This window comes from Malus sylvestris, chromosome 7 (genome assembly GCF_916048215.2).
Source record: "Malus sylvestris chromosome 7, drMalSylv7.2, whole genome shotgun sequence".
In the NCBI taxonomy this organism is placed as follows: domain Eukaryota; kingdom Viridiplantae; phylum Streptophyta; class Magnoliopsida; order Rosales; family Rosaceae; genus Malus; species Malus sylvestris.
The window spans coordinates 20,430,569-20,501,785 of record NC_062266.1 but is presented as its reverse complement, the minus strand read 5'-3'; the positions used below and the strand labels follow the sequence as shown (position 1 = coordinate 20,501,785).

Here is a 71,217-nt window from a genome sequence, read left to right as displayed (position 1 = left end):
AGAAATCTTATATTCGATTCACGCTAAAAGTAAATTTGAACTGTATTATTAATAGGTTATTGTGAAGCTAAGCTTACTACTAAAAAATGCGAATAAAACTTTTCCTTGTATCTTTAATAGTAATTATCTTATGCAAATACGGTTGAAGGATGAATGGGTCATGAGTGGTGATAATAATATATTTGGATTTTAGCCACTTCTTATGCGTCACGACTTACAAGTTTGCAAACTCAGCAAAATCTGCAGGCCTTCAGCGACGGAGGATACAGATTTGAGCTTATTAGGTGGGCCCGTGTAACAAATCAATCTGGCGCATGTCATTTGCTATTTCCGTGGCGCGTGTACATGATTGAATACGAGGAATGGAAATTGCACTCCTATTCAAGTGTATGTTAATATTTTTGAAATGAAAATATACGTCAAACTCCCTACACTCTGCAAAATTGAATCCTTAAAATAAAGAATTCGGCTCCTAAGACCTACTCCAATATTTGGAGTAAAACTTAAATTTTAGATTTTAAACTTACTCTAACTTGCTCCAACCCTTGGACCAAGTATGAGTTTTAATCCAAAACTCATTTTTAGGGCAAATTTAGGCAAAATTTCTCCTTCTAGATAGTGGGCTAGCCACCATATATGTGTTTTTATTTATTTATTTATTTATAAATTCATTGAATTTAGCGGCTAAAATATAATATGATCAAATTCAATGATAATAGCTATATATATCTAAAGGTCCAAATTTAAATCCTACAACTAAAATAATTAAGAAAAAAATTTCTTTCACATGTTTCATATTCTTTTATAGTGTCATATAAGTTTCATGGTGCCGGTTTATTGGCTTTTCAATATTTATCCGAATCCAAATATTTTCAAGTTAAAATGTTCATAAAATTAAATTATGGTAATCTACATAATTTTTTTTTAAAGTTACTTTAAGAAAAAAAATTATCCTAAATTAATTCTTTAGAAATCTTGGGCTAAAAATTTAATTAAAAAAGTTGGAGCAAAAAAACTGTTTTGGATTTGTTTATACCATATTTAGGGTCTCGTATTTAGATCTCGTACAAATACTCGGAGGACTTAAATGTAATTATGTGATAAAGGAAGGGGCAAATATGTAATAAGTGAGGAGTCCTTATTCTATAAAAGGACCCCTCACCCTCACAATTAGGGGAGGCCATTTCTGGAGCCTTCTCACCCCTCTCACATCTCCTCTCATTACAGAGGTTCTCTACCTCACCTCTCAGATAAATACAATACAATCAGTGTGGACGTAGCCCAAACATTGGGGTGAACCACGATACATCTTGTGTTATTTACATTTCATGCAGATTCACGGTCGGATTTATGTTGTTCCAAGACCTCCGGTTTTGTGCATTAACATTTGGCACCGTCTGTGGGAATCGATACGAAAAGCTACATCGGTTCTCTCTCAATTTTTCATCTCACCACCGTGAAACCTTCACAACCTCATCACTGTCCACCGTGTATCTGCAAAACCCAAGAGACGCTCAACTCTCTCTCTTTCTCTCTCTCTCTCTCTCTCTCTCTCTCTCTCTCTCTCTCTATCTCTCTCAAGTTTGATTTCTCAGAACAACAAACTTGTTCGCTGGGTGTAGATGATCGAGGCCAAGAACAAGGCCTTATTCGCTGGGCACCTTGTTGAGCCCGAGCTCGCCGACGGTTACTTTGAATGGGCTGGTCTCTTTGGTGCATGCAGCTTAGGCGGACCGTTAAAAGGCCCGGACTAATAATTGTAATAAACTCTTTGTAACTTGTTTCCAGGTACCTGCATGATGTTTGCTTTCCATCCACAGTTCACAAGAACATCAAATTATCCAATATTTTTCTTGACATCGATCTCAATCCTTTCTTTACCCCAAAACCTCTGGATGGGATGCAATACTCCAGAATGCACAAGGCCATCAACGTTTACAGGAAAGAGTGATGTTTACAGTTTTGGAGTAGTCATGTTGGAACTATTGACAGGTAGAACGCCTATTGAAAGGCAATCCTTCAGGAAAGCAACTCCCCACTTTTTCAAGGAAGCTTTTATGAAGTTGATGGTCCACAAATCAAAAGAGAACGAATGGGCTTTCGCGACATCGGAGAGAGTGGCGGAGATGAGCAGAGCAAGCACGAGACCCGGCGAAGATGGAAGCTTGTTCAGAGGTCGTCGTCTGCAGTTTCGTTGAAAACTTCAAAGCCGCAAGCTCCCAAAGAGTTCGTCTGTCCAATCTCCGATTTTCTAATGGTAGACCCCGTCATTGTTTCATCCGTCCACACCTTCGAACGCGCCTGCGTCCAAGTTGCAAGTCCCTCAGCTTCACGCCTGCTTTCCCAGACCCTCCATCGCCAGATCTCTCATTCGTAATCTTCAACCTCGCCCTCTGGTCCGCCATTCTCAGCTGGTGCCACAAATCCTCCGTCAATCCTCCCAAGCCCCTCGATTTCGTCGCCGCCGAGAAGATCTTTCGCGCATCCATTGGTTCCCGGAACGAAACTAAAGTCCCAGAAACGCCGCGACTGAAACTAAGTCACTCTTTCATTGCAGCTGACTCAGGTTGAACAAACCCGACGACTGACGCGGACCGTGGTTCGATTAACCGGGAGGCCGCTGGAGTCATCATTCTCCTCCACCTGGATCTGCAGTGGTCATCTTCCCAACCTGATTGGTTTGCAACGAATGAGATAAGTTTTTTATGATTAATCATATTATTGTTGTCTGCCATATGCTAAAAGAAGAAGATAAGTTTTTTATGATTAATCATATTATTATTGTCTGCCATATGCTAAAAGAAAGAAGAGGATACTGAAGCATGGGGTGTGGAACCATATGACTTGGAAAATGTTGACGCAAGTTGCAAGAGTCTTGTTCACAAAGGCAATGTGCGGGCAGCTGACATAAAGTTGCCACTGCCATAACGGGCAAAACCATTTTCTCTCGTGATAACATCAGTAAAGCTACGGGAAAAGAAACAAAAGCAGAAAAGAGGAAAGCAAAAGGGAGGCATATGGGGACACTGCAAAAGCAAGGAATAAACACCTCACCAAAATGATGTAATTTATTTTCCTTATCTTTCGGAAATATCTGTATAAACCCCATCAAAGGGTAAAATAAAAAATTTTAAAAAAAATTAAAAGAAAAGGGCAAAGCCCAAAATAAATGGGCTGGAATGTTGTGTAGAGGGCGAAGGCCCATAAGCCCAAAATACCACTAACCAGGTGATCAAAAGTACGCCCAGTACTCCACAATTATTTGGCAACCTGCCGCTATTACCACCAACCAGGTGATCAAAAGTACGCCAAGTACTCCACAATTATTCGGCAACCTGTCGCTATTACCACCAACCAGGTGATGAAATGTACAACCCGTACTCTAATATCATTTGGCAACTAGCCATTCATGCCACTAACTAGGTGATGAAATGTACAAGCCGTACTCCCTTTCATGCCACCAACCAGGTGATCAAAAGTACGCCCAGTACTCCAAATTATACATGAGCAGTACTCATGTCATTCATACATAAACATTCATGAGCATCACTTATGACAATCATACATAAACATTCATGACCATCATTCATGTCAACATTCATGAGCATCACTCATGTTAACATTCATGAGCATCACTCATGACAACATCCATGAGCATCACTCATGTCAATCAACATAAACATTCATGAGCATCACTCATGTCAATCAGCTTCAAAAGCTTCATTTACAGAGCTCTAGCTTCAAAAGCTTCATTTACATCCAGCTTCGAAAGCTTCATTTACAGAGCTCTAGCTTCAAAGCTTCACTTGCAAATCTTCACCTACAAAGCTTCAATGCAAGGTATACAAATACCGTATCCGAACAACCGCCACTTCGGCCCATACATGGATTCAATTTGAAGTCTCCAGCCAACAGACTCTATTGACCGAAGACTTGGGAGACTACATTATGTACCATATATTGGGCTTCAACTAGGCCTCATGAAAAATACTTGAGGGACTTAGCCCATTATTTATGTATTAAGGAGCGAGCCCTTATTCTATAAAAGAGACTCCCTCACTTTCATTAGAAAGCACCCATTATTCATGTATTGAGGAGCGAGCCCTTATTTTATAAAAGGGACTCCCTCACCTTCATTAGAGAGCAACGCCGCCATCTGAGCAACCGCCTCACCGCGAGCATCACTTCTAGCCCATCATTTATGTAGTGAGGAGCGAACCCTTCTTCTATAAAAATGACTCATTCACCTTCATTAGAGAGCAACGCCGCCATCTGAGCAACCGCCTCGCCGCGAACATCACTCATAACCCATAACTTATGTATTGAGGAGCGAGCCCTTATTCTATAAAATGGACTCCCTCACCACCATTAGAGAGCATCGCCGCCTACTAAGCAACCACCTCGCCGTGAGCATCAACTCTATCCCATCATTTATGTATTAAGGAGCGAACCCTTATTCTATAAAAAGGACTTCTTCACCTTCAAACGCCACAAGCCGAGCCAACCAAGGCAACATAAGCCATGAGCCGAGCAACCTCGCAGCATGTGCTACTTCTAGTTGAGCATCATTTCAGATTGAGCACCGCCTCATATCGAACATCAGTTCAAGACAACATCTAGTTACTTTGACCCACACATGGATTGAATTTCAAGTCTCCAGCCAAAAGATTCTCTTGACTGAAGACTTGGGGGGCTACTGTTTATACCATATTTAAGGCCTCATATTTAAATCTCGTACAAATACTCGGGGGACTTAAATGTAATTATGTGATAAAGGAAATGGCAAATATGTAATAAGTGAGGAGTCCTTATTCTATAAAAGGACCCCTCACCCTCACAATTAGAGGAGGCCATTTCTGGAGCCTTCTCACCCCTCTCACATCTCCTATCATTACAGAGGTTCTCTCCCTCACCTCTCAGATAAATACAATACAATCAGTGTGGACGTAACCCAAACCTTGGGGTGAACCACGATACATCTTGTGTTATTTACATTTCATGCAGATTCACGGTCGGATTTACGTTGTTCCAAGACCTCCGGTTTTGTGCATCAACAGGATTAAAACCTAAATTTTTTGGGTTAAAAATTTTAGATTTTAACCCAACGGTTGAAGATGGTCTAAACTCCCACATCAAATATAATCATATTAGGCTTTTTTTTCTTTTTTCTTTTTTTTTTTAAATTCTGATTCAGGTATATTAGTAATCAACTTACATGAAAACATTATCATTCGTTCTCCAATTTCCAGAATACTTTAGTAAACTACTTCTATAGGAATCCAATTATAACTTCTCATCATTCCAACTCCTCAATTCAATTCTTCTTCAATTCAATTTCTTTCATTATGATTACAAATTAATAAATGATCCAATAGGAGTGGCCATCAGTGAATTGGTTGGATAGTACTTTAATCTGTTGGCCAATCCAATAAGTTCGGTCAGAGTTTTCCAAATCCGTTGCTATACAAGAAAATGGACAAACCAAACCACCCAAAACCTTTTTAGGTGAGTTGAGTTGGGCGGTTTTCATGAGTAGAGGTTATTTTCACAACATTTTTAGCTCTTTACATACTACTTTTTATTTCTATAAATCAATTAGAGACAAATGACATAATTAAACAGGGATGTGTGTTTCTCATTTCCTTTGTTATAAGTTCAGTTTTTTTGTGCATTTTTGCTTACCACCCTCAAGTGGTGGTAATGCTTACCACCAGTAATGGATTCAGAATTCTAACATCGGGTGATTTTAATCAAAGTACACTAAGAGCTAGTCTAGTGGCGGGCTCTATGCGCCTAGGTGGACTAGGCAGATTTAGGTAAATTTATTATATATCATATAAATAAGTGCATATTTATACTTAAAAAACTACACTTGTAGTGAGAACGAATGATAATGTTTGCTTTAGTATTTTAGCGAATTTGATGGTTTGAGATGAAAGTTCAAGTTATAGTACTTTAGTAGTATTTTTTAATGAAATATTTTCAAAAGTATGAATACATAGTGAATTTTAAAAGAAATAATGGTGTCAAACATGGTATAAAAAGTATTGGTTGAGTAATATATTATCCCTTTATTAATTAAAATGCTAGTGTCACAACCTGATTGGACAACAATTAAAAAAAAAGAAAAAGAAAAATGGAGAGTTGGTCATGTGGGAAATGGAGAGAGTCATTTTCTCTTTCTTCATCGTTGGAATCAAGGTCCAAAAATAGCAGAACCATGGTGGTTGTCTATGTATTCTTTTTCGTCTGAAATTAGATATTTCTTATTGGTTCAAAGTTTCGCATCGGCTAATCTAATTTAATGTTTTATTCTTTTTTTTATTTTTACAAAGATGAAATTTATTACCAATAACAAGAACATTCAAGACAAAGGCTCAAACAAGCAAAATTTGGCCAACCAAACAAACCAAAAGAAGTCCAACCAAAAGTTGAGGCCTAAAACAAAAAGAAATCTAAAACCAACTAAGACCACCACTGCAACCACCGCCACAACATTGTTTGTCGATCCTCACAAATCCTCACCCCCAATCAAGCATCACCTCATCAAATCTCATCATCCAACCCCAATCATCGCAGCAACCAAGTGAAAGAAGCATGTGTGATTCTACGAGCAATATTACCAACAAAGAAAGACAACAAAGAAACGATGGTGGTGTTAAGAACATCCGAGCTGGTGGAAGCACTGGATCTTTATTCACCAACTCGATGAACCACAACAAATCGTGGTGAAACTTGACTGAAGATTGGATCTTAGATGAATAAAAATGAGAGACACCTATAGGGTGAGAAAATGGCCAATCTAACTGAAGAGCAATGGGAAAAAATGAATGGAAGGGAGGAAAATAGGAGACAAAGAAAGAAAGGAAAGAACCTCCACGGGCCCCAACCGCAGATAGGATCAGCGGCACAAGAATTGAATGCAATTTGAAACCACTCACATGAACGATGAGAATCGTCCTTAAATAGAGGGAAGGTCTCTTTAATGTGTTATTCTTAATTTGCAATTGCTGTGTTTTATGCTTTCATTGTGCTTTGATCTTTTTCCAAATTACTTTTCGTTAACAAAGGATAAACAATTTTTCTTCTTAGTTGTTATTAAGATGGAAGGTGACAAAATCAGGTGCTTAAATCTCTTTCATTCTTTAATTGCACTGCTTTTTTTGGTAGAATATTTTAATTTTTCAAGTGGGGCCATGAATTACCAGGGTCGGAGTAAATGGATGTGAATACAGTTACCTCAGAAGTCAGATAATGGACTTAACGGCTCTAAGCAAAGCTGGATTAACGGACCAACGGTGCCATCATCATCCTGTTCTGGAGCAGTGGGTGAAGTCTAAGGGACTTCGTTGAGAAAGACCATGTTTGTTCGGTAAGATACGATGATCTGATTCAATGCGGAATCAGCCAGATCCTCTATATGTCTTGGAGTTCCAACAATCTCAAAATTAGCATGCGCTGTAAGTAATCATACTCCTAAATATGATGCAATATCTACTTCTAAATATCCTCTAGGGTTCTCCCGGCTTAGAACAAGAATTTTATCCCAAAAAGGCATCACCCCCGACATGTATAAATACACCATTTTAGAGCCCGCGTCTGGTAACACAATCATTGCACTCTAATTCTCTTGCCCATTTCTTGAGTCTTATACTTGCTTACTAACTTGACCATCAGAGAACCTTTGGCCATCACACACCCACAATCTCCTCAAACGGTCTTAGGCTTGCTCATGGTTGTTTCATGTTTTATTGGGTATTTGGATTTGTGCCTCCACCATCCACAACGGTGCTTGAAATTGGTTCCAACAATTGATGCTCTTGTTGAGAGTGAACTCATATTCCTCTCAACTAGATCACTTTACCTCAATAGAAGCTCATCCCAAACGATCACACTATGATTCTGTCATCACCCTGTTCGACGAGAATTCTTTCTTCATGGACCAAGTGTGGGAAAGCATGTTAAAGATACATGCGTCTTTAAAAGATCTTCGAAGAAGTTCACAAGGCAAAAAATAGGTGAGACTCACTAATCTTAAGACTCGAGTGAAAAACATCAAAGACACCGTCTCCCATTTTAAGGCCTATGGTCCAAGCAGTGCCCACTCAAACTCAAACAAGAATTGTTGGTCTAAGCTCAAATGCGTGGCTCCAACTACCTACTCCCAAAATGCGACGCAAGAAGCCTTAAAAAGCTTAGAACCTTCTCCCAATTCGATAATCAGGAAATGACCATTCTTTAGAATCAATCGCATAAACGGAAAGTAGGAACACTTAAGAATGACTCGAAAGGAGAAAGAGGCAGCATGTAGAAAACCTTGAACGGTGGCTCCAATCAAAGAGCCACCACCTATCAGCCCTAATACCTTGAGGTTTTCCAACGGGGGTTTGGAAGTTGTTAACCCCTCCCTCGTGAAGGTGTTCTTGTTGTCAAACTGCAGATCTTAAAATCTATGGTTAGTCGAGTTTTCATAAATAATATATCAGAAGTAAGTATCCTCTTTAAGGGTGCAGCTGAAGAAATGGGCATTCTCGATGACGCCAATAAGAAAAAGGCTACCTCCAAACCCTTAATGGGCTTTCAATACAGACCTTGGGAACGATAAAACTTACAGTTAAAGCAAAACTATACAACTGTCTGGTGGCCTTCCATGTCATGGACTGCCTAACTCCTTATGTAACATCCCACATCGACCAACGGAAAGGAGGTGATGTGCCTTATATGTATATGCTCACCTCCATATAGCACGAGGCCTTTTAGGAACTCATTAGCTTCGGGTTCCATCGGAACTTTGAAGTTAAACGAGTTTGCGCGAGTGCATTCCTAAGATGGGTGACCCACTAGGAAGTTCTCGTGTGAGTTCCTAGAAACAAAACCGTGAGGGCGTGGTCGGGGCCCAAAGCGAACAATATCGTGCTATGGCGGAGCCGGTCTGGGATGTGACACCTTACAATGCCATTTCGGCTGGAACTGATTGCACAATATGAGAATCGTCCCCTCAACCAACTAACAACTTATTTGCTATCCAGCCCTAACCAAAATTTACAAAAGGCGGAATGTCAAAGAAGGCATGGAAGCTGGAGGATCGACGTCAGGAAAGGGAGCCCCTACCAGTGAGAGGGAGACTCTATACAGACGCCTCCAAATCACTTAGGCAAGCACCATCCGAACTACACATGGTGTGATTCCCATCCCCGAGATATATAGGTTGTTACAACCCGTCCATAATTTTATTTTATTTAATGTGAAACAATCAAAATGTCTTTAGAGGGTATGTGTTGACATTCATTGATTTACTGGTCAGGACACGTGTGACATATTAATTTCTATGTTTTGACAACACTCATTATTATGAACAACTGATCATTAAAAAAATTAGAACTAGAAGAAAGATTTTACGAAACACGTATAAATCATTATATGTAAAGTAGTCGAAAAGATAATAGCACTAGATATAAAGTATTAATGATAGAATAAAATAATAAAGAAAGAAGAAAAATGAGAGGTCGAGAAGGATCGAGAAAAAGGAAAGAAAGAAAGAAAAAGGAAAAATTAGTATCCGGTCCTTAGTTTTTATTGTTCATTGACTAAGACCTTATTAGTTCTCAAATTTTGATTCAAGTCCCTAGCATTAATGTGATAATGAATTTACTTGTTTATTATATAATTTTTTAATATAAAAATTAGTAATTAATTTAGGGTTTAATACTCACACCTCTATTAAACTTCTAATTAATTTTCAATTCAAACATTTCAAAAATAATAAAAAATTAAATAAAATTAAGTTTGTACCTATTAGTTTTTTTTTTATATATAAAAAGATTCTCAATTTTTTAATCTTAAATGTACCAATTCATATAAGTTTTCAATTTTTTTAATCTTAAATGTACCCATTCTCAAATATATCAATTTGTTATATGTAAAATGTACCCTTTTTTTAATATAAAATCCATTCAAATTTTTTAATCCATGTTTAAACTTATATGGGTACATTCTTTTTCGTTGATTTGAAATTGTATCCATGTTTTGGTACAATAACTTTTTTTGTTAATTTTGGTTAATGTACCCATACATATATGTATATATATATAAACACACACAATATAATAGAGAGTATAATTTATCTTTTATTATTTTTAATCCCATAAATTATGGGTTTTATTTAAAATCTCATTAATATAAACAATTACAAATTTCAATTTTTAATTTTTAATTAAAAAAATATAGTAACTTACATTATTACATTAATGTCAGGGACCTCAATAAAAAACTAAAAACTAACAAGATTTCAATCAAAGAATATTGATAATTAGGGACCGCATACAAAGTGTCCCAAAGAAAAAAAAAGAGGAGGGCGGAGGGGGACTCGCTTCCCTTCCGGGGGAGGACTCCCTATTCTCTTGATTTTTTTGGGGCGTTTGAGAGGACACCCATGGGGAACGAGTCCTGCGAGTCTGATCACCAAAACACTATCAGGGAAGAGAGAAAGAACTGGGAGAGGATGTGCAGATAATCCTGACGAGCAACCTTACGAGTTTATTGGTTTCTCCCAGTTAGTCGACCCAAAAATAAAGAGAAGAAAAGACAAATGGAAGGAAGGGAATATAAATTAATTAGGAGCAGAGAGAAGGGAGTTGAAGATATTCATATCCTTCTCACTTGGGATGTCAACCTGCAGTATGGGTTCATATTCTCAACTCTCTTTATCCTTTCCGTTTTGCTAATTCTTATTAATATTTCTTTCGGTTAATCTGTCGTGGATTAGCTATTGTTTGCAAAACTAGTATTATATATATATATGCAAATGCCTAAACCCTAGAATGGTATAAAAGCCGAAAGGGATGTTTTGTTTAATTGTCATGTTTCTGAAGATTTGTATTACACAGAAAGCTATATTGTCGTATTACTGCCCTTGGCAAAGTATTTCGACTAGTCCACTTTGGGAAGCTGGTTGTTTTCCAAACGATTGTATACTAAATATGTAATTACTTATGAAGAGAATATATGCAGGTGGTTTTATCTACATGTGTATCAAAGTACATGCATATCTTCCTTACTCAATCTTTACAATCCAATCGGATTGGTTTTGAAGAAAACAAGCTATTTTATTTGCTACAATTAGTCCAGCTAATTATTATCAAACCATAGTTAGATTATTGCTTTTATACGTACTATTGGCTCTATGTTTTGATATAGAATTTGAAAGTGGTATGTATATGGTAATTGCTTATGATTGTATTTAAATTATATTGATTGGTAAGGTTAGGGCTGGTATAGATATCAATAGTTTGACAAATCTAATTCGGTGTGATTACTATTTTGATTAAGTACTTCATGTTTATACATCACTTTCTTTGTTTGAATGTTTCCAAAAAAAATGGGTGTCTTAATAAGTATACATATCTATATGCATTACTACATTGAAACCAAATCCAATTTGACAATTCACGTTCAGAAGCTATGTGCTTTACGTCTCATAAGGGTTACTGTGTTTACATGTATGTAGTAATGACTTGCAGTGGTGATAAGAGTTTATTGTTGGTGAACTACGAATGATTTGATCCCTATTGATGGTACGTAGGTAGTCTAACGAAGAGGTTAGATGTAGCCATAAAATGTACGAAAAATTACTATGCGATTCAATTCTCGAGTTGTGCTTTGCCATATCCCGGAGGCGGGGTAAGTTAGAGATACGGGTATTTGGTGACATCGCGTGTCGATCCTAGACGTATGTCGGGATCGGGGGGTGACATAGGCCGTCCATTCTAGACTCAATCCCACGTCGATGTCTACGAGAAGCAAGTCCAGGGAGAACTCATCTACTTAACGCCCTGCGCCATAGGCTATTCCTCAAAAGTAATCCCTGATGTAATACATGAAAGGTGAGGCCTCCTCTGGCTTGCCCTCAGCTTTCCTGATTGCGATCATTTTTCACCGAAAGCTGAGGGCAAGCTAGAGGAGGCCTACGGTGCAGTATAAGTCCTCCCTGATAAGAGGTCACAATCGAAGGGCTGCGAGGAGGCTTGGGATTTGCAACGTTGGGAAGGGAAATGTGGCCCCTACCAGAGTGATGTCGTCATTCGAGATGAACATGTCGCCGTTGAAGCTGCCTATCATGATGAAGGTTGCCACGGCCTTCCTCAGAAGAACAGCACCTGCTTCTAAGCTGAATCCAAACATGGTGATTGCTTGGTGAAGAGAGAGAGAGAGAGGGAGAGGGAGGGAGAGAGGGAGGGAGAGGGAGGGAGGGGGGGGCGTTTCTTGGAGGGAAAGTAACAGAGCTTTGGACGGTTGAGTGATTTGAAAGCCGGCAGATTTCCGTTTTCTGTTTTTGTTTGGGCGCCAATTTCCACTTTTCTGTTATGGTTTTGGGTTTTATTTACGTTTTCTACCCTGTAGTTTCAAGAACTTCTTATGTTTCCATTAATGTTATTCTAATTGCAACAATACCCTCCTTGTTGAGTACAATATATCTATAAAGGGACAATACTTGCATTTCCTCTGGAGGAATGAGCTCATTCTCTTCTTGCGAATAACCTACACCATTGATTTATTCTATGCATACTCTGACTAAAATAATATTTTGTAAAAGTGATCTTCAAATGAAGATTAATAAATTAAACAGCTCCCATCATTGATTTTATTCAATCAAGATGCTTATTCATACAATCGTAGGGACGAATCCGCAAGGGGTCAAACTGGGTCAGTTGACCCGTGGACACTAGAAAGATTGCTGGAGAGAGGTGAAGGTGTTCATCTGAGTTGCTGGCAGTTTGGGCACACCTTGTGTTCAACGAAATGCTTCAAACAAACTCGTTAGCTGCACAGTGCCGAGTACACCTTGTGTCCAAAACAATGGAGATCTTCAGATGTGACGATTTGCAGATGCTTCCTAGCGAGGAAGATGAAGATGTTACCAGTTTTTTTCTCTTAGTTTTTAGCAATGTTTTAAAAAACTACTCTCGGGGCACGCCTATGACGCCTTTGAGGCTGGGTGCGAAGGCTAACATCTCTGTTTTGCTGGAGTGGGCGGAAGGTGTCGCCGGAGCTGCCTAGGCGCACCTCAAGAGAATTTTTTTTTTTTTTTTACTCCCAAACCCAAATTTTGGGTAGGGTTTTAACTGCCTCATACCTCTTCCTTGTACTATTGTCTCTCTGCCTTTTTTCTGATTTTTATTTTTTTATATAATGGATATGTGTGTTGTCTGCGTGCATTGTTATATGTGTGCTCATTGTGTTTTCATCCTCTATTATATATATATATATAATATGTATATATATATATGTGTGTGTGTGTGTGTGTACACTTATAATATATGTGTTTGCTCAGTGTATATATTAAAAAATTTAGGTCCCGTGAGGTTTCGCCTCACGCCTCACTCTTTTAATACGTTGGTTTTTAGAGATATAATTAAGCTAAATATATAATGGGATATATGCATCCCCACATGAGGGGGATGCAATTATCCTTGGCAAAGACTCATCTAGCTACGCCTTTTGATGCTTTCAAAATACTTTTCTTATGCTGGTGATTAGAGTTTCACGCTGGGCAAATCCTTTATGGCATGTTTAGTTCTCAGAATTGGTTATGCAAAACATGACATGGGTTATCATTCCATTCCTAATTTGTCATGAATTTATTTACCCCCAAAGTACGAAAAAGTATGTGAATCTCACGTTTTGCTATGTCATACCCGATTTGAACGAGGTATCTCTGTCAAGGAGGCAGTTGTTTATCTCTTACATGAACAACTAGGTATCATTCTCATGCCTGAAAAGGTAAGTAAACACAAGATACTTCGAATGAGATTGCAGCTTCCGGAGCCTTTTTACAGGGAGGTGGTTTTAACACCCTTTTTGGCTTCTCAAACACTATGGCCGTTTGATTGAATAAATCAGGCAAAGACAACAGACATAATTAAACAGGAGTATGTGTTTATCATTCCTTGTTATAACCTTAGTTATTTCGAAGTTGGGAATTTCAAGCTTAATCCTTAACTTAGATGCTCTTTAGCATCAATGGTGTGTAGTAATTACCTGGCCACTTGTGTTGTGTGAAGTCAAGTCACAAACATTGTGTTCGCCCTTACCTGTTTCTTCTACACGTCTAGTGGTAATGATATTGACTGAGAAGCTAGGTACTGGTCCGATTGGTATGTGTTGTAGCCGAATTTTCTGCTTCCTATGCCTTGTTTTTTACGTCTTGTATGAACGAGTATTTCATGCTTCTGTTGTCATCCAATCTTCTTCCAAGTTAAATTTCATTAACAAACCCTAAATTGTTGTGCTTCTTCAGTCTTCGATTTATTCGTTGTCCTTACGCTGGTTTCACAGAGGCTAGTACTTGTTAATTAAGATGCAAGGTGACGGAAGATGGTTATAACTGTTTTATGCTTTAATTGTAGTGCTAATTGTGATACTTGAAGCTCTTGCATGCTTTAAATGGACGGCATCTCGTGGTCATTTAACTCCTCTTCAGTTTTAGTTCAGAGGATCCATGTCCCTGCCCGATTATGTAAACTATGACCGATACCATCGCGAGACTGCTACTAGGGGTTTCTCAAGATGTGTAACGTATGTTTGTGAAGGTAATTGAAGGATCTTATGCTGAGCTGAATCTAAAAAAAACTTGTGCTATGGATTTGTGATGATCCTTTGATTCTTCGAGTGCTAAATTTCAACGAGTCTTCTTGTGCATCAATTTCCCTAATAAGTATATCGTGATACGTTTGAGATACTGTCACAAAAGCTAGTATCCAGTTGTCCGTAAGTTTCTCTCCTAACAGTTGGTTTCGGCCACCACCTTAAAATCTCATTATCGAACTTTTTTTCTCGTAGTTATATATAACCTTGGACAGCAAGCCTTAGCGCAACGGAAATGTTACTTCTTTGTGACCAAAAGGTCATGGGTTTGAGTTGTGGAAACAGTATCTTTGCAAACAAGAGTAAGACTACGTACAATAGATATTCCTCTTCCGACCCTCGCAAAGCAGGGAGCCTTATTGACTTAGGGCCACCCTTTAGTGATATATAACCTTGGCCTTGGAGTTATAGTAAGCTCAACTCACAGTTTAATCCTTCATTTTCTCATTCAATCGTCACACACCATCACTTTGCCTCTCAAACTGAAATATTTGATTTTTCCAATCCCAATTCACTGTTTAGTTCCTCGACTTGTCTCCAAAATCTCGAAAAACATCAAAGCCAAATTTCATTAATTAGATCAACACCTGAACAATTAACAGGGTCTCACAAAATGTTTCCGATAATGGTTGAATTATGTGTCTTCTTCTTTCTGTAGCTTGATTATTAACTTCGTTGCAAGTTGCATACGATTCAAATGCTAGAAGAAAAGTTCTTGGGAGTGAAGGCTAGGGTGGCTCATCTAAAAGTTATAATAATTGTAACCGTTGGATAAAATTTTAACGGCCCGATGGGTTTGGTTAAGAGGATCCTTACCCTTAGCTCAGGAGAGATCTTGATCCTAATTTTGGCAACGCAATGACTCCCTTATCCGGGGGAAGGACATAGGAGTCTTACCTACACCCCTTCAAATACTATTGTGGCGTCCCTGATGAATAACACAATGCTGAAAAAGGATCCGGCGATGATCCTTTTCCTAGGGATCCAAAAGATCCCGTGATCGTGATCGTTCATCGTACATCGTACATCATGCGGACAATTTTCGTTAAATACTATTTATATTTAATTTTAAATTTTAAATTTTAAATTTTAAATTTTTAAATGATTTATGACCGTACGATGTACGATAAATAGATATAATCATAGAATCCTCCTGATCCTCAAGAAAAAGATCCGGGCGATGATCATTTTCCTACGATGCTACTTGATTTAAGCTTTTTACATAGCATTGCATGATTGATGTGAACGCTGCCACCTTTGGCATGTCCTTTTCAATTTACGTAATTGATGTGCCACTGTAGTTATCACTATTCTTCTAAGTTTTGAGCAATAAAATAAGGCCAGGTTTACTTATATTAGTCAGTCAAGTTAATGCCTGGCCTTGTCTAATCTAATGTAATCTCTAGAAGTAGAAGCTCATGTCCCGTTATAACCTTCTTTTAAGTGATTTTCATTTACTATTTTTAATCTCTTATATTTATTTTGACTATTGATTTCGTTTGATTCAATCTGAGATCATAAATAAAAGGGTATGAAAAGTGTGTGAAAAGCTATAATTAAGGTAATTTTATGTCATTTATCTATAAAGAAATGTCTGAAAAGCTAATTAAAAAAGGTTTGTGAAAAATCACTTTTTTCATATGTGCGTGGATCTGTTTAATTTTTTTCCTAACATGTCATGGTTTGGAATAATATTTTTGCTTTGTGGTAATGTGCAATGTATAATAGACTTAGCCCACTCCCTCACTTCATTAGTATAGATGATATCATCTGTTAAAAAAAAAAAAAAAAACTCAACATTGTTGCACTGTAGTTATCACCACTACAAAAAATTTGGGTGGATCGAAGTACTGGATACTCCGTGTGTTTTAACCATTAGATCTTAATTTTTACATTATTGAACAAAGATGTAACGGTTAAAACACCTAAAGCATTGGGTACTCCGAAGCACCCAAGGAAGTCCCGTCACCACTACCTTTATGAATGAGTCAATTAATAAGTCAAGTCAATACCTAACCACTTGAACTGTCATTGTCTAATGGCTTATTTACTCTAACACCCCTTGAAACTCAACTATCCTTTGACTCTACCCTAAAATTCAAAAGTCATTCAACTCCTTGAGTGTCTACTCTAAGTCTCACTTTTCCCCATGCCATTAAATTTCATTAAAATTTCCATTAATGTGCTAACATGGCATCCATGTGAGGACCACACATCCAATGAAATTTATTGATGCACACAATCAGGTGGACCTTAAGTCAACGTAATGTTTGGTGAAGTGACCTACGCGAGGGTGCTCAGGTCGTTAAGTTAGGTTGATAATGTAAAGAGATAAGGATAGAGAAGTAGGCACGAGATGAACGTGGTTCGTCCTAATTTGGGCTATGTCCATGAGGTTAAAGAAGTTCTCATTAATAACTTAGTGTTTACATAATACGACGTTTTAAGCATAAGTAGAGGATTAAGCCTGGATTAGGCATCCTAAGATCCAAGAGCCTTAATTGTACGAGATGAGTCTCCTTTTATAGGTGAGGAGAGTCTCCCATCCTTGTCTGCGGTTGATGTAGATCTCTAGGAACATTGTTTAGTGTTGCCACGTGTTCTTGAGCAAGTGAGCTCCAAGTTGGAGGAATGGAGAGTTTTCAGTGGTTATAGTTGATCGGTACTCGGTGGTTTGGAGTTGATATAATATGGTACAAACGATGCTCCTCTAAGTTCCCAAGTGAGGAAGAACTTCTCAGTCGGGGACTTGCCAAATCCAAGTAAACAAGTGATCCCGAAACTTCTGAGTGCTAATGCATAATGGCACATGGTGGTAGTCCCCTTTAAGTTTCCAATCGAAGAGGATTGCCGATGGAGGTGCCTTGATTTTTGTCCTATTGCCGAAGCTCCAAAGTTTCTTTTGTCTTCTTTTCCCCCATTTATGTACTAGCCTCAGTAATGTCTGAAGGTTGTGAGGCCGCATAAATTGAAAAGCTTCCTGACTATTCCAATTCTCTCTACACTTTGCCGCAACCTCTCTCTCAATCTCTAAAATTCTTCAGTCAAATAGACCTAAAACAGTACTTTGCTTTTGCATTGATGTTATTTACATTATCTTTAGGTCCTTTTTGTCCCCTTTTACTAAGTGTATCACTTTGGTTTTCAATAAATTTCCTTGAGAAATTTACAAGAAATTATTAATCAAAGTACAGAGATGAGATTCAGTGAAGTAACATCGAGAGCATGTGGTGGAATTGGTCTTCCCACACTTTTGTTGACAAGAACCTTAATGTTTACCCCTATTTAACAATTAGATTCTGCATGTGAAGCTGCATTTTTTCACAAAGGGTTATTATGATGAATAGGATCAGAGCACAATGACTTCACATTTTATCATCTTTCAACATTCATGTCAATTGTCAAAACAAGTACAACATACAACTCAGTATATTTGACATCATCGGTTGCTGGTTCTTTACGGTTGAGATCAGATCAGACCTCATTATCTTGACAACAGAGTAAAAGAATTTGAATCATTATATCTAATTTGAGTAAGTAAGACATGAGGTTAATCAATTCTGCTCACTGTTGGTTTAATCAATTGTTCTCATCAGTCCTCAATTCACCATCACCACCTTCATGCTTCACCCAACGTAGAACATGAGGTTACCGAGTGTTCCAACAGGGCAATTGAGCATGACAGATGAACCATTGGACTGGCCAAGCAACCACACCCTTTTTGACAGAAATGAAGAGCGCAGCATTGTGTTACTGTAATGGATATGGAACACCAAGGAAACTGGATTTTCACCCACAGCACCCCCAATAATACACTCCTCCAGCTGCACGAAATGAAAACAAAGATATGCTCATATATTTTGTGATCAGGAAATTGAGATTCTTGTGATTTTGTGGTTATTCGATCCTAACTGCAGCTTAGACACTATTTGTTGGAATTTCAATCACAGTTTGGCACGTTATAGAATAAAAGAACGGGTTTTTTTTTTCGGACGAAAACCAGAACATCAAAACAACATTGTGGTAAGCCTTATGCAGAGCATCAAACTCCGTAGTAACAAGCTTGGAATTACACGCACCTCTTTCCTGAGAACAATCTTTACATTTCCCACAGTGAACGTAACTTGAGTTTCTGTTACAAGTGCAGAAACTGAGATGACAAATACAAGTCGAGTTAGTGACATATGCAAGATGTTATTTGTGAGATAGTTGCTAAGAGCAGCAAGTCAACTTACAAAAAAACATCAACGAAATGCCGTTAGATGCCTATGAATGCCTAGGATTGGTCATTACGTTCAACAAGATCGGTTCTATTAAAAGTTTATAACATTCAAACTAAGTTATGCCTTTAGAAACCACAATAAGGGAACGATATAATGCACAACTGGTTAAAAACTGCAAACTTGTCAATATTTCCGGATTAAACTGTGGCTAGTAACTTACTGTAACATTCTGAAAGTGTCTGAAAATAAAACTCTTATGGAAGACTTGTAAAGGCCGATTTTGATACTTGTCGGTAAATTAAATGAAGTTGATTAACATGTTCTCGTAAGAATTAAGGAAAAAAAAAAAGGGCATGTTCTGAATCTCAATCAGTAAAATTCAGCAAGCAATTAAACAACGATATAGTACCTGTCATCCCGAAACGGCTTAGATTCATGATGAGACTTCCAAATATGCCCGAAGGTATTCCAACGACCACATCATATTCATAGTGGAACTCAGGTGCGATCATCCGACCACGTTCGATTGTAAACAAGTCCATTTGCTGATCCCAAAACCTCTCAGTTCCTAGCATTTTCGAAACCGAACATAGGGAAACAAAAAACCGAAATCAGAAAGCGAAATTGCGGGTAACTTATCAAATTTAAATAGAATTTTCAAGAAAATAGGATTTCTGATGAACCCATCAACATGATTGATTCTTGAACAGTTGAATCCGAAAACTTTCAAAAACTTGCAGAAGAACTGTCAAATAATCAAAACCCAATTCTTGAAACCTTGGAAAAAAGAAAAAAACGAATCAGAACTGAAGAAATCAAAACGGGTTAATTAAATTAATCTGTTACGTAGGCACTGACTATTATTGACGAGCACAAATCTGATGCGACGAAGGTCTGCACTGCCATAGATGCCGAAAAAATCATCGTCGTCCTCATAAAGACTGAGATTGTTATAGAAGTCACGAAAGCTGAGGGCAAGCCAGAGGAGGCCTTCGGTGCAGTATAAGTCCTCCCCGATGAGAGGTCGCAATCGAAGGGATACGAGGAGGCTTGGGATTTGGAACATTGGGATGGGAAATGTGGTAGCTGCCAGAGTGACGTCGTCATTCGAGATGAACATCTCGCCGTTGAAGCAGCCTGTCATGATGAAGGCAGCCACGGCCTTCCTCAGAAGAACAGCACCTGCTTCTAGGCTGAATCCAAACATGGTGATTTCTTGGTGGGGGGAGAGAGAGAGGTTTCTTGGAGGGAAAGTAACAGAGCTTTGGACGGTTGAGTGGTTTGAGAGTCAGCAGACTACCATTTTCTGTTTTTGTTTGGGCGCCAATTTCCACTTTTCTGTTATGGTTTTGGGTTTTATTTACCTTTGCTCCCCTGTAGTTTCAATAACTTCATATGTTTCCATTAAAGTTATTCTAAATGCAACAATACCCTCTATGTTGAGTACAATATATCTATATACATGTGTGGATGTGTTATATGCGGGTGCATATTACTTGTTGGTCTTTAATGAGACTTATGATAATATTTATTGATATTTTGACAAGTATTGGTGATTTATTTTCACCACATGGTATTGAGGTGTTGAAGTGTTATCATGTTGCGTTGAGGTGTTAGAAGTGTTAATATGTCGAGGCGTTGAGGTGATATTAGGTATAGCCATCTTCGGCCGTAGAGTAATTGCAGGTGATATGTTATCCTAGTAGGCGCTAGGATTATTGATGATTATCGGTAAGTGTGTCTAGCTAGTCGACGCTAGCACACCCTGCATGCTATACTTATGCCAATAGACACTAGTATGATTGATTGACTGAGATGAGATATGATTTTCTGAACTTTTGATTGACAACGTTTGATCATGGAAATTGTTGTGATTTTCATTTACTATTATGGTAGTAAATATTATTATTTAGTTTTCCAACTATATATATATATATATATATTTTTTTTACAAAACAGGGGTTAGCATGTTGAAAATGATTTTACCTGAATGTGATAAAACTGGTCCACTCACACTTTGTTTTGTACCCCCTCAGGTCCTAGCAAGTGCAAGGCGTATGTTGAGAAGGCGAGAGATAGAATTGCAGTAGTGCAAACTTCCTACGATGTAGGGCAGTTTAACTTCTGCTTGTTCTTTACTAAACTATAATTAATTGTATGACTTTACTGTTGTATGCATTATTGTTATGCTTTGATCGATGTGATATAAAAAAATAGAATTAGTTTTAGATTGTGTCCCCAAGTGGGCAGATTGTGCAGGGAACCTAGACGATAGATTAAATAATTAATAAATGAGCCATTCGGTTCCAAATCTTTCACATCTCCTTACTTATGGCTTCATCATTAAGCTAATGGTATTTCGTCACCTTTATAGTGGGGTTTTATCATCAATTTAGTGTCGGCTATACATTTTCACCCTTAGTTAGAAGGCTAATCGAGTCGGGGTGTGTCACAAGTCTTCTCGTCCATCAATTTCCCAAGTAAGTATATCGTGATCCGTTTAAAATACTGTCACCCTAGCTAGCATCCAGTTGTACGTAAGTTACTCTCCTAGTAATTGGTTTCTGGTCACCACCTTAATTAAAATATCATTATAGAACCTTTTTCTCGTAGTGATATATAACCTTGGAGGGCGAGCCTTGGCACACGGAAAGGTTGCTCTTTTGTGACCTTTGATCACGGGTTTGAGTATTGGAAATAGAATCTTCGCAAAGTAAGGATAATGTTGCGTACAATAGATATTCCTCCCCCAACCCTCACAAAGCGGCGAACCTTGTTGGCTCGGGGTCGCCTTTTAGCGATTTAACCTTGGCCTTGGAGTTATAGTAAGCTCAACTCACAGTTTAATCCTTCATTTTATCATTCAACCTTCATACACCATCACTTTGCCTCTCAAACTGAAATATTTGATTTCCAATCCCAATTCACTGTTTAGTTCCTCGCGAATTGTCACCAAAATCTCAGAAAACATCGAAGCCAAATTTCATTAATTAGATCAAACACCTGAAAAATTAACAGGGTCTCACAAAATGTATGCGATATTAGTTGAATTATGTGTCTCCTTCTTTCTGTAGCTTGATTAATAACTTCTTTGCAAGTTGCACACGATTCCCATCATCAACCAGATCCATAATCTTAGTCATCGGTTCCAATTCCTAAAGTGGTCCAGCATCCCCCGTCAAGGGAATTCTGCAGCCGACTGGGTTGCTTCGCATTGTAATAGGGGGATGTGTCTGGAAGTCTGGGTTACCAAACCCCCATCCGTTTTGGTCCATATTCATACATCGACCTACCTTGCCCACACTAGTTTGTCTTTGTGTGCGGTGGTCAGGGAGGGTGGTCATGTTTCTAGCCTTCCCTGATCATTTTGTGATCGGCTGCTCTTTTTCCTCTCTTGTATTTCCTTGACCTCAGCCTAGTGCTGATTCGGTCCTTGTACTCTTTTGGAGATTTGTCTCCTTTTCAATGAATCACATTAGAACCACACACACACAAAAAAAAATAAAATAAATAAATAAAAATAAAAAGAATAATGCCATGTTTAATCTATTTCAGTCAAGTCCATGCCTGGCCTTGTCTAATCTAATGTAATTTCTAGCAGTAGAAGATCATGTCCCTTTATAACATTTTTTAAGTGATTTTATGTACTATTTTTAACCTCTTAATTACACATATTTGTTTAATTTTGAATGTTGATTTTGTTTGATTTATTTAATTTGAGATTATAAATAATAAAAAACAATGTGTGAAAAGCTAAAGAAAAAGGGTATGTGAAAAATCACTTTTTTTTTGTACGTGCATGGTTCTGTTTAATTATTTCCTAACATGTCAGTGGTATCGAATAATATTTTTGCTTCCTATTAATTTGCAAGGGAAAAGAAGACAAGGGACCTAAACCAAGTGAGGTGCATCAAGGATGAGGATGGAAAGGTTCTTGCTACAGAGAACGCGGTCAAAGACAGATGGAGAGGTTATTTTCATAATCTTTTCAATGAAGGACATGAAAGGAGTACTCCTTTAGGGAAGTTGAGTAACTCAGAAGAGTGTAGAAACTACTCATTTTATCGTCGAATCAGGAAGGAAGAAATGGTTGTAGCTTTGAAGAAGATGAAGCATAGAAAAGCAGTGGGCCCAGACGATATACCGATTGAAGTGTGGAAAGCCTTGGGAGAGACAGGTGTAGCATGGCTCACTGACCTTTTCAATAGGATTTTGAAAACGAAGAAGATGCCAAACGAGTGGCGAAAGAGCACCTTGGTGCCTATTTACAAGAATAAGGGCGACGTACAAAATTGCATGAACTATAGGGGTATTAAGCGAATGAGTCATACAATGAAGCTCTGGGAGAGAGTCATTGAGCATAGATTGAGGCAAGAGACACGGGTTTCGGACAACCAATTCGGGTTCATGCCAGGGCGCTCAACCATGGAGGCAATCTATCTCTTACGAAGATTGATGGAAAGATATAGAGATGGGAAAAAGGATTTACACATAGTCTTTATAGATTTGGAAAAAGTGTATGATAGGGTCCCAAAAGACATTCTTTGGAGGATTTTAGAGAAGAAAGGAGTACGAGTAGCATATATCCAAGCTATAAAGGATATGTATGAAGGAGCAAAGACTGCCGTAAGAACTCATGAAGGACAAACCGAAAGCTTCCCCATAACTGTAGGATTACATCAAGGCTCATCCTTAAGTCCTTACCTTTTTGCGTTGGTAATGGATGAGTTAACAGGACATATTCAAGATGATATTCCTTGGTGTATGCTTTTCGCAGACGATATAGTGTTGATAGATGAAACTCATGAAGGGGTAAATGTGAAGCTTAACCTTTGGAGAGAAGTGTTGGAATCTAAAGGTCTTCGCCTAAGCCGATCAAAGACAGAATATATGGAGTGCAAGTTCAGTGCAAATGGAGGCCAAAATGAGTTAGGGGTGAGGATCGGAGATCAGGAAATACCAAAGAGCGACCGTTTTCGCTACCTAGGATCTATCTTGCAAAAGAACGGAGAATTAGATGGAGATCTCAACCATAGAATACAAGCTGGATGGATGAAGTGGAAGAGTGCATCCGGCGTGTTGTGTGATCGTCGTATGCCACTGAAGCTTAAGGGAAAATTTTATAGGACGGTAATAAGGCCGGCGATGCTGTATGGCACAGAATGTTGGGCGGTGAAGCACCAACACGTACACAAAATAGGTGTAGCGGAGATGAGGATGATTCGTTGGATGTGTGGGCACACGAGAAAGGATAAGATTAGGAATGAGGATATCCGAGGTAAAGTAGGAGTAGCCGAAATTGAAGGAAAACTGAGAGAAAATCGGTTACGGTGGTTTGGACATGTGCAAAGAAGGCCTACTGACGCTCCGGTTAGAAGATGTGACTACGGGACAGAGGTTCAGGGCCGAAGGGGTAGAGGAAGACCTAGGAAAACTTTGGAAGAGACTTTAAGAAAAGACTTAGAGTACTTGGATCTAACGGAGGACATGATACAGGATCGAGCACAATGGCGTTCTAAGATTCATATAGCCGACCTGACTCAGTGACTCGGATTTTTCAAGTCTCCAATCGAGAAGTTTTCCCCACTCGGGAAATTAAGGGAACACTACCTCAACCTACATGCTCTACTCACAAAGCTTCAACATACAAGCTTCAACAAAAGAAAAATTCAAAGAACTTAGTGAAGAAGGCTTTGATGTATTTAACACAATACATTGAAATGAAACAAAGCTTATTTATTGATATCTCTAAGAAGTTACAAATATGTACATATACACGAGTCAAAATAAACAAACAAGAGGGAGCCTTCACAAAGGTTGCTTAGGAGAAGTCTCAGCAGTCGGCAGAGCCCCAGAAAGAGAAGGCACCGGATGGGGATCATTCGGAGCCTCAGTACTGGACAACACCCTAGAAGGAGGAGGCATCGGAGGTTGATCATTTGGAGCTTCATTACGCGGTACAGCCCCAGAAGACGAAGGCAATAAATGCCTTTGGAACAAACCCACAAACCTCTGATGATCATGTAAAATCTGACCATCAGATTCCTTCATCTGGTCAAGCTTCCTCTTCATGTTTGTAGCATAGTCATGAGCGACCTAGTGCAACTGTTTATTCTCATGCTTGAGCCCTCTAATCTCCTGTTTGAGACTCATCACTTCAGCCGCCAATGATTCAACTTGGTGGGTTCGAGCAAATAGGCGTTGGGCCATATTATACACAGAACCTGCACACTGAACACTGAGAGCCAGAGAATCCTTAACAGCCAACTCATCAGACCGTTTGGAAAGTAGTCTGTTATCTTTAGGAGTGAGAATGTTCTTGGCCACCACCGCAACGGTCATATCATTCTTCATCACGGAATCTCCAACGGTAAGAGGACCAGTAGGGGATAAGAAGGATGGGCGCCATATGTTGTCTGGAGAAGGCGTGGCTGCCTCTTCAACAAGGTTCAAGTCAAAACGACGGTCGGAGGGGCCAGACATTTTCAAAGGTGTTGAAGAGAAAAGAGGTCGGACAAATCAAGATCTTAGAAATGCAAGAAGGGAGCTTCTACTGGTGGAGATTCAAGTGTGCTTTGGAACTTAATACCAGCCTCTATAAAAATCCGCACTCGATGGAGCTTCAGAAATCGAAGAGGCGCCTGCTCAGAAATCAAAAAGGCGTTTGCTTTCTCAAAAGCTGGGATGCTCAGAGACCACGCGGGCCGATCTCAGGAATCGAAGAGGCGTTTGCTTTCTCAAAAGCTGGGCTGCTCAAAGAACACGAAGGTCGATCGCAAAAATCGAAGAGGCGCTTGCTTTCTCAAAAGCTGGGCTGCTCAGAGACCACGAGGGCCGATCTCAGAAATCGAAGAGGCACCTGCTTTTTCAGCCTTGTCAGCACCTGTCATATGCACACTCAACTTTGCGGAAATTACGGGCATTCTGTCGAAGATTTCTAGTGAAGTAGAAAGCACGTGAATGTTACTGTTCAATCATTCACTTTCCACACGTAACATCAGCTCACGGGTACCACAGATAACTTTGCCAAAAATCTCTGACAAAGTTTAGACACGTGAAGCTTGCAGCTCCCATTACATCGCTATGACCAAGAAGGGTAAAAGAATAGCAAAGAAACAGCACTAACAAAGTTTAGACACATAAATTTTGAAGGTCTAGCTACCATATTATTACCCACAAGTGTAAAGGAACATGACCATTGCTGGATAATTGGAAAGTCCATGTGGGTCAACCTCTGTACTCCGTGGCAAGGTAGACTAGCAAACAGGCCTAACCTTTACTCACATTTGAGAAAACACTCCCAACAAGATTGCTTGCTTCAAGATCAAAGAGGCACCGTCCTCCGAATCTCGAGAGTCAGACTCCCAACATGATTACTTTCTCAAAAAGCGACGAGACACTGCTCTACGAATCTCGAGAGCCAGACTCCTAGCAGGATTGCTTTCTCAAAAATCGAAGAGGCACCGTTCTCCGAATCTCGAGAGACAGATCCCCGACAGGATTGCTTGTTCGAAAACTGAAGAGGCACCGCTTTCTCAACTTCGAGAGCCCCTTAGATAAAGCTTGTCTGTAATCCTCACACCGCTTTCTCAACTTCGAGAGCCAGATCTCCTTGGATAAAGCTTGTCTGTAATCTTCACACGTAACATCAGCTTTACAAATACCACAGACCACTTTTTCAAAGTGCTCTGACAGAGTTAAAACACGTGAAGCTGGCAGCTCCCACTACCGTGCTATGACCAAGCAGGGTAAAAGAATAGTATTACTCCTTGTTAGGGAGACTCCTATATATGTCGACCTCTATCCTCAACGGACAGGCAGACCTGCAAAAATGCTCAACCCTTCCTCATATCTGAGAGGGCACTCCCAACGAAGCCTCTCGAAATACTCAGCTTTCTTTCCCCCCGAGAATACCTCTGCAAACAAGCTACACTAGAGCAAGAATATCTCATATCATCAAGGTTAAAAGCAAGAGTATCCCATATCATGCTTTTTCCCTGTCTTTTCCTTTGGCATTGTTCTTACCTGCAAGACAAGGAGAAAGAGAGCAATCAGTCAGCACTTGGAATCAAGCTTCCAGTCCGGAACTGACTGCCTGGAACCCCATTGCTCTCGAGTACTCATCTCCAACATCTTATGCTTCCCGAGAAGATTCCACATCTGCCTGAGGAACAAATAAGGCAAGTGAGAAGGATACAAGGAAGCATGTGGAGACAAGCGCAACAGAACACGTGCCGATACATCCACTACCATGTCAACAGCAAAAGTATCTCATATCAGCAGGGTCGAACGTACTCTAGATTTGATGGACTTGTTTTGACCCTCAAATTCTTCAGTCGGCCTTATACTCTGGCAGAAACAAGAAAACCCTCCAGCCCAGTTCAAGAATAAGCCTGTGGAAAGTTACTTCTTCAAAAGCAAAAGTATCTCATATCACCTTTTCTCCTTTTCTTCTCTTTATCCTTCATGCTACCTGCAAGATAAGGAGAAGGATAACAATCAGCCGGAACTCGAAATCAAACTTCTAATCTGGGACTGATTGCTTGGAGCTCTGATTGCTTACCTTGTCTGTCACCTCTTTCAGCAGATCCCCTAGCTCGGCGACTTGGGGGACTCCTACTACATGGTTTGTATCGTGCTTGACCAAGCCTGAAACTACAAGTAAGCGTCAAGTGAAATTGATACATTACCTTGTGCATCTCCACCAGTTAAAGATACCACAACTGGAGGGAGGAAGAGTACTTCCAAAGAAGATGCCACATCTACCTATGAGACAGATAAGGCAAGTGAAGACGATACCACACTTCGGTACTTAAAAAGTTTCGTGATTACGAGATCATTCTTCCACAATATTTCCTAATGTCATTTGTACTAAATCATTCACTTGTACTCACTAAAGGAGAGCTTGAACCTATATACTGTGTAAACCCTTCACAATAAATGAGAACTCCTTTACTCCGTGGACGTAGCCAATCTGGGTGAACCACGTACATCTTGTGTTTGCTTCCTGTCTCTATCCATTTACATACTTATCCACACTAATGACTGGAGCAATCTAGCGAAGATCACAAACTTAATATTTAAGATGATATTCTTTGGTGTATGCTTTTCGCAAACGATATAGTGTTGATAGATGAAACGCAGGAAGGGGTAAACGCGAAGCTTAACCTTTGGAGAGAAGTGTTGGAATCTAAAGGTCCTCGCCCAAGCCGATCAAAGACAGAATATATGGAGTGCAAGTTCAGTGCAAATGGAGGCCAAAATGAGTTAGGGATGAGGATCGGAAATCAGGAAATACCAAAGAGCGACCGTTTTCGCTACCTAGGATCTATCTTGCAAAAGAACGGAGAATTTGATGGAGATCTCAACCATAGAATACAAGCTGGATGGATGAAGTGGAAGAGTGCATCCGGCGTGTTATGTGACCGTCGTAGGCCACTGAAGCTCAAGGGAAAATTTTATAGGACGGCAATAAGGCCGGCAATGCTGTATGGCATAGAATGTTGGGCGGTGAAGCGTCAACACGTAGGTGTAGTGGAGATGAGGATGCTTCGTTGGATGTGTGGGCACACGAGAAAGGATAAGATTAGGAATGAGGATATCCGAGGTAAAATAGGAGTAGCCGAAATTGAAGGAAAGAGGAGAGAAAATCGGTTACGGTGGTTTGGACATGTGCAAAGAAGGCCTACTGACGCTCCGGTTCGAAGATGTGACCACGGGACAGAGGTTCAGGGCCGAAGGGGTAGAGGAAGACATAGGAAAACTTTGGAAAATACCCTAAGAAAAGACTTAGAGTACTTGGATCTAACGGAGGACATGACACAAAACCGAGTGCAATGGCGTTCTAGGATTCATATAGCCGACCCCACTTAGTGGGAAAAGGCTTTGTTGTTGTTGTTGTATTAATTTGCAGTGTATAATAAGCTCAAATCATTGCACTATAGTTATCAACATTATAATAATAAGCTCAACATCATTGCACTGTAGTTATCACTTATCACCGCTACAATAAATTTGGGTATGCTGGAGTATTGGGTACTTTAGATGTTTTAACCGTTAAATCTTAATTTTTATATTTTTAAGCAAAGATCTAATGTTTAAAATAACCAGAGTATTGAGTATTCTGAAGCATCAAAGAAAGTCTCGTTGCCACTATCTTTATGAATTGGTCAACTAATAAGTCTAGTCAATACCTAACCACTCGAGTTATCTTTGTCTAATGGCTTCTTTACTCCAACACCCCTGAAACTCAACTTTCCTCTCAGTTTGCTCAATTCAAAATTTCTCACTTAACCCCTTAAGTGTCTACTATGTCTCACTTCTCCCCATGCCATTAAAGTCTGTTAAAATTTCCATTAACGTGCTAACATGGCTTCCATGTGAGGACCACACATCCAATGAGATTTGTTGATGCACAAAATCAGGTGGACCTTGAGTCAACATAAAGTGTGGTGAAGTGACCTATGCGAGGGTGCTCTGGTCATTAAGTGATGTTGATAATGTAAAAAGATAAGGATAGAGAAGTAGGCCTGAGATAAACCTGGTTCGCCGTAATTTAGGCTATGTCCACAAGGTTAGAGAAGTTCTCATCATCTAACTTAATCGCTTGAGTGATTTTAGTGTTTGAATTTCATCTGTCAAGCATTATCTAAATTGCTTGAGTGTTTCAGTGTTTGAGTTTGATCTTTCTAATTGTATGTGAATTTAATACATATGTAGTTGCCCTGTTTGGCTTTGTGGTTTTGATTTGGTGTTTGTTTGGATTTGGGAATTACCATTGATAGATAGCATTCAAGCAAGATGCATAACTCATATCATACGCACATTTTTTTTTTCATATTCATTTTCTGCCATCTCTTATTTAGATTTGTGTAATTGGTTGGCTCAAAGATGGTTTACAAGGCAGGGCTCTATATTCATCTTAAGATTGGTCCATATAATTGTTCATAATGGAATTTTGGGAATGATCATTTTCCTCGGCAGTTTTTTGTTTCGTCAATGAATTTCTTTTTGAATGTTTCTATTTTCTTTAGGGGGTTTCCAGTTTGGCTGAAGTTTGTTCCAAGCATTAGCTTCAGAACAGATAATGAACCTTTTAAGGTGTGTGTGCTTTTTTTTACTAAGGATACGTAATTTGAAAAGTTGACAATTTCAGTCATTTGTCTTAATTAATCAATGATTAGTTTTTAACCTGCCCCAAAAATTTTAATTTTATTTTCGTGCCCTGATTTCATTTTAGGCGCCTTATCTTCATATGAAAAATTCCATCGTTTTCAAATTTTTTGGTAAAGTTAGCAGCTGCCTCTCTCTCGATCTCTCAGCCCTCTCACGGTCTCTCTCTCAGTAAGCTTGATTTGGATTGTTCTGTCTCATATTAAAATCTCAACTTCTACCTATGTAATTTCAATTTCAAGTTTATAGTTCATCAGCACAACCAAGAGCATGAGCATTTTGGTAGCCTGCAGCTCTCAGTTCTTGGTATTTCTTCTTACACATAATCTGGTTGAATTTTGTATTTTGTGGGTTTGGAAATTCAAGATTTTTTTTGTGCAATTTATATTTCCATTGAAGTTTTTGAACTGTTGTGTTTGGTTGCTAGTCTGATTACTTATGGACTATTTCGCCATATGCATTTGCTACAAAATGTAAATTTATTTTAAATGAAACATGTTGATGTCTCTTTGCATTTGCATAAGCTATTGTGTGTTGTTAAAAGAGAGAGGGCATCTAGCATACAACACACACGCCATGGGTGTACAACTAAGTTTGCCATGGAAGGATTTCTGGATTTCTTCGATGCCCTCTCCTTCAGCCAAACCTCTGCATTTACATGAATTTTTAGATTGCAGGGTCTGACAACATCAAGAATATAGACAGTTAGTAGCTATGGATTTATTTTTCAAAGCATTTTGGATAGGAAAATTAATGGATGGTAGAAGTAAAACTGAAATTGAAAAACACCGAGGTTAAACATGTACAGTTGAAACTGTACCATTTGTATAATTTTTTCAAAAAAAAAAGAAAAAAGAAAAAAAGAAATTAGGGTCACATGGCTTCACCAAGCTCACAACACACACGCCATAAGATGAAATTTAATGACTATTGTCTGTTGCTCAAAGGGAGATGGAGGGTAGAAGGTAATGGAATAAATATGTCCTCAAAATCTGAAACTAATATTCTCAATATGTTTGAATTCTCTTCTTTTCATTGTCATTATTTGGCTTTCTTCTTTCATTGTTTGTTCATTATACAACTGTTTTATTTACCAGTAAAATCCAACTGTTATAGTTTGATATTACAGATATGATATTCCAGGAATTAGTTGAAACATGTAGAAACTCAGTGGAGATAAAACTATATTTGCAAATAAGGCAGAGCACCAATGAAGTGATTAGGGTGCATGTGTTGTGTGGTCTAATATAGGATGTACATTAGTTGATGGAAGGATAATGTGACTTATTGCATGTAAATTTGTCATCCAATTTGAAAGATATTGTACATTTATTTTGGAGACTGATATATCATTGTTTGATTTTAGTCTTTTGTTTTTACCTTTTCAAATAGGTGGTCTGCTTCTCTATATTTTCTCATTGCCTCCACACAAAAGGTCAGTTTTCTTTTCTGTCATTAAAAGAGTCTTAGATTGTGGTTGTCTGTGTTTGGTTTTTTGCTATTGTATCTTTTGAAGTTTGCTTATTTGTATATTTGTTTGTATCTGGTTTTGCTTGGTTGGTCTATAGGTGGCTTGGTTGTATTTTCCCCCTTCCCTTTATCAGTTTATTGCTTGGCAATGTTAATTTGTAACTGCAATGCGCAAAAAAACTAGGACTAGCAAGAGAGTGGGTGATACAAGAAAGACATTAATTCGTGCTTTAAGTGGTACACAAGTGTCTAATGAGAATATTTATGATACCAACAATGTGGAAATCAACCTGCATTGTTAGTTTTTACTGCCCTCATGTAAATTTGTAATCAGTCATCAATTTTTGTTCTTTTATGCACAGTGTTGGGTTTGTGGTATTGTGTTGATTGATGCTATTGGGCTGGAGAATGTTAAAATCCCACATCGGAAACGTAACAAAATGAAATACAAAAAGAAATGAATGTTGGCAATGTTAATTAGTGGTGAGCCGCTAGACCGCCTCTAGAATGACAACTGGATGGCCCCATCAATGTTCACTTTTGGGTTTCCATCTAATTTGGTGTTTATCCCGGAGACACCGATTGCTAGCAGCAAGGACAATTGCTTCTTGGGCTCTTCTAACTAACTGACATTCAGTATCATGTAAGGAATTATAACGGTTTTGATTCTTCTGTATGGTTGCTAGATACGGGTATGATTCGAGTTCGCACTTCGGTTCGAATACAAGATTCGGTAGTAACATAAAGTATCATTCGTCAGAGAGTAGGCATAGACGGTACGGTTTTCAGTTCGATTCGTTTTAAATTGGTTAAAGAATGTAAATTAGTTTGTATATAAAAATATTGATAATAATACATTTATAATTATATTTTATAATATTACTTATTATGACTCGGATACCAAAGACTTATCATTTCCCTTGGTTATTTCTTCACGTAATTATCATTTATCTCTTTAATATTGTTTATAAAATATTCATTAAACAAATAATTAATTTATTTGTAGACGTTTCCTTTCCTTTCCCTTTGTTATTTCTTCTTGATTCCCACTGTCGCATTCCAGTTCTCTGTCCCTCCCTCCTCTCTCTCCCCTTTCTTCTCTTTCCCCGACCTCTCCTCTTTCTCCTTCACCGACAAACACAAGGACGAATAGGAACTTGCCCAGTATGATGCTCTTCTTGTGGGGGGTGAGCAAGTCACCTCTGTTCTTTAGAAAGTCTCCCCAACAACTACAAGGATGACATCGGCGAATTTTACGGTGACCCGGATGCCCTTTTTCAGTTCTTTGTTCAAGTTTTGTCTAATCTGGTTAGAGACACCGAATTCACAACCGAACCGTCAAAGTATCGGTACGGACTTACCGATACGGAGTTCGGACACTAAATGGCCGAATCTGGCAACTATCTGTACTTTTCCCTTTAAGTTTAGCATTGTAGTACTAAGTTTTCTGGATGTCACATTGAATCCTAGACAATGTTTTAAGTAGCAACAATGTGCGTAACGTGAATTGAGTTGCTTTCCTTTGATCAATATTGATAGAGATCCTAAGGGTGCGTTTGTTGCGCCGGACTGTCTTGGACTGGACTAGCTGCCGGGACTAAGCTGGACTGGCTTAGACTGGACTAAGCTGGACTAACTTAGTGAAGCGTTTGGTGCAGTCTCGGACTAAGAAGCAGGATAAGAAAAACAGTACTGTTCACCAGATTTGTGTTTGCTTAGACTAGGACTACAAATTTTTGCCATTGTGTAATAGAGTAATGCTACAAATCTCATGATATGGGTTAATTGGAGCATATTTTTACCATGTATATTATGAATCTTAAAAAAAATTGACAATTGTTTTGTTTCTATTACCTGCTAATAGAATTGGGTTTAATTTACAAATGTAGCTTGATTTAAACTCTATCACCCAACAGAAGAAAAATAATAGTGGCCAATACATGCAACTTCAACAAATACAAGTACATAAGATCTCCATAATTTAGAAAATCCTAGTTAACATTAGTTAACAATAGCCAAAATAGATCTCCATAATTTACAAAATGGCTAGTTAACATAAGCCAAAATACTAGTGCAAAGCTAAGTTATAAGTCATAACATAAGATTGTATGATTAATAAAATACATCCATGTTAACGTTAATAAAATACATCCATGTTAACATTAGCAAAAATCCTCATCCCCTTGCGTTGTCGCTTAGAAGCCTTTGGACGAACACTTTCTTGAGTTCCGGTTTGATTGCCCTGAACACTCCCACATTTTTTGGTTTATCCAAAATAAGAGACAATGCATCAATTTGATCCATAGGAGAGAGACCCATTGCTTCAAGTTCATTAGCTATGTCAGTATGATCTGCAGTACCTTGAACTAAAGCTTCAGTTACCATTTGCATTCTCTTCCCACTTTCAACATAAAAATCTTTCAGTCCACTGATAATTGCCTCGGTTCCATCACTTGAACTTCCCACAGCTCTTTTCCTCTTTCTTTGGCTATTTTCAGATGGGGTGCTTTGTTGGCTTTGTTGGTTCATTGAAGAAACAAAATTATCACCTCCAATATCACTTTCACCAACATGATCATGACTTTGTTCCTCCACCATTTGAGCAGGGGTTTCGGCTACATTACCCGTAGCCCGATCTTTTCCAAATATATATGCAAATCTATCAAACAGTGGAAAAGGCTTGCTTCTCCATCCATCGGCTTCTTTATTTCTCTAAGATTATATCAACATAGCAAAACTAAAATTTAGCATGCGTAACAAATATAAGAGCAAGAATATAACTAATGCATAAATAAAATAGGATATGAACCTGCACATAAGTTTGCCATGCGTCATCACTGTCAACTTCAACGCACTTTTTGACATCATTCCATGCAAATCCACTTGTGTTTATCATGTCAACGACCATACTATATGTTTTTTTCCATTTCTTCAACTTGGACTCAATATGTGGATTTGCCTTTATATTTGAATGAGGACATAAAACATTGACAGCTTTTGCTATTTCAACCAAAGTACCTTGTTTGAAAGCACCGGTGTCACACCGTTGCTTCCGAGCAACAAAATCCTCAAGAACTCCTAGTAATACTTCTTCCTCAAATGCTTCCCATTTACGCCTTCTTCCTTTTGGCTCTTGAGTAGCATTCAAAATATTTTCGTTATCCATACCTAAACAAAAAATATTTTAATGAAGGAAAATACCATACAAATAATCAATTTGCATAATATCCAATCAACTTGCATAATATCCAATCAACTTGCATAATATCCAATTAATTTGCATATCATCCAATCATTGTGCTAATATCTAACAAATGCATGATAAAAAGGAATACTAAAATAAAATGTTATCATTAAAACATATATCTAGTTCGGTTGCTGGTTCCTAATTGCTCTCCACTCATTATACATTTCCTGAGCCATATCATTCCTCATTGCAGTCCACTGGTCCGATGATTGAACACTACCAACATATTCACCTTCTTCTGTATTTTGTCCATCTTCTATTATTGGCAAATTCTCCATTGGATCTACTGACATTTCTTGCCTAATAAGATTGTGTAGTAGGCAACAAGCGGTAATTATTCGACCTTGTGTCCTTATCAGATAGAAAGATGGACTCCTTAGTATCGACCACCTTCCTTTTAGCAAGCCAAAACAGTGTTCAATTACATTCCTTGCCTTAGAATGCTTCATGTTAAAATATTCTTCCTTATTAGAAGGTGTTCGTCCCTCCCATTCAGATAAATGATAAGGTATTCCTCTATAGGGTGCAAGGAATCCTTCACCATTTGTATAACCACCATCTACAAGGTAATAACAACCTAATGAAAAAAAAAACAGACCTTATTAGTGTTTTGTAGTTGACAAACAGAACCAAACCTAACTTAGAAAGTTGAGACTAAGTAATAGTCTTACCCGCTGGTACCTTAAAACCATTAGGCCTACTAATTGCATCATGTAGCACTCTAGAGTCTGATGCGGAACCCTCCCACCCCGGAAACACATATATGAACTGCATATCTCCTGAACACACACCTAACACATTAGTTGCGACTCGACCCTTTCTTGTTCGGTATCTTGGTTTGTCAATTTCAGGTACATGCACATCAATGTGTGTTCCATCCAATGCTCCCAAGCAATTCTTAAAAATAAAAAATAAAAAACTTTTTGTTAATTTATACAAAGGGAATGAAGAGTTAAAGCTTAGGGAAAATGAAAAATATTTCTCATCATACCTTAAAACATCGCCACCTAGCATCTGTAGAATCAATAGGCACAGGCTAGGGGACTTTTAGTAGGATACCTTGTAATCGCAAAATTCCTTGCAATACGCTATTGAAATACCTACTTATAGTCTCTCCCGACCTATAAAATCTACCGCCAACACTACGATTCTTAGTATGATGTGCTAATATTTGTAAAGTCATACACACCTGTTCCTCTACAGACACCAAACCATCAGTTTTTACCCTCCCATCTTGACGAAGTAAGTCGCATAATATGCCAAAAGTCCTTCTATTCATTCTCAATTCGTTAACACATTCAGTATCAGTATTCCCTATTATACCATTCAGATAACACAAACTAATCTCTCGTCTAATAAGTGAACGGTTAGTCAATGTGGGTCGTTCAACATGTCTCTGTTTGCCACGTAGCATCATCACCACAAGAATCGTACAAATACAAATTGTCTCCAAATAAGACATCTCTAACAATAAGATCAATAAAAGCTTCCTTCGATCCATATCTATCCAAACAAAAAAAAAACAAAAAACAAATTAACTAAATCATTAACCCGAGGCAACAAATATACATATGGCGTTGAAAAAAAAAAAGTTATCATTAACCCGAGGCAACAAATATACAGGTGGCGTTGAAAAAAAAAAAGTTTCATTAACCCGAGGCAACATATATACAGGTGGCGTTGAAAAAAAAAAATTTCATTAACCTGAGGCAACAAATATACAGGTGGCGTTGAAAAAAAAAAATTTTCATTAACCCGAGGCATCATATTCAAAATGTTCTACTCTTATACATCTATAAACATGTGTCTAAGAACACTAGTATGAGGATTGCTATCATTGCTAGGCATTGCATGTGAAAAGGGAAATTAAAGGACACCTGTAATGCAGTAGCCTTAGCCTTAGCCTTCCGTTTATGCTCATCTTCTCTGCAACCAACAACCACAACAAATTGCAATTCAGCATCAACCCCACACAATACAAAACATTCACATTGTATACACAGTACATACATACACACTGCAAACACAGTACATACATACACACACTACATACACTGCATACACTACACACACACTACATACACTACACACACACACTACATACACTACACACACACCCTGCAAGTACACACACAGTGCATACATACATACACACACTGCATACACCCTGCATACATACACACTGCATACACAGTACACAAACACACACACTGCATACACCTTGCACACACAGTACACACACACTACACACACACACACTGCATACACACTCATTCACACACACACACTGCACACACACACACTGCACACACACTCACACTCACACTCACTCACACTCACACACAAACACAGTCACACACACACACACACGGGGACAGAGTGCAACACACTCTTACCCTCACACACACACACACACACACTGCACACACACACTACATACACACTCATTCACACACACACTGCACACACACACTGCTTACACACTCACACACACACTGCACACACTCACACTCACACACACTCACACTCACACTCACACACACACACACTGCACACTGCACACACACACTGCATACACACTCATTCACACACACACTGCACACACACACTGCTTACACACTCACACACACACTGCACACACACACACTGCACACACACTCACACTCACACACACTCACACTCACACTCACTCACACTCACACACAAACACAGTCACACACACACACACACGGGGACAGAGTGCAACACACTCTTACCCTCACACACACACACACACACACACACACTGCACACACACACTGCACACACACACTGCACACACACACACTGCACACACACTCACACTCACACTGCACACACACACACCGCACACACACTCACACTCACATTCACACTCACTCACACTCACTCACACTCACACACAAACACAGTCACACACACACACACGGGGACAGAGTGCAACACACTCTTACCCTCACACACACACACACACACACACACTGCACACACACACTCATTCACACACACACTGCACACACACACTGTTTACACACTCACACACACACTGCACACACACACTCACACTCACACCCACACACACACGGGGACAGAGTGCAACACACTCTTACCCTCACACACACACACTGCACACACACACTGCATACACACACACACTGCATACACAGTCATTCACACACACATTGCATACACACTCATTCACACACACACACACACTGCATACACACTCACACACACACACACACTGCACACACATACTGCACACACACACACACACACACATTGCATACACACTCATTCACACACACACTGCATACAGCTTGATTCACACACACACTGCATACACACACACACACTGCACACACACTCACACTCACACTCACACTTACACTCACACTCACCCACAAACACAGTCACACACACACACACACGGGGACAGAATGCAACACACTAACACACACACACTGCATACACACACACACTGCACACACACTCACACTCACACTCACTCACACTCACACTTACACTCACACTCACTCACACTCACACTCACTCACACTCACACTTACACTCACACTCACACATACACACTGTCACACACACACACACTGTCACACACACACACACACGGGGACAGAGTGCAACAAACACACACACTGCATACACCTTGCACTCACTCACACTCACTCACACTCACACTCACTCACACTCACACTTACACTCACACTCACTCACACTCACACTCACTCACACTCACACTTACACTCACACTCACACACACACACTGTCACACACACACACACACGGGGACAGAGTGCAACACACTCTTACCCTCACACACACACACACACACACACACACTGCACACACACACTGCACACACACACTGCATACACACACACTGCATACACACTCATTCACACACACACTGCATACACACTCATTCACACACACACTGCACACACACCTAAATCAAATAACTCAACAATGTTTTGTAATAACTCACACTGCACAATCGAAATCAACAATTGACTGGTTAAGAAATTAAAATCTAAAAGCTACAGACCCTAGAAAACCAGAATCAAAAGATATACAAACTTATCCCACAGAATCAACCATTAATCGAAGGCCAGAGCAACAGCAAGCTATGTTTTGTAATAACACACACACACACTGCTTTATGAAAACCCCAAATTCCAAATTTCAAACCCCAAATTCCAAATTTCTAATGTCAATTTCAAACCCCAAAGTCCAAGCTTTATGAAAACCCCAATTTCTAATCTCAATTTCACCTAAATATCAAAACCCTAAAATTTGTTCAACTGCAGAATCAAATAAAGCTCAAACCCAAAACAAATACGCCCAAATCGACGAAAAAAATCTGCCCAAATCGACCCAAATCGACGAAAAATTTCGAACAATCGAAGCTTACCAGACAACTGGAGGCAGATGAGGGCGAGCAGATCTGTTACGTGAAGACAAGGGAGCGGACGACGAGAGGAACAGATGAGGAGCAGGATGCAGATGAGGGCGACCAGGATGCAGCTGACGGCGAGCAGGACGCAGAGATGAGGATGAGGAGGACGACGTGAGGGAGGAGGTCTTACGAATCCGGACGTTTTTGGGGTGGTTCGCTAAGAACTGCTAGCGAAGGGTTTAATCCGTGCGAGTCGGATCTAATCCCATTAAACCTAATCCTTGCCCCTACCAAAATCAGACTACAATACCAATTAGTGTAGTCTAGTCCAGTCCCCCCTAAGAAGGTCAAACAAACACGCCCTAAAAGAACACTTTTGATATGGTTCAGTTGCTGCAGAAAATAAAAAAAGATTTCTGCCTGTCACAGACAAGAAAGATGATACGAATTTGTCTCCCCTTTGGATGGCAGGTGAGAGATTTCTGTGTTTCATCAGCCTCGGGCTTATGTGCTTGATCCCTTGCTATTGCGGCCAATTTTATTGATGGGTTTTTTTCAGAAACTTACTACTCCTGACAGATGTTCAAGTACTATGTCTTCTATTTTTTTATTTTTCCTTTTATGTGTAGTAGGTTGATTACTTGAAATTATGATAGTGACACAATACGATCTACAAATGAATGTTTCTTATAGTGTGCATATCCATATATAGCAAATAAAGTTTGACTTTATTGGTTCTTAGGTACTATGTCTTTTTAATTGCTTTGTGTGGAAATTATTCATACTTGTTGCGACTAATACATTCAAAACCTGCAGCAAAGTGCGGGCACATTTTCTAATGTTCTCTAACATTGTTGTTGTGTAGTTATAATCCCAGGCCACTTGTATTGTTTGAAGTCAATTAAGTCACACACAATACATATTGTGTTTGCTTTTACCTGTTTCTTCCACACGTCTAGAAGTGGTAACAATATTGACTGATCGAAACCCATTTCCCCCGACTCTCCAGATTAAGATATTTGAACATGTATTCTGATTGGATTCCTCCTTTCCAGTTGGATTCAAAGTATTGGGGTCTTGGAGGCCTTGGAGCTATTATTCAACCTTCACACTCAATCACTTCGTCTCAGAGTTTACTGTTTAGTTCCTTGAAATTTGCACAAGATTTCAATGCCAGAAAAGTTGTCCGGTAGTGAAGCTACGGTCACTGCGTACCAAATTGGTCCATTAATGAATTCCCCAACACAATGGCTTCCTATTCGGGGGAATGACTCACTTACACCCCTGATGCTAAAATCGCGTCCTAGATCATTATCATGACATCAAGTGTTTTAAGTTTTCCACACAGCAGGCGTCGCATAAGGCCTCGTTTGACAGCTCGGACTGTACTGACTATTTCGGTCGGATAGGATAAATAGTCGTCGGATAGTACTGACTAAATTAGTCGGGCGTTTGGTATTGTACCGGATTAATTTATGCATCGGATAATACGTCGGACCATAATAATTTTTTTTTTTAAATTCACAATAATTGTTGTTAAAATTAAACAAAACAAAAAAAAAGGAAGAAAAAACAGAAAGAAAAAAAAAGAGAAAAACAGAAGAATAAAAAACCCAGGACTCTTCTCAGTCACATCTTTCTTCTTCACCATCTTCCTCGCGCATCAATCCCACCATCGACGACCGATTGCAGAGGAGTAGCGGCCAGGGTCAATAACTCGGAGCCTATATTTGAATTCTTGTCCCCCTCCTCGTTGGAGCCAGCTCCCTTCCTTATCGGAGCCCAGATCCGAGTTGCTATCCCCCTCCTCGTCGGAGCCTAGCTCCCTTCCTCATCGTCCTTCGCGTCATCGAAGTCCAGATCGAAAGAATTTGAATCATCATCTTCCTCCTTCAACCCATGGAAAGTTTTGTTGTCAGAAATCAAAGGCGAACAGAGAGGTGGGGGGTGTGTGTGCAAAGAAGGAGGAAGGAAGAGAGACAGAAAAAAAAAGATGGCGACGAAGACGAACTTGGTGTTGGATGTAAGTCAACAATCTGTGATTTAAATATAGATATGCTAATAAACAATAAATGCAAATATAAAAATTAACAGAGTATCAAGAAACAAAAATATAAAACAAATAACTTGAAGATCGAGGCTTGCGTATCGCAATGTCCTTGAAACAGAAATTTCGTCCATACTCAGTGCTTGTAGTTCTACGGACGTCTGCTTCACCAGGATTCAACGATCTAAGTCAGAAATTCCGGCACCGGAAAATTGACTTCTGGCGAATATTAATGTGGTTCTCTCAGAAAGGATGTTTATGATTGCAAGAGAAGATTTATGATTTTTCTGTGTACTAAATGTCATGCAGATGGATGTATATATAATGTGATTATATATATATAATGTGATTATACATGTTCGCAACAGGTATGAGGAAGGGATGCATCTGTTGGGAGACATCTGCTGAAAATGGTGTTTTTGTTTCTGCGTTTTCACACTTCAGACTTCATCTGAAAAGATGAGTCTGTTGGAAAAAATAAATAATTAATTAATTTAAATTCGAAATTAAAAATATTTAATTAATTTCAAAAATAATTAATTAATTTAATTATTAGAGCCCAAGAGACCCAAGGCCCAAGGCCCATCTTTTGACAATTAAATATATATTAATTATAATTAATTAGTACACCCTAAAGCCCAACCCCAAGGGTGAGCCCAATTTTAGTCTCCAGGCTTATTACTCCAATCACTTTCTATAAAGGACAAAGCCTTATAAAGTGATAAAATCTTTTGAGAATGGCCAATGTGGGACAAAGAAATTTCTACTCAAACTACTCAAATTTCCAACACTTGGAAGTAGACGAGAGATAGCAGGCGATGGGACAGAGTCGAAGGAGAGTGCGTGATAGAGGGACGGAGTGAGCCAGTGTGAGCGAGAGAGATGCACCCGACTAATAATACAGAGGTTTGGGACGGGATAAACAAGCGGGTATGAAGGGGATAAAACAAGTGGGGCCGGATTAAGTAATCTGGTGCTTATTTAATACGATGTTTACCAAACATCTGCTTCGTATTATTAGTACTATCCGGTGGTCTTATACGGCGTGCCAAACGAGGCCTGGACACAGACATCTTAGCATCCTTTTTCATTAATTAAATTAGCAAGTCAAGTTAATACCCGGTCATTTGGGTTGTGTAATTGAATTAAGTCATTTCAAAAGACTCTTGGTCCATTAATTTCCACAATCCAATGGCTTCCTATTCGGTCCACAAAGAAAAAGAAGAAGAAAAAAATATGATTTTTGATTTGGATGTTTGTTAACATCATTGCTATGTAGTTACAGCTATCTTTACGAATTATTCAATTAGGAAGTTAAGTGAATAACTAGAAACTCGAGTTGTCTTTGTTGAATTTATGAATTGAGATTTCCGCACAACCATTTTATCACCCTGCATGACACCAATACAACAAAGTGTGCACTGAAAAAATTGAAAGTGCGGAAGCCATCTCCTGTCTAAATTGTGGCCCCTTTTATTAGTTTTTAGGAAAACTAATAAAAATGGCTTGAAAATTTTGAGTTTTAAAGATAAGGACAAAAAAAAAGGGTAAATTGAATAGTACCATAATTGATTTTATAGTGTAAAATTATGGTCTTTCGTTAAAGTGAACAGTACCGGAAGTTTTTCGTTAAAGTTCCTTTAGATTTTGGGTTGATATGTTTAATCTATTTTTTTTTTCTTTTCAAATAGGTCAGCGCAAATAATGGAATGATATTGAAGAGAAAGCTAGGGCCTAGTTGGGGTTGATATTTTGCTTCTTAATCTTGTGGCCTTTTTTGTTTTGCAAAGATCGATGTTATCTTTGAGTGGATAGGTCCTTTTTATCCACTTTTAATAGTGTATCATTCTATCATTTTCAATAAATTCCTTGAGAAACTTACAAGAAATAATTAATCAAGTTAAAGAGAAAATAAGACAAATATTTCAACCAAGATTGAATACATTAACATTGAGAGCTTATGGTGGAATCGGTCTTCCCGCGCTGTTGTGGAATCGGTCTTCCAACGCGTATGATGTTTTAAGTTTTCCACACGGCCCGCGTTGCATGCTTTTTTTTGGCACAGGCATCTTAGCGTCCCGTTTCATTGATTGAATTAGCAAGTCAAGTCAATACCCCCAGTTGGGTTGTGTAACTAAATTTCTACAAGGAACATTAAGTCATTACCAAAGACTTTTTGTCCATTAATTTCTCCAATCCAATGGTTTCCTATTCTGTCCACAAACAAAAAGATGAAGAAGAAAATACGATTTTTCTGATTTGGATGTTTTTTTTTTTGGTTAACATCATGTAGTTACCACTATAATTACGGATTATTCAATTAGTAAGTCAAGTGAATAACTGGCGACTCGAGTTGTCTTTGTCTAAACCAAGGCTTGCTTACGAAAAAATGAAGTGCAAAATTCTCTCTCATCTAATTTAATTTCTAGCAATACAAGTAAGTCAAGTCAATATTGTGACCTGTTTTACTTGTTTATTGGTGGATTTGTTCGATTTTTATTTGCATTTTCCACACATCAGTGTTATTGAATGATATTGACAAAGAAAGTTAGGGCCTAGTTTACGTTGAAAAGCAGATTTTGCTTCTTAATTTGCAGTATTTTGTACATCGATCACGTCCTTTTCGAACAATTGACTTTGCTTTTAGGGATGGGCACGGTGCAGTTCAGTGCAGTTCCACCCTTAAATCGGAAAAAATAAACGGTTCGGTTCAGTGCGGTTCTGCTTAAATTTATTACTATAACCTTACGGTTCGGTCTACACCAGTTCCGATTCGGTTCTTCCTGGTTTACGGTGCCAAATACTAAATTATTTGAACACCAAATCATCATGCATTCAAATACATCTTCTAAAACTCTTCAAAAAAAAAAAATACCTCTTTTAAAACTGATTATATAAAGTTGCTTACAACACAACAGCAACAAGCAAAAAGAAATATTCAAAATGAGGACTAGTAACGTTACATGATGTGATTTTTCAAGTATCCTGAACATAAATTAAACGTGATTTCTTTCCCACCAGCCTCCATAGGTGGGAAAGGAGGAAGTTTTGCATTAAGATCTGAGCATAAAAGCACATACATAGGACAAAAGGTTGGCTCCAGCACAGCCTTATCAAATATCAGAAGGATAACATCCTATAATTCAAATTGAACCCTCAAGCTCATCAACTGGAAAGTAATAGCTCAGTATGGAGTAAGAAGTTTTCAAAGACATTTAGTTAATACAAACCTTTAAAATATATGGAGTGGTAATTCCAGAATCAATCAGTTGGCCCTTGAGAATGTCAAACTTCTCCAGGGTCAATTTGTTCAGTATACTGCACAAAAATTAGAACACTTTCATAAGATAATCAGATAGAACAAGCAGTTGCACAAAAAAAAAATTCTAGCTTCTATTAAATTGCAGCCTTTTACAACTTGGTAAAACTAATTTTTCAACCTATTATACCATGACATGTGTGTATATATAAATTTATTTATTATTAATAAAACGGTTCGGTTTCGTTCCGGCCAGTCCTTGATCATTTGAAACCGGAACCGGAATCGGTTTGAACGGTTCGGTTCAGTTTTTTAATCAAAGTTGACTTTTCCGGTCAACACGGTTCTTTTCGGTTTTTTTTTCTTCATACGGTTTGATGCGGTTTTGCGGTTTTTACGCCCACCCCTATTTGCTTTAGCTACTACAACTGTAATGCTTACTTTTATTGTGTCTATAATATATACTTGCAGTGTTGCAATCTTCTTCCAGATTGCTTTCCAGTTTCCAATAACGGAGCTAAAATACTTTTTCTTCTTCACTGTTGTTAAGATGCAGGGTGAGGGAAATAGGTGCTTCAAATTATTTCATTCTTCAATAATTGTGGTCCTAATTTTGTTTCCATGTTGCAACCTTTCCCTATCCTTTGAAGTCAATATTTCTTCAGGAGGGGCTGGCCACAGGGATATTGCTAAGGTGCCGAAGGTGATGAGGTGCATAGACAGGGAAAGGAAAGCACTCCTTGCTTTCAAACAAGGCCTCGCGGATAGCAACAATCTCCTCTCTTCGTGGGGAAGCGAAGCCCAAAGACAAGATTGTTGTGCATCATGGGAAGGAGTCTATTGTGATGAATATACAGGTCACGTTGTCACACTTGATCTCCAGGACCATTCTCTTGGTGGTCGATTATCAAGTCAGGTTGGAAACCTTACCCAATTGCAATATCTCGATCTCAACGACAATCACTTTGCTAGTGTTGCAAATCTTAATTCATGGCTCCCTCGCCTTTCATCGTTAACCTATTTGGGTCTCAGTTCGAGCAATCTCAGTGATTCTGCTGACTGGCTGGAAGCAATTAATATGCTCCCTAAACTTACAAACTTGTCATTGTCTTTTTGTGGTCTTCATTCTCCTCTTATTCATTCCAGTACTCTTTTTAACATAAATTCTTCAAAATCTCTTGCTCATGCTGACCTCAGATCCAACCAACTTACTTCTTCAATATTTTTATGGTTGTCAAACTACAATGCCAGCCTTGTTGATCTTGACCTCTCTGACAACCAAATTGAAGGAGGGATTCCGCAATCTTTTTCCAGGTTATGTAATCTGCAAGCATTGAAACTTTCCAGCAACACTTTGAGTGGACAGCTTTCCAGGTTGGTTCAAACATTAATGTCTACATGCACTGATCAGAACTCATTTGAGATTCTGGACCTCTCAGACAATCTTCTTTCTGGATCAATTCCTAATGTCACAAACTTTTCATCATTGAAAGAATTATCTCTCTCTAGAAATCAATTGAGTGGAACAGTACCTGAAAGTATTGGGCAAATGCCTAAGCTCGAGAATATCGACCTTGGAAAGAATTCTCTAGAGGGGGTGGTTTCAGAAAGCCACTTCTCCAGTCTCTCCAAATTAACTTTTTTGGATTTGTCCTTCAACTCACTAAATTTAAGCTTCAATTCTAATTGGGTTCCTCCTTTCCAATTAGATTTCATATATTTGGGATCTTGCACGATAGGTCCGCATTTTCCAAAATGGCTTCAAACTCAAAAAAATTATTTGGCTCTTGATATGTCAAATACAAGAATTTCTGATATCCTTCCAAGTTGGTTTTGGGACAGGCTGTCTCATTATTGGTTTCTGATTGATATGGATCTCTCCAACAACCAAATTAGAGGAAAAATTCCAAATTCAAGATTTGAGCTTCCCTCATCTAGCCCTCCTAGCGTGGATTTGAGTTGGAACCAATTGGAAGGTCCAATCCCTTCATTCCTTTCCAAAGCGTCATCTCTAGATCTCTCCAACAACAAGCTTTCAGAGTTAACTTCTTTCTTGTGTCCAGTCAAGGTCAGTTATTTAGGCTTTCTTGATGTCTCAAGCAACAATTTATACGAAGAACTTCCTGATTGTTGGATGCATTTTGGACAACTAGCCTTTCTAGATTTGAGTTACAATGTTCTATTTGGAAAAATTCCTGCCGCAATGGGCTCTTTATTTTCAATTCAAACACTGAAGATAAACAAGAATGGATTTGTTGGAGAATTGCCTTCATCCTTGAAGAATTGTACAAGGCTCGTAGTCTTTGATGTTGGAGAAAATAATTTATCAGGGTTAATACCTGAATGGTTAGGGGTTGGACTTCCAAAGTTGGCTATCCTTATCCTCCGTTCTAATCACTTCTATGGAAGCATTCCATTGCAGTTGTGTAATATGAAACACATTCAAATTTTGGATCTCTCGATAAACAATATCTCCGGAAGTATACCCAAATGCTTCAACAATTTGACTAATTTGGCTGAAATAGGAAATTTAAGTCTAACCGTCAGTCATGAGTATGGCGTTTTCAGCAGTAGTGAGCCTGGTCCAGTTAGTTATGAGAATGGCACCATCCGTCGTACGGATACGGCTGCTTTCCGTAGTGGTTATTATGATGACGAAGTATCCTTGATATGGAAACGCATAATGTCCAAATACAAAAGTACTCTGGGGCTTGTAAAGAGTATTCATCTATCGAGCAATCAGATAGCTGGGGAGATTCCTAATGAAATCACTGATCTTGTTGGGTTGGTTTCCTTAAACCTATCGAGAAACAATTTAACGGGCCAAATAACTCCAGAGATTGGGAAGTTGGCTTTGCTACAATCCCTTGATTTGTCAAGCAACCAAATTTATGGAGGAATTCCACCAAGGCTTCTTCAGATTTATGGTCTTGGTGTCTTGGACTTGTCAAACAACAACCTGTCTGGAAAAATTCCCATGGGGTCTCAACTCCAAACCTACGAGCCCTCTAGTTTTGATGGGAATCCTCTGCTTTGTGGAATTCCACTTCAACAGTGTCCAGAGAAGCAACCAGAGGAGGAACCAAATCAAGTTAAAAAGAAGGATGGGTTTATAACAACAGGATTTTATGTGAGTTTAGCGCTTGGATTTGTTGTTGGATTTTGGGGAATTTGTGGGAGTTTGATATTCATCAAGTCATGGAGATACACATACTACAAGTTCTTGAACTATGTATATGATTGGCTTTATGTGAGGGTGGCGTTGATAAGACGACGAAGAATGGTTGAAGGATAAACTGTAAGTACTCTTCCACATAACTATAGTGTAATGACATGGCATCATTGCCATCATGATTAATATCAATTTGGCCTCTCTAATTGTCTTTAAATTTGCGACTAATATATGCTATGTTTTTTCTCAATCTTTTTAGCTTGTGCATCTACCGTTTGCAAGCCATGCTCCCTTTCAGCTGGAAAAGAAGCAGATAGACGAGTGCAATTTGAAGTTACAATTTAGAGGCCTTTATGTTTTCGCAATTCGTTATTTTGATTATCTTTGAGGGGTTAATTAGGTCATTTTCATCCCCTTTTAGTGTGTATTATTTTATCCCGATTCAATAAATTTCCTTCAAAAACTTACAAGAACTTATTAATCAAGTTACATAGAAAAAAGCGCACCAAATCCTGACAAGATTAGATTCGACCAGTGACCAACTAGTTGTTCGTTATGTATGGCTGCACTGTTAACAAAAGCACAAAGAATTTACATTTTATGATCTTTCAACTATACCCTGCAGTGCAGTAATCAATTTCAATGTCAAAACAAGTAGAACATACAGCTCAGTATACCTCACACCACCGATTGCTTGTTTTTTTTACGGTTTAGACCAACTCAAAAGCGCATTCGATAATTATTTTATTTTGAGTTTTTATGTTTGTGATAGAGAAATACATAGAGCATGTGAGTTAAAAAAGACCAAGAGATTAAGGATAATGCAAGAGATGTACAAGAAATGTAGGAGCCAACAAATCATGATCGGAGTTTGAGACTTTTAAGGAGTTGAACCCTTGCATGACAGCATGAGTTCAAGCCCCGTCAGTAGCTAATCTAACACCTAACTTGCCAAAATCTATCGTTTGACCCAAAAATAAAACAAACAAGACAGAAACAGCAAACAGAGGGAACTAGAAATTCAACAAAGTCGGGCACATTAAACTATTTCAAAGCATGGAACATAGAACAATAAAAGAACACAAGAGGAAGCAGAGATTTCGTTTCCCCTGCTTGCACAAGCTATCCTTGAGAAGTTCAACGGTGGCCAAACCCGAACAACAGCAACTCAGCAAGTATTACAAACCCAGTCTGTTAATAAAAACAACGGCAGTTCTGAACTGGACCCAGCATCTATCTGGTACCTATATGCCAATCCTAAAAATTCTCAAGGTCCCAATTAAAGTTTCAGGTCTACGAACACAAACACAATTCAAGGGACGATGCATCACAAGGTATTCCTACCACCAGAGCTATAGCTTCTTGAATGGAGAGCACCCCATCATCCCTACGAAGACAGGAAAAAAGAGCACATTATCAATTGCATAAAATAACCTATCCAAAACATCAGAATCGAACAAAGCCTTTGATATCTTTGAACTAGTAGTTCTTGGATTCATATTTCATATCTTTGAACTTTAAGCAAGTAAACATGGCAGATTTGGTAGGGCATGAATTGATCAAGTTCCAGGAAGGTTTCCCAATTGCATTGTTCAAATTCAACAATATGAAAAAAATAATCATAAACAGCATCACACATTCCACACCCCCACTTTGACAGGAGGAATTTTTAATATTCTTAGTTCAAATGACAAAGTCCTAACTTACCTGCCAGCGATTCTAAGGGCGAACCAAATTTAGTCCCAACATGGACAAGTTTGAAGGCGATGACTCCATAAATTATTCCACACACCAATACCTAAAATAACTCAGACACATCGCACCTTAATACCAGAACACATCCTGGAAAAGATGATCTCTTAATGTTTTGGAACTTGGTTATAAGAATTTAGAGCAAGATTTTTTTTCCTAAAGAAGTCATTTTGCACAGAGCGAAAGACCACTAAATTTTTAATTAAACCCGGGTGTGGAGAATAATTTGTTGGGGGAGATAAAACCCCTAGGAGTAAACATGTGGACAACTCTGATATTATGAAAAGTATTATCCACATAAACTAGTTCAGTTCCACCCCGCCCCGCCCACTTATTTATTACACATCATACAACAACAGATTGCATACACTAAAGGAGAATTTAAAAATGCAAATGGTAAACATGACGATAACAGAATTGGAGATAGAACAAGACATGCAAACTTAAATGCAATGTTAGAAATCTTGCTCTTAAGCATCATGGACACAGACATTACCATCACTGACGTCACACCAAGGTTTTCTACCACCAATCACCGGCAATAAATTGCCTGATCGATATGGGGAGGAATTTGCTTTATCTCAGTGCCAAGTTCTTGCTCAATTCTATACCTGTAGGAAAGAATGAATTAGGTCATTCCTCATTCATAAAACCCATTATATGCAGCAAATTTGGATTTGTAATAGAAATATACATACAAGTTGAAACGGTCCTCATAGGTGATCAAATTCACAGCTAAACCAAGGTGTCCAAACCTTCCAGATCGACCAACCTGCATGTGAGATACATGGATACACACAGCAAAAAAAATACAGTAAGAAATAAATAGTGTAGATACGGCATCAGTTTCTACTCTATCTATTTCTACTGATACTGTTTCTTACGCACCCTGTGAAGATATGTCTCTGAGTTCTTTGGAAAATCAAAGTTAATGACAACATTAACAGCTTGAATATCTATTCCTCTTGTAAAAAGATCTGCAGTTATGATCCCAAAAAGAAAAAAGAACAAAAAAGAAAAGGATTAAACCAAAATCTCAAGTATCTAAAGCATTCATTATAAACGTCAAAATTTCAACCATATGAAATGCAACTTAAAACAAAATGAATAACTCAGGAACACAAACAACAACAACAACAAAGCCTTTTCCCACTAAGTGGGGTCGGCTATATGAATCCTAGAACGCCATTGCGCTCGGTTTTGTGTCATGTCCTCCGTTCGATCCAAGTACTCTAAGTCTTTTCTTAGAGTCTCTTCTAAAGTTTTCCTAGGTCTTCCTCTACCCCTTCGGCCCTGAACCTCTGTCCCGTAGTCACATCTTCGAACCGGAGCGTCAGTCAGCCTTCTTTGCCCATGTCCAAATCACCGGAACCGATTTTCTCTCATCTTTCCTTCAATTTCGGCTACTCCTACTTTACCTCGGATATCCTCATGCCCAATCTTATCCTTTCTCGTGTGCCCACACATCCCACGAAGCATCCTCATCTCCGCTACACCCATTTTGTGTACGTGTTGATGCTTCACCGTCCAACATTCTGTGCCATACAACATCGTTGGCCTTATTGTCGTCCTATAAAATTTTCCCTTGAGCTTCAGTGGCCTACGACGGTCACATAACACGCCGGATGCACTCTTACACTTCATCCGTCCAGGTCGTATTCTATGGTTGAGATCTCCATCTAATTCTCCGTTCTCTTGCAAGATAGATCCTAGGCAGCAAAAACGGTCGCTTTTTGTGATCTTCGCTAGATTGCTCCGGTCATTAGTGTGGATAAGTATATAAATGAATAGAGATAGGAAAGCAAACACAAGATGTACGTGGTTCACCCAGATTGGCTACGTCCACGGAATAGAAGAGTTCTCATTAATTGTGAAGGGTTTACACAAGTACATAGGTTCAAGCTCTCCTTTAGTGAGTACAAGTGAATGATTTAGTACAAATAACATTACGAAATATTGTGAGAGAATGATCTCGTAATCACGAAACTTCTAAGTATCGGAAATATTGTGAGAGAATAACTCAGGAACACAGAAGAACAAATCATGAAATAGAAAGATTAAGCCAACCACATATAATACGAGTCATAAAACAGTTTATCATGCACTATTTCTTTGATATCATCACAAGTGCTAAAAGCCATCAGAACTTCATGGTCAAGAAAAAGTACTCTCAGCAAACCTCAAAAAAAATAATTGTACTTATCCACATACAACCAAAAAATAATCAGCCACACGATAATAAATACATATATTTTGTAAGGCCACCTATATTTCTAAACAGATCTTCCTAGTATAGAATATATATTAATTTCCAAATATAAAAATAAAAAATTTGAAAATAATGACATGTACAAAGAGAATAAAGCACAACAACAAAAACATACCAGTACAAACAAGATTTCTGCATGCACCATTACGGAAGTCATGAAATACTCTGTTACGATGGTCTTGCAGCATCTTTGCATGGATATAAAAACACGAATAGCCGAGTTCTGTTATTTTCTTGGCCAACAATTCTACCCGATTCACAGAATTACAGAATATGATTGACTGGTTTATTTGAAGCTGAAAAGACAGACCCATCGTCACATCCATGAACCCCGCATGAAGTAAAAGTAAATGATAACAAATAAACAAATAATAACAGTTCATATCACACCTTTGAGAAAAGGGTGTTTAGGCAGTGGACTTTCTGTCTCTCCTCAACAAAGGCGTAAAATTGTGTAATACCCTTTAGAGTAAGCTCATCCATAAGATTGATAACATATGGTTTTTGCAGAAATCTATCCTTAAAGTCCTTGACAGTAACAGGAAATGTAGCTGAAAACATCAAAATCTGTCGATGTGAAGGTAAGAAGCGGATCAACTGCTCTACTGAAGGTTGAAATTCCGGGGACAAAAGTTTATCAGCCTGTCAAACATTGACAAAAGCATCATTATATTGTTTCAGCACATGATGCTAAAGCCAACCAACATTTTCACCCCTTCCACTGAAGGGGGAATCTGATCTTAGTATCTCCCTTCTACGGCAGAGAGAAAGATACCAATAGCATATGACCTGGCAACCACACTTAAAACTTAAAAGACCCTTCTAATAAGTCAATCACAGATTAGTTAAAACAAATAATGTCATGAGCTTAAAGATATATTTTTCACCCCTTCCACTTAAGGGGGAATCTGATCTTAGTATCTCCCCTCTACAGGAGAGATGCAGATACCAATAAGCCTATGACCTGGCCACCACAGTTACAAGATGCTTCTAATAAGTCAATCAAAGATTAGTTAAAAAAATTACGTCATGAGCTTAAAGATACAAATTTAACCTAAAAATATAATACACTATGAGGACTGATCATGGGCTGACTAATAGAAATTCAACATAAAATTTTATTAAATATCTACTATAAGATAGTTCTTAAAAGTGGAACCTAAAACTAATAGTGCCCAAAAGAGAACAAGGATGACAGAATGTAACCAGCAATTGTTGAGATAAATTCTTATCTTACGTAAAATTAGTGGAGTTAGATAAGTATTTACCTCATCCATAACAAGCATAGAACAATCTTTCAAGATGCAAACACCTTTCTTTGCAAGATCTAAAATCCTTCCAGGAGTTCCAACAAGTAAGTGAACCGGTTGATATAAACGCATGATATCATCCTTTAAGCTGGTACCTCCGGTTGTAACCATAACTTGAATTTGCAAATGCTTCCCTAGTTCCTTACAGACTTGTGATGTTTGAAGAGCCAACTCACGAGTTGGAACAAGAATAACAACTGAACAATAATAAAGCACATATCAACACAAAAAGGCAGTCACAAAATCAGTTTCTATAACAAAATCATAATCCAGCTGCCTAGCAGATTGGCAGCCTTTTTATACCAGAATGGTAGCCTTTTAGCAAAGATTTCTAGAGTCAATCAAGCAGCATTAAAACAAAAGTCCCCAACAGTCTTGTCTTTTGATTGAGCCTAAGATGTGCAGGAAGATGCAATTCAATAGTAGAGAACAAACCTTGTATCACATTGTTATCTTGATCAATTTTTTCCAAAGCAGGGATGCAAAAAGCAGCTGTCTTTCCCGTTCCATTTTTAGCTCTAGCAAGAATATCACTACCGGTTAAAGCAATTGGAATACTTTCTTCTTGAATAGGAGATGGTCTTTCAAATCCCTTCTCATATATTCCCATCAACAGCTCACGTTTCAGAAAATAGTCCTCAAACTCATTTCCTTTTGTTGCAGTTACATCCTGAAGGAAATCATTAATAACTAGATTAGGAAATCACAAACAACTATTGTTTTAAATATTATTCATTCATTGAGTTTATAGATGTGAACTTAAACAACTTGATTTTTCATTTTATTTTAAAAATCACATAACACTGGAATTGAATGATTTGCTCTTCAAAATCAAGAGAGAAGCATCACATTAACAATACAGTACACATGATAAAGAATTGCATATCAAATAATAAATAACGAACCTCTGTTCTGAAACGTGTATCAGGTGCTGGAATCTTTAATCTCGCCTTCCAATCTTGCGAACTAAAGAGGATAAGTAAAAGAGGAAACCAAAATAAGATACCATGTAGAGTATGATTTATAACCATAGGGATAAGAAAAAACAATAAACGAGATAATATTGACAGATAAGTGATGACAAAATATGTCACCAAGAAAAGCTTTTTCAATAGGTATAATATAAAGTTATAAACCAACAACTAAACAGTTTAATTTGATATTTGAAGCCGCAATTATGATTCATTAACTCAAGGGGTACATGGAAACAACTCCTATGTCAAGAACTCCTAAGCATATGACTTATCAGTACTCCAAAATAAATACAATGCAAAACAAACCTTCATTTACACTGAATAACCAAACCGTAGGTACAAAACCTTTAAATTACAATATCAACCAGAATCATCAAGAATCTTAGTCCAAGAAACAGGTCCGAAGAGCTAACTTTTTAATACAAATGACTCTGATGTACTAGTTTTGGTGGTTTTACTCTAATAAAAAATTCCCTCATGTCCTAATTGGTTTTTCCATGTTTATCCTATATAAATCACCACATCTTGCAACCAATAGATAGTTTAGTAATTAATACTAATTAGTATAATCACCATTTGTGTGGATCCAATCATGGATGGATCCAGAAAAGAACTAGACCAGTGCTTGTGGTCCTCGCTAATTTCTTTTTCTGTTAACTCAGGGGCATCTTAGTCTTGAACCCGACTAATCCCCAAAGGCACGTGTAGACACTCCAATCGACAACGAGGACAAACAATGGAAGATGGTCCCACAAGAGTCTATAGACCCACACAATGCAAATGCTTCCTGAGGCTCTTATCTCCGCTCATGCTACTACTGGACTAACACAAGGAGATTTTGGAAACTAATCCCCAAGTGCACATGTCGACACCAATCAGAAGAATCAGGAAAAGGAATGAAAGGTTGCCCCAGAGGAGAAGATCCATGTACAATTGAACAAGTGACCAATACTTTCTTACGCGCTTATCTTAGGACTAGACTGAGGGTGATTTGTGGCGCTCCTCAATTGATGCCAGACTGCAAAAATATTCTAACCTTTCTACAACTTAAACACGCAAAGACAAGCACAAAACAGATTTTCTTTAAAGGACTTCTCTTAAAATCGGAAACTCAAGCACAAGATAAATCTGATACCCATACAAATGGAACCTGAACAGGAATCGGAAAAGTTCATCCATACATGTAACATCCATGATAGGTCAAAAGCTTATCAATTAAAAACACTTCATTAACACCAGATGAGAAAGCAACTTACCTACATTCCCAAAATCAGAATGTTTTCAAACATTCGTCAATGTCTTATGCTACACGACAACATAGCAAACTGCTAAAGTACAGTACTTTCAAAATCATAATGCTACGATTACCATCATGTCCATAACAAAACCCATTTCACCAAATCGCACAATAACATAACTAGATTCCTAAAGAACCAATTTTTCCCAACCACACATAAAAGCCAACCATAACAGGAAACATGCATTATACGAAAGAAAGCACACACCTTGGGTCAACAGCTTCCGACTGCACGGTCTTTTCCACCTCATCAACGGCCGAATCAGCACTTGTACTCCCACCCAACTGGCCTCTCCTAAGCCACTGCTGTTGCTGTTGATACTGTTGGTGTTGTTGGTGTTGTTGCTGCTGTTGAAAGTACTGCTGCTGGTGATGATGGTTCGGCAAAAGGTTCCTCTGTACATACTGCTGCTGATGCGGCGGCCGAGACTGGAATGCAGGGTTCGCATTCATGCCACCGCCCCTCCCAGCTCCGATCCCCGGAGGGTACCTACCTCTATTACTGTTCATCACCGCGATTCAGAACCTAAAACCCTAAAAAATTCTGAAAGCCTAGAAAAAACAAAAAAAATAAATAAATAACAGGACTAGGGTTTCTCTGGGTGGCTAGATCGTCACCGCAAAAGGCGAAACCAAGCGCGAATTTAAAATGTTTTCTCCGCTTGGTAATGAAATTGGGGAAAATTGCTACAAAACGAAGGGAATAAATGAAATCAAAGCTAGGGTTTTGGTAAATTGTGAAGAAAATCGGGGTGTTTCTGTACGGATCTTGAGGGAAATGAGTGCCTCTGAGTGAAATTTGAAGGGTTTGTTTGTTTATCTCCAGAGAAAGAGAGAGAATTTGAGACCTAATTGTTGGATTTGGAATCCATGGAAGACCTGTGAAAACTCCAGAGTGAGGGAAGAGAGGATGACGAACTGCTATTGGCTAAAGGTGTAGGGCGTCATATATGTTTCTATTTGCTCAATGGCCCCCACGGTTTTCTTATATTACATCAGGAACTCCTTTTTTTTTTTAATTTTAAGAATAATTCGTAATTTTTTTTTTTTTTTGATATTTGTGTTTGTTTCTATCCTATCATTTTTTTTATAAAGACTTATTAATTGAAATGTCTCATGAAACTGTCATTTATTCTTTGAAACTGGTTTGGCTCACTTTATTCTCTGAAATTGATATTTTCAACTGTTTTGGTCTCACTTCATCTCATTCCATTAAAGATCTGTTAAATTTAGGGGTACTTTAGACTTTTCACTTTTTACATATCTATTTACCTCTACCTACACAGTAAACTAATCTCAATTACTTTGACAACGCCCCATGAGTTAGGGCCTTTTTTAAATTTAATTATTCAATCAATAGAAAAATTCCGAGCAACAATGTGAAACTTTTGGTTGCAAACTGAGCACATTTATTTTACATGATTTTTTCGGTTTTGGGAAGTATTTTGGACATGACAACGTAATGGTTTTTTTTAGATTATATTTTGTGCAATTGATCTAACATCATTTTGTTATGGGTGAAACTTGTGGTTAGGCCAATTTCGATTAGAAAGATATATTGAAATAGGCAGATCATGTTTCCTTTCTGTTGTAATGAGCATTTTTCGAGTGCAAAGTTTCAGGTCAATACATGGATGCCTTACAAGTGAAATGACTCTAAGAACAAAAATGCAACCCTTATTTTGGTTGATATAACGATTGTATTGCTTGGAATTTTTCTATTGATTAAGTAATTTATTTTCTTTTAAAAAGGCCCAAAACTCATGGCTTTAATTAGAGTTGTCAAAAATGGAATTGAGCTTGGTTTAGTGTGTGTAGGCTACAAGTAAATAGAAGTGTAAAAGAAAATGTCTAAAATACCCTTGAATTTAACAGTTCTTTAACAAAATGGTGTAAAGTGAGACCAAAAGAATTGAAAATGTCAGTTTCAGGGGGTAAAGTCGACAAAACCAATTTCAAAGAGTAAATTGAGACTAAATATCAATTTCAAAGGGCATTTCAATTAATAAGCCTTCTTGTAAATACAAGAGTGATGACACATGTTTTACATGCGTATGGGTTAGAAGTTAAGTGTCAAGAAATTGAAGGGAATAATTTTGCTCATCACTCTCCCCATCTTATTTATCATCGTTGAATAAGTTTAAATTTTGATATCTACGCAGTGGATAAAAGCAAATCTTAAAATTTAAACTCATCCAATAGTAATAAATAAGATGATGAGCAAAAATGCACCCGAAAAAAAATGGGTAACATCTAATGGAGCAATTAGGTGAAACTGAAAAATGAGAATAAATGTTAAAATCGACCAGAAAGTGCGATATTATAGAATTACTATAGGACTCATTATCATTAAATATGTTATTATGGAGCTTAAGGAAAACTAGCCTCCTACACGATTGGCTTTGTTTTTAATTTTAAATAAGTTTTATTTCTGTTTTAAATTTGATTACATATTTTTTGATAAAAAAAAAACAAAGGAAGAATAATTAACCACCCACATGGGTTCTAAAAGATTCATTTTATAATAAATACTAGCATATGGGCACACACCAAGTGTGTGAGAAAAAATTTTATTTTTGTTTTTTAAATAGGAGGAAGGAAGAGAGTAATAGAGAATGTGGGAGTGGAAAGTTTTTTTTTTTCTTTAATTAGAGAAAGGTTAAGATTACATGTAGGTGTGAGGTTTTGAAAACAAACATCAAAAATGGGTTGTGTGAAATTACATTTCTGCCTCATATTTCTTATTCATGTTCTGTTTTAATTAGAGAGTTAAACTGGTAATTTCATAGGGTTTTAGTTGACAATGAGTGTTTTATTAATTAGTAGAGATTAAAGTTTGGACGATTGTTTGGATGACTGTTCCTACTTCATAATAAATATTAAAGTTTGGTACCATTTTGTCCCTATTTTGTTTGGATGATTGTTCATTGTTCTTCTCTATTAAAGTGAGAGTAAGACTTGGCTGCTGAAATTTCAGCAGGAGGTCCTGCTTACAGTCAATCCCGGGTGGACATGTGTCCAAGTTTCGATTAAAAAAATCAAAATTTGGATACATGTCCACTCGGGATTGGCTGTAAGCAGAACCTCCTACTGAAATATTCAGCAGCGAAGTAGTGTCCTTAAAGTGATATATAGATAAAAGGCGTGTTTGGCATTTAATTAATAAAATATATCCAAAACTGTTATGTTGATCAATGTTTAGCTCACAATTTAGGATTTATAATAAATCATAAGGATTAAGAGTTAAGCAAAAAAATAAACCAAACAAAGGATTCAACTTGTATTTTTCCACCTCTAATTTTCCATTTTTTGGTAGAGTTTCACTATTCCCTCTCACCGTAGTATTCATCATATCTCTCATAAAAAACAATTGATTATCTTTCCAAAAAAAAAAACAATTGATTATTATTTTCCTCTTACAAAACTACCTTTTTTTAGTTCGTAGAAATATTACTCTCTCCATAAGTTTCATGCACTTACTCTATGAGTGTTTTAGAAAGATAAAGTATAAATTGTATAGTGCATGAGGATAAATGGAAAGTATGTGTAGCATTTTTCTTAGTTAAGACGAAGAATAATTTGGCACTAGATTTTGCATCTTGCTAGGGTGTCAACAATACTGTTTATTGGTGGTGGCTGTGTATATTGGGGCAACACCTCTAAAAGGGATTCCAAATTTCCAGTTGTATCACTCGATGTGTCATTATCTAAGGACATGTTCTTTAGGGTATGTTTGTTTGCCTTCACTAGCATTCCTTGGACTGGACTAGACTAAATGATAGTCCGGTTTGATGTTTGTTATTTATACAGAGAGTTAATGAGACTAAAGGGACTTGTCCCGACTGAACGCCTCACTAGCCGTTTTTAGCGAGAGCCCTCGATTTCGAGCGGACTCCTAGTCCTGTCTTCTTTCGCAGCTGATCCATCTGTCTTCTTCTCCTTCGCACCTTCGCCATCTCCCTTCTCCTTCACAATTTCGCGCCCTCTCCCTTGGGCCTTCACCTTCACCATCCCACCCAAAAGCTAAACCCAGAGCCCGAACAAAAACTAATAAAGAGTCTACCGATTCCCTCCGGTGGACATAGCCATGGTTATTGCTTCAACCGTAGCTCTTGCTCCTTCCTGGTTCACGCCCAAGAGGTGATTCGTTTTCTTAAACTTTTGTGTTTTTTTTTTTGGTTCTGTCCTGGGGTCTGTTTGGTTGGTGAGAAAATATGGAATTCAAGAGAGAGTTTTGGCCTTTTTATATTTTTTTAGGGTTTTTGATTGTTTTTGTTACTTGGGTCTTGGAAATACATGGTATTTCTATGTGGGTTTAAGAGATTTTGGTGATTTCATAGTTTTTCTCTTCTTTTCCGGCAACCAACCCGGAAATTCGGTTTTTTCTCCATTGTGGGCACTAATGTTCTTTTTGTGAAAGTTTATGGATGGATAGGGAAAATAGTGAGAATTGTTGGATGATTAATTAGTTAAACTATTTTGAAATTGAAAGGAGGAGATGATGTATCATGTAAATGAATGCTTTGGAGTTAAGATATATTTATAAGTTTGAGCTTCCAGCTGAGTCAAGTATCATTTAAAGGTTTTGCAAGACTTTTGAGTCACTTTAGTATCTCGTTGTGCAATATAAATGTCTTTATGCTGTGATTGCAGGTTACTTGTTATCTTTTACTTGATTAACTTGATAAATTATGTGGATCGAGGAACAATAGCAAGCAATGGTGTCAATGGGAGCCTCAAAACTTGTACAGATAGTGATATATGCACTGCTGGTACTGGGATTCAGTAAGATACTAAGAACTATTTGATGGTTTCCTTGTTTCTCTGGCTTTTCATATTTGGTTGTGTTCATGCATTGCTTAATTCCATTTATTTGAGTGTGCTGAGTTTTCAGGATTTCGCATATAATCATGTTCTAGATGCTATGGTACGGAAACATTATTGTGATTTCTGAAATAAACAAATGTTCATCCGTATCAATTTGTTATGGATATAAAAGTTTCACTTGATTTCTAAGAGCACCGTATTTGAGATGTTGTCAAATTTGTTCTCTAATTAATATACTTAGCTATGGTGTGTGAAACATATCCACCAACTACAGTCTACAGTAGTGTTGAGACTTTAAGGTTGAGGCAATTGGGGGATATCTGCAATTTATCCATTTTTAACCAGTTTCAGTTCTGTTTACTACACGATGCTTACAACATGCTGTCTTTTGATCCGAGTATCTAACATCATGGTTAATCTTTCTCAGTCTGAGCTTCCACCTAGGGTGGAGTCTACTCTACTACAACAAGTTTTTAGCCTAACACCGGAAAAACTGAGTTCATTGTCTCCGGAACAACAACAAGAAGTAATAAAGCTCTAACATATGCTTTGGTGAGATCAGATTCAGCCATCGTAGTATAGTCATAAATGACAGTTTTGATGTAGCAAGTTGTGACATGTGTAGGCACCAACTTGCTTGCTAAAGTAACAAAAGGCGTGGTATTGATTCAATCGATTTTGATTGTTTGTAACAATATGTTCACGTAAGGAGTCGATTCAGAGGATCTGCAGTGCAGGAGTACTATCGTATTTGTGTAACCAACACAAGCTTGTGTTTTAGTCTAGTCAGCAAATTAGTTAGAATAGCAAAATTTTGTCTGTATCACAACATTTAAATTTACGTTCACTCAGCTAAAATTTGTTGCTTCACTTTTGACAATCCTTTGCTCCAAACATTATGTACTTTGCTCAAGGTATATTCATGATCTTTTCCTTTTGCATATTGTTATTGGTTTTCTTCAAACTAGTTGGAGCAAGCAATTTACGTGTTCGAATCCAAATGTAGCAATGATCAAGGCTCGGCTATCCATTTGTCATTGCGCCTCACGCATCATCGTGGTCTTGGGATTGAATGCAATCAAACCAAAGGTGAATAATTAAGAAAAGCATTCTAAACCCCGTCAATTGTTAGGAAAACACCTTTGTTATATTGATGTTTGGAGCAATATTACTCTTGAATCATATGTTTCTTTCGTTGGCAAGAAATTTGGTTTTTGTATTTTTTATTGAGTCATACTCTCATCTAATATTATTAATTTTGATAATATCTTTAAATAAAAAGAAATTAAAATAGAACAATAATTTAGTCTCAGTCCAAGCAAACACCAAATTGGTGAAGTACTATTTTTATTATCCTGCTTCTTAGTCCGACATTACACCAAACGCTTCACTAAGTTAGTCCAGTTTAGTCTAGTCTAAACTAGTCCAGTTAAGTCCCTGAAGCTAGTCCAGTCCGAGATAGTCCGGTGCAACAAACGCACCCTTAGGGAGCATTCACTTGAAGCACTCGTATCATGAACTCACATTCAACAATGAGTCATTATCAAGGTCTAAAATATCGATATTATCCTGATATTTCCTTCGAAATTTTCGTGTTTTTGAACTACCGATATTTTAAACCTTGATAGGAACTCTATGTGGTACTAAGTCACTCATGTATCTTACCATGCAATGTATGAAGTGTAAAATATTGTACTAATTCATTATATATAAATGATTATGGTGTGTTTAAACTTCTTTCATTAATTACTACATATTTTCTACACTCACAATGTTTGCCAGCTCGCTATATAATCAACTTAAATCAGTTAAATCCATCATGCAATGCATTTCCTTCCAATTTTTTTTTTGTGATAAACTAATAGATAATTGACTAAATAAACATCCTGCAAAGTTTCAATAAAAATTTCCAAGTTTTTCTTACAATTTCCGTGGTTTTTATTCAATTTTTATCGATATCGATAATATCCCGATATTTCCATCGAAATTTCCGTGTTTTTGGACTACCGATATTTCCGATATCATTGATATTTTATACCTTGGTCATTACTTACGGGGTTACATTTCTTGGGGAGCTTCCAATTGCACACTCGCATTAATGGACTTACAACATCCAATGTGAGTCGTTATATGAAGTTACATTATTTGGGGACCTTCCAATTGTAGCAGTCATATAGATAGACTCCTAACACTCAATAACGAGTCGTTTGGCAGGTTAGGCCATTTAGGGAGCTTCCAGTTGGATTGCTCGCATTGACGGTTACAACACTCAATGGTGTGTTATTGTCCGATGAGTGACGCCTTGTTGGAGACCCCATATTGTTGGACTTACGGTTCCCAATAATAAGTCGCTATTCAGGATCAACGATCATTAGAGGGATTCTAATTGTAGCAGTTGTATTGATGAAGCACCAACATTCTTTAAGAGAAGGGATTCCCATTTTTTTTTCAAAATGTGGATTAGTTGTGAGATCCACTCTACATTAAACTTCAACGATCCGAACCGTCTATTTTGTAAGCCTCGATTCATAGATCATTCTTGCAAAAATTCATTTCAACCCAAAATCGTTTGCCAATTTAATTATCACGTTGTTTCTTATAGAAGAAATTATTCGTTAATTTCTTTGAACTCAATTAGATGTATCAAATATTTTCGTTTTGGCTATTGTTTTGCAAGGATGATCCATAAGGTGCAACTTGAAAAATATGCGGTTCGGATCATGGAAGTTCGATGTGGTGTGGGCCTAAAAACTAATCCACATTTTTGAAAAAAAATGGGGATCCCTTTCTTTAAAGGCCTCCTTCAAACGATGTTGAATATGGTAACAATAACTTTTTAGAGTTCGTTTGGAAGTGTTAAAATAACTGAAAATGTTTTTGGTGAAATTAATTTTGGATTCCAAAAGCACTTCAAGTACTTTTTGGATGAAGCACCAGATATGTACTTTGGGTAGTGAGCACTTAAGTGTTTTTCGAAGATTACTTGGATTTTGACTAAGGAATGGTTTTAAAAACATTTTCATCAAAAACGATTTCAGTCATTTTAAAAATACTTCTAAACAAGTCCTTAGTAAAATAAACTAGCAAATGCGCACACACTGTGTTTGACAAGACTTTTCCCTTTTCTTCCTTTTTTTTAATAATAACAAAATTGGGCACATGCTTGCTAAATTTTTACAGTTAATTAGAATTAGATGCCTCATTTTAGATTTTTCTAAATTAAACATCTGTTACTTTTCAACTTTTGATTAAAGTGCTTTTACTTTTAATTAAACTTCATATTCCAGGTATATTCTTAATTTAAGTATTTTATAAATTCTTTTAAATCAATTTCTATGTAAAATAAATGCACTCAATAATATTCATTAATTTATTGCTATTTTTATGGAATCTCATCCCTTCCTCAATTTAAGGATTCAATTATATCTACTGGGGTTCAAGATTAATTGGATGAAATATAATTTTTTCAATTTCCAACTCAACATTTTATATAGATTATAAAAAAACAAGAGTTCATTTATAATTAAAATTGAGATGTAGACTAGACTGCCTAATTTCATGCAACTGAAAATAAATTTGAATTTTTTAACAACTACTTATAGTAGAAACGTGAACTAGGAGTTTTCACATTTTTATTTTTATTTAAAATGAGTCCTTATTCCAATAATTAATTATTAAGAGTTGACAAAATATTTTTTAGTGCAATGTTTTTGTTTATACCATATTTAGGGCCTCGTATTTAGACCTCGTATAAATACTCGGGAGACTTAAATGTAATTATGTAATAAAGGAAGGGGCAAATATGTAATTAGGGGAGGAGCCCTTATTCTATAAAAGGGCCTCCTCACCCTCACAACCTTAGGTTTCTCCTCTCTAGAGCAAAGCTCTCACACTCTCTCCCTCACAAATACTCTCAGAGAAATACAATCAGTGTGGATGTAGCCCAAACCTTGGGGTGAACCACGATACATCTTGTGTTATTTACATTTCATGCAGATTCACGGTCGGATTTACGTTGTTCCAAGACCTCCGGTTTTGTGCATCAACATTTGGCACTGTTTGTGGGAATCGATACGAAAAGTTATGTCGGTTCTCTTTCATTTTTGCACATCCGCCGTGAATTTGCAAAAACCCACAAACCTCACTGGATTTTTCCAGAAAAAACATTCACTAAGCTCTAAAACTCATCCCTTAAACACTATCACTATTTTCTCTCTCTCTAGAAAACACATAGAAACTTTTCCAAAAAAACCATGGAGCCACCTCCTCTCACTCAGTCTCTCTTTACCTCTCTGTCTCTCTGTATGTGTACCCATCAGAGTTCCCACTTCGATCGATTAAGCATCGATGATTTCAAGGTAGAAAACGAGGTCCGACACGACTTCCCGTGCCTGTATTGCTATGAGGACTTCGACATCGTGTCCTTGTGCTCCCATCTTGAAGACGAGCACTCATGCGAATCTAAAACCACCGTTTGTCTCATTTGCTCCGTTAAAGTTGCACGAGGCATGTTAGGTCATATAACAATGCAGCACGGACACTTGTTTAAGTTGCAGAGACATCGCAGATTGCATAGAGTTGCTGTTCCTAATAGTCAGGCGCTGTCTCTCCTTGGCTGTGATCTTCACGAGGCTCATCTCCAGCTTCTAGGGAGCGGTGGATATCGATCAGAAAATGCCAACGTGTCTAATGCAGCAGCCACCGATCTCCACACTATCATGTCCTCCTCGTCACCCTCCATGCCCGTACAGCCGCCGCATGTGGCTCCCTCATCCGCTTCAAAAATCAAGAAGGAGCTTTACCTCGCTCTGTGAGACAACCCAGTTTTCATCTAACAGGGCAAGTTGGTCGCCGATCTACTTGTTCAATCACTGATCGCAATCATCTTTTCTACGTCTTGTTTTTCATTGATTTGAATTCAATTCGGTTAAAACGATGCATTTCATCTGTGATTACGACATCTGCGAGTAAAAGGCCGAGACCAAAAGCTCGAGGTTGACTGCCATGGAGAAGGTGATGTGTTTGCTGAGGCTTTCATGGACATCACTGCTCATGATTTCCTTAAACTTTCCAGCAAGGGACAGAGACGCGAAAGCCACCGACCCCAAGAGGAGCGCACGCGACTCCCACGTGCTTATTTTGGCTCCATTGCCCATTCGGTTTTGCTGTGTTTATTGTGCACCTCGCAACAATCCCCATTACTGGAACTGGAATCAACCCAACAAGGAGCTTCGGCGCCGCTATGATCTACAACAACGATAAAATCTGGGATGACCACTGGATCTTCTGGGTCAGACCATTTGTGGGAGCACTGGCTGCTGTGGCGTACCACTAGTACATTCTGAGGGCAGCGGCACTCAAGGCGTTGGGATTCTTCTGCAGCAACCCAACCAACTAAGACAAAGATTGAATAAAAAAAAAAGGGTACAGAAAGGAAAAAGTCAGGATTGGATTTTTTCTTCTGTCGACCACCCACTCTAACTCCATCAGAGCCACTTTAGCTGAATTCGTTGCCACTTTTATTATTGTCTTTGCCTGGGAAGACTCTGCTTTTGCTCTTAGGGAAGATCTACAAGGATTTTCTATCATTAACCATGTTATTATTGTTTGCCATTTTCTAAAAGACAGCAGCAACAAAGCAGAAAGATTAAGCAAAACAGAAAAAGAAAAGAGCAAAGCAGAAAGTAAACAAGAGCAAAAGCAGATAATATTAATGGGGAGCATAGTGGGGTGGTGCAGTTTACAACCGTGATGATGATGGGCCAATAAGCTAGCTCATTCGAATTCAGATCTGACAGCAGCTGTTACTCCCAGTCTCTCAAAAACCGTCCAAGCCAACGAACGCTACAAACAGAAGCAACCCAGTACGCAGTAGGCGCAGTACGCACCAACGATCTGCAACTGTCGAAACCTTTATTTTAGAATGATGTAATTTATTTTTATCTTTTGGAGACATCTGTATAAACCTCATCAGAGGGTAATATGTATAAACCCCATCAGAGGGTAAAAAAAAAAAAAAAAAAAAGGCAAAGCCCAAAATAAATAGGCTGGCATGTTGTGGAGAGCGAATGCCCATAAGCCTAAAATAGCATTAATCAGGTTATCAAAAGTACGCCCAGTACTCCATAATTATTCGGCAATCTGCCGCTATTACCACCAACCAGGTGACCAAAAGTACGCCCAGTACTCCAAAATTATTCGGCAACCCGCTGCTATTACCATCAATCAGATGATGAAATGTACAACCCGTACTCTAATATCATTTGGCAACTAGCCATTCATGCCACCAACCAGGTAATGAGATGTACAACCTGTACTCTAATTTGGCAACTAGCCATTCATGCCACCAACCAGGTGATGAAATGTACAACCTGTACTCCCCTTCATGCCACCAACCAGGTGATCAAAAGTACGCCTAATACTCCAAATTATACATGAGCATTACTCATGTTATTCATACATAAACATTCATGAGCATCGCTCATAACAATCATACATCAACATTCATGACCATCATTCATGTCAACATTCATGAGCATCACTCATGTTAACATTCATGAGCATCACTCATGTCAATCAGCTTCAAAAGCTTCATTTACAGAGCTCTAGCTTCAAAAGCTTCATTTACAAAAGCTCTAGCTTCAAAAGCTTCATTTACAGAGCTCTAGCTTCAAAAGCTTCATTTACAAAAGCTCCAGCTTCAAAAGCTTCATTTACAGAGCTTTAACTTCAAAACTTCACTTGCAAAGCTTCAGTGCAGGGTATACAAATACCGCCTCCAAACAACTGCCACTTCGGCATATACATGGATTCAATTTGAAGTCTCCAGCCAATAGCCTATATTGACCGAAGACTTGGGGGACTACATTATGTACCATATATTGGGCCTTAACTGGGCCTCATGAAAAATACTTGGGGGACTTAGCCCATTACTTATGTATTGAGGAGCGAGCCCTTATTTTATAAAAGGGACTCCCTCACCTTCATTAGAGAGCAACGCCGCCAGCTGAGCAACCGCCTCGCCGCGAGCATCACTCCTAGCCCATCACTTATGTATTTAGGAGCGATCCCTTATTTTATAAAAGGGACTCCCTCACCTTTATTAGAGAGCATCGCCGCCAGTTGAGCAACCGACTCGCCGCGAGCATCACTCCTAGCCCATCACTTATGTATTGAGGAGCGATCCCTTATTTTATAAAAGGGACTCCCTCACCTTTATTAGAGAGCATCGCCGCCAGCTGAGCAACTGCCTCGCCGCGAGCATCACTCCTAACCCATCATTCATGTATTGAGGAGTGAACCCTTATTCTATAAAAAGGACTCCCTTACCTTCAAACGCCGTAAGCCGAGCCAACCAAAGTAAGATAAGCCACAAGCCGAGCAGCCTCGCAGCGTGTGTTACTTCTAGTTGAGCGTCATTTCAGATTGAGCACTACCTCATATCGAGCATCAATTCAAGACAACATCTAGTTACTTCGGCCCACACATGGACTGAATTTTAAGTCTCCAGCCAAAAGACTCTCTTGACTGAAGACTTGGGGGACTACTGTTTATGCCATATTTAGGGCCTCGTATTTAGACCTCGCATAAATACTCAAGGGACTTAAATGTAATTATATAATAAAGGAAAGGGCAAATATGTAATTAAGGGAAGAGCCCTTATTCTATAAAAGGGCCTCCTCACCCTCACAACCTTAGGTCTCTCCTCTCTAGAGCAAAGCTCTCACACTCTCTCCCTCACAAATACTCACAGAGAAATACAATCAGTGTGGACGTAGCCCAATTAGTGTTATTTACATTTCATGCAGATTCACGGTCGGATTTACGTTGTTCCAAGACCTCCGGTTTTGTGCATCAACAGTTTTAATGTGAAAAGTTATCTTTTTTTTTTGGGTTACACAACTTACACATAACGTACCATAAGTTTTGTACGTACCAAAATAAGGATAATACAACGTACTAATAACTTGGTACGTACTAAATAAAGAATTGCATAACGTACCAAAAGCAATATTTATAACGTACCAAAATACTAATACGTACCTAGATTAAATTTATATAACGTACCAATAACGTACCAAATCATTGGTACGTTATATTTAATATATCTGTTTGGTACGTTACATTTAATATATGTGCATGTTATATTTCATAATTGTATGTTAATAGGATGTTTATGTGTTTTTAGAATTTAAAACAACAAATTATTTTAATAAGAAAAATTCATTTTGAACGAATTATGATAAGATAAGATAGGAAGTTTGTGGTGATTTTAGAATATTTGTGATATTATTTTCTAAACTAGTTGGTTAATTAAATACAATAAAAATCATAATTTTTAATTAAAATTTAGTAGAAGAATGTTTGATCAAAAGTTTAAAAGTTATAGATGTTTGATTAAAAAAAATTCAAATTTGAGGCATCTATATCAAAATGCCCCTTTTTGTTTTAATGTAAAATTACTATTTAGCCCTGCTCATATTAAAACTTGTTTGTTATAAATAGGAGTAAAAATGTTAAACTGGGGTCATGCTTGGTATTTTGAGAAAATAGTTAGCAAGGTCTCTTGTATTAATAATACATACAAATACTAATATGACCCCCTTCTTCTTTTTTATTTATTTTTATACAATTATAGAGATAGAAAAAGTTGGATAATCGAAGAAAATATATTATTAGTAATGCTTTGTCATGTTTCCAATTTGAGATTCTCTTGCACATATAAACAAGTTAAGCAACATCACCCCTTTCTCCTCTCTCTTTCCTTTCCATATGTGTGGAAAGATTGGACAATAATTGCTTTGGACAGCAGCATCATAGCTTGCTTTCTCCTTGTCACAAGGGGAAGTTAAATTCGATGAAATGATATTTCACTTTAAATGTACTACATAAAATCTACGTTTTTCTCGGTTTTAATTTTTATTCAAATCGAGGGACTGTTATTGGATTTATCAAATTTTTACCACATATGTTAGGATAAATACTCTATCGTTAAAACATATTCAAACCGAGTAACCATTATTGGTTTTATCAAATTTTTACCACGAACGCTAGGATAAATACTCTATCATTGTAACATAGCTTGTTAATTTGTAGCTATCATGTAAACATGCAGGAATACAAAATTACATAACGCCGTAACAATTATCTCGAGGACCATGAAAAAGGTATTACAAATTTACAAAATTCCCTTTTTATCTACCTATAATCTGCCATTTTCAGCACTACTAATCTTACCTTCTGCATCAATTTCATTAGGAAGGCATACTTCCACTGTCAAACTCTCAACCTTTGCTTTTAGTGCTTCTACATCCAAAGCAGCAAGAATCTCCTCCTTTTTCTTTGCTTCTGCCCTTTCTCTTTCTTTCTGAACCTGATAAGCCTTTTCCTATATCAGCCTTCAACTCCTCTATTCTTCGTCTAATACGGGCTTCATTTACAACTCTTTCAATTTCCTTATAAATCCCAGCGTTCGCCTTTACTATCTCCTCCTTCAACTTTGGAGGAGTAGTCACCACATTTTTCTTGGTCACGGTGACAACCTCTAAGTTAGCTGACTTTAAGACCTTATCCGTTAGTTCCATCAAGTCCTTATCTGTTGCTTCCCCTTTCGATATCTTTTCTTGGGCATTCTTCAAAAGTTTCAATTGTGCACCACCAAAAGGCTCCTGTAACAGCAACCACATCATCGATAACAACAAAATACAACACCAAAAACTAGTACTAGCTAATTAGTTTGTCTTCAATTAATTTGGAACCGAGATCTTATAATGAAGGGACTGATGAAGATAAGAATTAAGTAAGTCTGTCTATTGTGGATACAAAGTCAAGCAACACAAGATCGCGCAAAATGATACTTTGTGATTACAAAGTCAATGGTCTATTGTATGGGCACTCATTGTTGTATAGCGTAGCTTTTATTACATGTAGTTGGATGTAGTTGGGAGCTGCTGTCTTTATTGTTGTGAGACTCCAGCACTCCTATACAAGGAGTCTTTCTTGTACCATTTCCATATATAAATGGATTAACATATTATTTCTCCAAAATAGAGCTTAATTACAAGTTTCAAATATCATTCTCTTTATGGTATCAGAGCTGTTTGTCTAACGACAAACCTCTGACTGAATTTTTTTCCCTTCTTTTACCTTACCATCTACTCAACTTTTCTTTAGCTTCCATGGCCACTTCTTCTCTTCTTACTAGTTCCCTTCCTAATATTTCCTATTTGGTTTCAATCAAACTTGATCGAACCAATTACATGTTGTGGCTTGCCCAATTTAATCCCTTACTTAAAAGTAATGATCTTGTTGGCTATGTTGATGGTACAAAAACATGTCCAGCAAAGTTTCTTTAGGATGGTATGACTCTTAATCCTGAGTACGTGACTTGGCAACGACAAGACCAACAATTGTTGAGTTGGATTAACTCAACTTTGAAACCAAATGTGATTTCCAATGTCGTAGCTTGAAAAACATCCTGAGCTGTTTGGAATACTTTGAAAACACGATTTGCTTCTCAATCTCGCACTCGTGTTCTTCAACTTAAGCACCAGATGCATTCCACTAAAAGAGGTAGTTACAAAGTAAGTTGATAAATTAACTAACTTTGCTTTATCAATTGGCTCTTGCGGGAAAGCCCATTGATGATGATGATCTTATGGAGCTGATTTTAAATGGTGTTGCTCCTGCTTTCAAAAGTACTGTTACTTCGGTTAAAGCAAGTGAAAATCCTATGAGTCTTGCGATATGGTTGCTTTGCTCTTGAGCGATGAAAGTTGTATGGAAGACTATAACACTTCTTTCTGTTCTGATCACACTACTACGGCTCTCTTTGCACCTCCTGGCTTCTCTCCAAATCGTGGTCGTGGAACCACACTTCATCGTGGCAATGGTCATACGTCCTCATTCGGTTATGGTGGTTTTCAAGGTCGTGGCTCTTTTCATGGTCGTAATGCTGGTAATCCCTTTGTTGGCTATCGCGATGGTTCAAATGGCGGTTTGTTTCATGGTGGATTGTTGTGTTCCTTTCAAGTGCAAATATAAGGATACTATAATGACACAAGTAAGGGTGTCGAACCACATGGACTGATTAGAACTCTACAAATTACTTGCTTTATGTG

General features: G+C 38.0%; 6 protein-coding genes across 7 annotated transcripts; 2 read left to right on the top strand and 4 right to left on the bottom strand.

Moving 5' to 3' along the window:
* Window positions 1-18,007: 18,007 nt before the first annotated feature.
* On the bottom strand, window positions 18,008-20,242 carry LOC126628735 (uncharacterized). Its single transcript, XM_050298525.1, has 4 exons — window positions 19,725-20,242; window positions 19,276-19,434; window positions 18,723-18,793; window positions 18,008-18,467 (listed from the first exon to the last, which is right to left on the bottom strand). The coding sequence occupies exons 1-4, from the start codon at window positions 20,071-20,073 to the stop codon at window positions 18,270-18,272; spliced, it is 777 nt and encodes a 258-aa protein (XP_050154482.1). The 5' UTR covers window positions 20,074-20,242; the 3' UTR covers window positions 18,008-18,269.
* A 13,186-nt stretch (window positions 20,243-33,428) lies between these two features.
* On the bottom strand, window positions 33,429-36,990 carry LOC126628734 (uncharacterized). The gene is made up of 3 exons (XM_050298524.1): window positions 36,633-36,990; window positions 34,318-34,676; window positions 33,429-34,220 (listed from the first exon to the last, which is right to left on the bottom strand). The coding sequence occupies exons 2-3, from the start codon at window positions 34,672-34,674 to the stop codon at window positions 33,684-33,686; spliced, it is 894 nt and encodes a 297-aa protein (XP_050154481.1). The 5' UTR covers window positions 34,675-34,676; window positions 36,633-36,990; the 3' UTR covers window positions 33,429-33,683.
* LOC126630161 (protein ALP1-like) lies at window positions 34,875-35,786 on the bottom strand. Its single transcript, XM_050300289.1, has 3 exons — window positions 35,747-35,786; window positions 35,427-35,652; window positions 34,875-35,332 (listed from the first exon to the last, which is right to left on the bottom strand). The coding sequence occupies exons 2-3, from the start codon at window positions 35,527-35,529 to the stop codon at window positions 34,875-34,877; spliced, it is 561 nt and encodes a 186-aa protein (XP_050156246.1). The 5' UTR covers window positions 35,530-35,652; window positions 35,747-35,786.
* An 8,006-nt stretch (window positions 36,991-44,996) lies between the features above and the next one.
* On the top strand, window positions 44,997-48,130 carry LOC126628732 (receptor-like protein EIX2). Of its 2 annotated transcripts, XM_050298522.1 has the most exons (3): window positions 45,000-45,053; window positions 45,147-47,794; window positions 47,928-48,130. In XM_050298522.1, the coding sequence occupies exons 1-2, from the start codon at window positions 45,047-45,049 to the stop codon at window positions 47,789-47,791; spliced, it is 2,652 nt and encodes an 883-aa protein (XP_050154479.1). In that variant the 5' UTR covers window positions 45,000-45,046; the 3' UTR covers window positions 47,792-47,794; window positions 47,928-48,130. The 2 variants fall into 2 exon arrangements, with proteins under 2 accessions (XP_050154477.1, XP_050154479.1); XM_050298520.1 differs by having other exon boundaries at window positions 44,997-47,794.
* Window positions 48,131-48,480: 350 nt separating this feature from the next.
* LOC126628733 (DEAD-box ATP-dependent RNA helicase 8) lies at window positions 48,481-56,208 on the bottom strand. The gene is made up of 10 exons (XM_050298523.1): window positions 55,479-56,208; window positions 53,905-53,965; window positions 53,435-53,669; window positions 52,958-53,196; window positions 52,080-52,331; window positions 51,805-51,985; window positions 50,309-50,397; window positions 50,119-50,192; window positions 49,917-50,031; window positions 48,481-49,055 (listed from the first exon to the last, which is right to left on the bottom strand). The coding sequence occupies exons 1-9, from the start codon at window positions 55,778-55,780 to the stop codon at window positions 49,953-49,955; spliced, it is 1,512 nt and encodes a 503-aa protein (XP_050154480.1). The 5' UTR covers window positions 55,781-56,208; the 3' UTR covers window positions 48,481-49,055; window positions 49,917-49,952.
* An 8,142-nt stretch (window positions 56,209-64,350) lies between these two features.
* LOC126630160 (protein DEHYDRATION-INDUCED 19-like) lies at window positions 64,351-64,911 on the top strand. Its single transcript, XM_050300288.1, has one exon. The coding sequence runs from the start codon at window positions 64,351-64,353 to the stop codon at window positions 64,909-64,911; it is 561 nt and encodes a 186-aa protein (XP_050156245.1).
* The last annotated feature ends 6,306 nt before the right edge of the window (window positions 64,912-71,217 follow it).

Bases quoted from the DNA above. Each gene is read 5' to 3' on its own strand.
- LOC126630160 (XM_050300288.1), top strand. From the start codon at position 64,351: ATGGAGCCACCTCCTCTCACTCAGTCTCTCTTTACCTCTCTGTCTCTC.
- LOC126628735 (XM_050298525.1), bottom strand. From the start codon at position 20,073: ATGTTTGGATTCAGCCTAGAAGCAGGTGCTGTTCTTCTGAGGAAGGCC. The intron at 18,794-19,275 runs GTACTATATCGT...TTGTCATCTCAG, and splicing joins AAGCCGTTTCGGGATGACAG to TTTCTGCACTTGTAACAGAA. The intron at 18,468-18,722 runs GTGCGTGTAATT...CATTTCGTGCAG, and splicing joins AGATTGTTCTCAGGAAAGAG to CTGGAGGAGTGTATTATTGG.
- LOC126628734 (XM_050298524.1), bottom strand. From the start codon at position 34,674: ATGGATAACGAAAATATTTTGAATGCTACTCAAGAGCCAAAAGGAAGA. The intron at 34,221-34,317 runs GTTCATATCCTA...ATATAATCTTAG, and splicing joins CATGGCAAACTTATGTGCAG to AGAAATAAAGAAGCCGATGG.
- LOC126628732 (XM_050298520.1), top strand. From the start codon at position 45,047: ATGCAGGGTGAGGGAAATAGGTGCTTCAAATTATTTCATTCTTCAATA.
- LOC126628733 (XM_050298523.1), bottom strand. From the start codon at position 55,780: ATGAACAGTAATAGAGGTAGGTACCCTCCGGGGATCGGAGCTGGGAGG. The intron at 52,332-52,957 runs GTAAATACTTAT...AATGTTTGACAG, and splicing joins CTATGCTTGTTATGGATGAG to GCTGATAAACTTTTGTCCCC. The intron at 50,032-50,118 runs GTATGTATATTT...TCTTTCCTACAG, and splicing joins TATGAGGACCGTTTCAACTT to GTATAGAATTGAGCAAGAAC.
- LOC126630161 (XM_050300289.1), bottom strand. From the start codon at position 35,529: ATGCAGTTCATATATGTGTTTCCGGGGTGGGAGGGTTCCGCATCAGAC. The intron at 35,333-35,426 runs GTAAGACTATTA...TTTTTTCATTAG, and splicing joins TGGTTTTAAGGTACCAGCGG to GTTGTTATTACCTTGTAGAT.